Genomic DNA, 58,042 nt, shown 5'->3' with positions numbered 1-58,042 from the left:
AGCAGACAGTGCATTAATATCAACACCAATTGTTCGAATTCCTATATCTTGCGCAAAACATGTTAAATTTCATTAACATCAATGCATACTTAGTAACAAGATTTTATACCAGAGACATCACACTATAAAAGGTAATGAAAAAATTCATGTCTACCTAAAACGCTAAAAAGTGAAAAGATCAGTTATTCTCTTTCTGAATTCACCATGTCAGCGTTTGGGGAAATCTGAAGTGAAGAGGCAGGGAAAACCAGTTATGCTGGTTGTTTATTCAAACTGTCTTTGGCAGTATGGTCCTAAATTCTATTTGTCAATCAGCTTACAACAGAACTCAATCAATTGAAGCTAAATTTGATGGACGATAATCATATTATTCAGATTTGATACTAATGGTGTGTTCGGAAGTAAGGACAAAAAAGAGAAAGAAAATAAAATATAAAAAAACACGTATGAGTTAAAGTGACAAAAAATGAGGGAGAAAATATTATTTCTGATAGCTAAAATTCGAAAAACAAAACAAGGTTCCCTTTCCCTTAATTTTCTTTATCATATCAAAGAGACCACACAAGGATCTGCTTAGTACAGTAAAAAGGAATCGAGAGTGGTGTGAAAATTGATTTAAAAGGAAAGTGAAAGAAAGGAAAATTTTGAAACTTAATTAATATTAGAAATCAAGTTATTCTTCTCCTTCCACTTAAGCTGTAATCAAACAGAAAAAATATCCCTGTCACTATTTTCTTTCTCTCAACCAAACATACCATAGTCAACGACCCTTCTCCCCTCTAAGAAATGAACAACTCAAACATGGTAATATGATAGAAAATTCAACTGTTACAGGAGGTAAGGTAGGTAGTCTGACCAAAAATGGGAACATACTGCTCTGTACATCTGTCCGGCCTCATCCTGGTTTCAGAAACCTAGACTGCTTGCACTTTATATGATATCAGATGATGATAATTCCTGTTCCTTCCTAACTGATGCGGGAAGAACAACTTCTTTTTCTTATAATAAGAACTTTCGTTGGAAAACCCCATAGAAAACCTGAGTCACACTGCCTAGTGGTGCCTAGCTAAATTATCCTCTGGGTGTTTCTTTTGAAGGAGAACAGTGAGGGGGGGAAATATATAGGTCAAGTTTATATAAATTTATATCAAAGATGTAAAGGTTAAATTTATACAAATCTATCATTTTATTTGTAAAAAATTATCAAATTATAAATAAAAAAATTTCCTCCCCTCCCTTCCTTTCCAAATCCAAACTCCCAAACATAACCTAAAGCAATTGGAGTTAGCACAAATTGATGGCTTGGTTCTACTTAAATTTAGAGAAATATAGCTTATTTAGCAAGCAAAATCTCTCTCAAGGAACCATAAGAAATGAGAGACCGTTTATCCTAAATAAGTTAAACCAAAACATCCGCTAAGCCTTGATGCTAACCTAGGTTTGGAGAGCTCAAATACCACCATAGCCTAAGTGGCAAAAATCCCAGGATAACAAAGCAGAAGTTGCCCATCTTAGTGGTCTCATTTTTGTACAGTATTTAGCCCTTGGATTCATCAAAAACATTTCTCCGAAACATGCTTTTATATACCTATAGTGCTGTAAAGACAAGAAAGAAAGGACGTTATAAATTCACAGGTGGACCAGCCAAAAATGGCATGCGAAGAAAAGGACTCCAATAATCTCACATGCAAATGTTTAAATACTAATAATAGAAACGTGCAGTCTTACAAGAGGCAATTCAAACCCCAACTTCGTTAGTCTTTGAATTGCAATCCCTACATCTCAAGAACATCCGCTGCACAACCAATCCCCCTATTGCACCTAGCCTACATGGCAAAAAGCATGCTTGTAAACATCTTAATATCCTTCAGTCAAACAGAAAGAGATAAAATTCAGACAATAACAAAAACACACACAAGCAAATAACTATTAAAAACATGTTTGGCTAAAAAGCACCAAAGACAATTTAAGAATAAAAAAGGAAAAATTAAATTAATGGCAGTGTTTTCTTTTAAGTTCCAAATATATTACATGCTTACTTTTCATTTAATATTTTCATGCTTCAATGTCTTCACAACATTCATCGATCACATGTTAACACAGAATATTTAACATATAGCTACCACTAGCACACCGGGTTGCAATGCAACTCATTGGTGGTTTACAGGGTTATAGAAAATACCGTTCAAAATAAATAACTAAAGTTATCATTTTATAAAATGGACAGGAAAAAAAAAATGTTAAAGGAACAGGAAAGAGAAAACGCGAGAACTGGGGAGGAAGAGGAGAAGAAGACGTGTAGATTCAGAAAGAGAGCAGAGCATCACCGATCACACCATCACAGGATAATGAGAATGTTTTGGTTTTGAGCCCTCGGTTAAACTCCTCTTAAGCATGAAAACAAATTGAATCTACAAACAATCTGGAAGAATAACCAACCAAGGAAGAAGATGCATTAACAGAGAAGTACAAAAACCAATCATTGATCTCTTGCTCACTTGGATATGTGGTAGAAATTTGAGATATGGCAGAATAATCAACATGTCCTTATTGAAAAAAAGCAAGGGCAAACAGAAAACAAACAATACCACCCAGCCCCAAATGTAAAGTCATAGCCACACTTCAAAATGGCCAAATGTTCTGACTGCATAACAGCAAACCAAATACCAACTTAAATTCAAGTCTACAGGATGTCCTAATTTACCATCATATCCCGGAAGTGATACAATTATTTATTACAATGATAATTTCCCAATAGCCCACAGACGCAAAGCTTGCCCTAACTTGCCATCAAAACACATGGATACCCTCCATCCTACTTAGCTTCCATCCGGCATAACAAGGGCAACAACAAAAGTAAAAGCCAATGTAGTAAGGGTCACAACTCTACTCAAAACTTATCAATCAGAAGAATTGAAACCCTTTGATTCATAACTCGAGCAGAAATAAACCAAACTAAAAACAATCCGTAGAGGTCTCTAACAAAAGCTCTAACTTATATCTAGATTATAAAAAATACTTAACCAATCAACAGAGTTGACTCTACCACCAGGATACCTTCAATTACTTCTACAATCAAAACATTCAATGAGCTGGAAAAAAAAATTGTCCCTTGAGAAAGTATGAGATCACCACCACACCAGAAAAGAACTACCCACTTCGCATTTGTGACTGAAAATGACAATATGTGGCACAATAAATAAAAAGAACATTACAAATTTCAGCTTTAAGGCTCCTAGTTCCCCTCTGGTTCTTCAAACTGTTAACGCCATTCCCTCCCCCCATTCCCTCCCCCCATCACCAAAAGTAACTATCATAAACGTTAAACCAAACCCATATCAATATTATTCAGCAGAAACACTCACAAGCTAGCTTATTCAATATAATTAAAGTCGTCGTACATTCAAAAACTGAAACAGCACAATAAATACAGTACGTCATAGCCCCAAACTAATTAAATCCTACAATCTCAGGAAACTATGAGGTTCCATTCTTATCTCTGTCGACCAAAACACCACAAGAGAAAGAGAGATCAATTACCGTAACAACACAACAGTGAGAGGGGTCATTATTCGCGCTGCCGCAACAGCACACAATCACATGCGAGTAAACCATCAATTTCATCCTAAAGAGTCCCTAAACTACAATAAAAAACTATTAGAAAGTACCAGAAATCATGACGATAGAAAATCTTTTAAATCCGACTAATAGCAAAGCATGTTTAGATTACCATTAGTCCCATTTTAGAAGTACTATCAAACTAAAAGAAACAAAATATGTTTAACACTCAAAAGTACTTTTCAAACATTTATCCAAACACACACTAATGCAGCAGATATTCAATACTTCACAGATCACTTAAATAATTTCATTACTATAGGAACAACTCAGGAGACAGGGTAAATACTCTGAGAACGAAATTGATGGTTTATTCTCCGCAAACCAGAATCGATAAAGTCACTCCTTCACCTCCCTCTCCCGATTCCACTGCTCGATCCTCGCGCGGCGCTCCTCGCTACCTTCCCTGGCGGGACTCTCGGCGTGCCTCCGCCGTCCACCGCCGTCCCTCTCTCTATAATCCCGCCTCCCGCCGCTGTGGGAGTCCCTCTCCCGTCTCTCCCGGCGGTGCCTTGGACTCCTGCTGCGACTGCGACTGCGGCTCCGGCTCTGGTTGATGTGGTAGTAGCCTCCACCGCCGCGGTGATTGCGGCCGAAGAGCCTCCGACGGAGGTCTCTTCCGATGAGCTTGACGTGCATGAAGTTGCAATACCCGCCGCGGTTACAGCTGTTCTCCTCAAACTGCCGACACGTGGCCTCGCGGAAGTCGGTGACGGGAGAGAAATCAGCGATGATGGGGCGGGCGTTGTAGAACCGTCCGTGGAGCGCGTGAAGGGCCTTGGCGGCCTGGTCCTCCTCGCGGAACTGGACGTAGACGTTGCCGATCATGTGGTCGGCGAGATTGTCGCAGACATTGAGGCTCTCGATCTCACCGAACTTTGCGAGCTCCGTGAAGATGTCCTCGTAGAAGTCCTCGAAGTGCTGCTGGATCTTGCGCGGGTCCAGGGGCTGCCCCTGCGGATCCACGCCGGGCGTGATCATGTCGGGGCGCTGGTACATGTTCGACAGCAGCAGCGTGGGCGAGATGCTTGGCCGGTTGTGCAACCGCGAGCACCGGTCGCCGTGGCGGCAGGAGCCGATCTTGAAGTAGAAGGGACAGTTGACGCGGTCCTTCTCCGTCCCGAAGATCGATGCCAGATGCTCCGCCATGCTCCGATCAGGAATCGGTTCCTTCGATTTTGCTGATTGATTGCTTTGATTTTGTTGATTTGGAATCTGCCAATTGAATTTGGTTTGGGTTAGGGTTTGAGAAACTCTAATGGAACCCAACTATTAATGGTTTGCAATTGCTCACACACTTTCTCTCTCTCTTTCTGTTTATGTTTATAACTGTCTCTTCCCTTCCTCAATCAATGTATGCTCATGGTTTAACTAAAACAAAGCAATACACTTTCTCTTTCTTTCTTTTTTTTCTTTTTTTTATCTTAAATTTTAGTTAAGTGTATTTTCAAGTACACCGATATTTTTACGATATTTATAGATAAAGTATTCTATTCATAAAATATTTATTAAATTTTTAATAATTTTAATATAGTACTAACACAATTTTAAAAATAAGAAATATATTAATTTTATAAAATTAAATTTGTTATATAATTTTTTATTGTGATTAAAAAATAAAGAATAATTTTTATTATTTGATATTTGAATTTCTATTATTTTTTACAATTGTTAAAAATCTCGCGTTAACCAGATATTAAATTAATTTACAGTATATAAGTGGAGAGAATTTTTATATAAAGTTAGTATAACAAAATTTGATGGATCTATCGTATCATTCACTACCAGACTATTCTTGAATTACACACAAATATTTAGACTCATACGCAAAATGTATATATCTCGACATAAAAAGAGTGTGACAGAAATCTTATATCAATTAGAGGGGCAATCATCTTATAAACCAATTTTGTGAAATTCACGTTCTAATGATAATTATTTTTCCGCACTTTTTTTAATAACAATTTAGTTTAGTGTTTAAAATTTTAGGATTTTAGCAATAAATACCCGAAGCACAGACACACAAGGTAGAACATGAAATCTTCACACTGAACTTAAAAGTTATTTCCTTTTTTGTGAAAAATATACTAAATTTACAAAGCAAATGAACTACAAAACACCCGAACCCCAGACACACAAGGTAGAACATGAAATCTTCACACTGAACTTAAAAGTTATTTCCTTTTTTGTGAAAAATATACTAATTTTACAAAGCAAATGAACTGCTGAATTGATTTGAAGTAATGCTCGCACACATTAAAAATTTCTTAAATTCTCAGTCCAAACAATTCGTACATCGTTTTTAACCAGAAACACCAGTACCAACTTAAAAGCAAATGGTGGACCAAGCCCTTCTAGGGGAAAGCTGAGCCAGAATTTATTGAAGAAATGATGGCATTCATAGAGGTTGAATGAATTATCGGGGGAGGCTGTTCTGAGGGAAGTTGCGTAGTGGATTCTTCCTTAGCAGCTCTGTTTCCCTGAAAGGAACAACAATATATGCATGTGTCAGTTGATTTCATCAGGACCCTGCTCAATCATCTGTACCAAATATTGCCACGTGAAATTACCTTTTCAATTCCTTGTCATCCTCCTGCCTAATTTTCAAACTTGGGCACTTGCGACCCTCTTCTTTCTTACTTTGTGAACTGTCAAATCAATGTAGACCACATAAACCTTCATTTTCACAGAATAACATAATCTCTTGCTGATAAAATATGTTTCATGTCCCAATGTTTTGGTAAAGATTGATTTTAATCCCTACATTTTGACCAAATCTTGAGAGATCTTGCACATTTTACCCTTCATTTGCTTTAATTTTTAGACAACTTCTTTTGTGACTTATCTCATTTCGGTCATAACTCAAAGGACAAGTCGTGTACTGCTAATATGAAAAATTAAGGAATAATGTATTTTTTAACCCCATCTTTAAGCAAAATCTTTAGGGATCTTGCACATTTACCCTTCATTTGCTGTAATTGTCAGATAACTTCTTTCGTGACTATCCCATTTCGGTCATAACTCAAAGGACAAGTTGTGTACTACAGCTAATATGAAAATTAAAGAATAATGTCCCTAAACCCTAAAGCCAAACTGAATTTGTGCAAATTCCACTTACTCTTGACATTCTTCATCAACAAACACTGGGATAAAGGCACCTGGAGCAGCCCCTCCAGATCTTGCCCCAAGTCGCTGTGGAATCTGAAATCATTCAATAACTTGGGCATTAAATGAAAGTAGAAACACACCCAAAATTAAGTAGAGTTTTGTAAGATTATTATGAGCAACCAAGAAATGCAGGCAAAATGTTGAAAATTTAGTACCTTGAAGGATTTCCACTTGCCAGGAATTGCGTTGTTTTCCTTATTTCTGTCAGCTCGAGCTCCAAGTGTGCGCCAAGAGTGCGATTGGTCTGGCTGATGAGGATCAGTTTCACCAGTTGCAGCTGAATCTTTATAAATGGAAAATGGAGTTGCTCGAGTCCTACATGAAGAGAGAACAATATGATGGACATTCATCAAGAATTCTAAATAAAAACTCATAGGAGCTGAGAAACCCTTCACATTAGAAATGCCTAGGGAGGAAATGTTGCGTACTTTTGGGTTAAAAGTTCATATATTTCTCTACAAGAGAAAACTGTAATGTGCAAATTTGAAAAATAACCATCACATAGCAAACTCCAACCAAATAAAGCCAAAGAAACAATCATATTACCTATCATTCCTATCATTCTTGGCAGAAAGATCAGAAGTTGTGGACAGGGCAGAACCTGCAACCACAGGGAAAGATGTTCAGAATTCAAAATTCATGATTTTGAGACAAATGATTGTGCCCCAAGTAAAGGACTCACGATTTTCTCGATTGCCAAGAACAGTTCCAAAGCTACGTGAGGGTGCCAGTTTTTCTACTGAATCCTGGACAACAGAAGAATATAGTAGATAGATCAAAAGATCATTTTACAACTATAACAGCTTCAAAGAAGCACTCAATTGGAACACCACATACATCTTTAGTTGTTGTTGGCCTTGCCAGCGAGTGTGCAAGAAATTTTCTATAAGCAGCCTTCAATTTATCATCTGGTTGAGCATTCCTGCAAAATGGAGCAATCAAATGAGGTACAGCATTCATTTGCAGGTTTGCAACTCAAAAAAATGTTCATAGAAAAATACGGCATCAAAGAAGTATGTGATGCTGATACCAAAAAAAACACCGTGAACCACAAAGTCCAAAACCCAAGGCGTAATAAGGGACGGAAATGCACCAACATTTCTAAATTGGTTTGAAATGAAGACAGGCACTAGGAGTTACGCAACTGTTTTTAGCATGTTTGAGTTATAGTTAGTCCCCTTCCAAAAATACTTTTTAATTTGTTATCCAAATTATGCACAATATAACTAACTATTATCAAACGAGAAAAGGCTTCAAGAGATTAGGGGTCCTTACCTGGATATGCCAAGCTCGAATATCTGGTTGGCAGCTTTAAACTTGTTCTTAGACTCCAAGTGCAAAGCATAAGAAATGTAGAAATTGGAATGAGTTTTTCCAATTCCATTTGCCTCTAGAAAAGCATAAATAACGTCTGCATCAAAGCAATTATCTGCCTGCAACATTTCTTAAATTGTCACAAATAATTCCAGTAATCACCACATTAATACACACAAGACTGTCACAAGAACACCCACATATTCAAGCCACACTTTGAGGTAGCGCAGATCATCCTTATAGCGCTCTGAATGCCAAAAGGCACGCACACACTGCTCATAAATCACCACCAGCCCCGAACTGTCTCCACCGGGAGGAAACGCCTCCTGAACCCACTTGATACACCTTCAACATTAAAATAGCTCCAATAAAAACTTTGTCCTCTTCTTAATTATGATTATTAATTATTAATTTAATACATCTTAATTTCTTAACTAATTGTATCAACAAATTACTCTACAGATCATACGATCCAATGGGGCAGAAAACCAATAAAGAAGATTAAGTGGTGAAAAAATCTTATAAGATATAATTAGAATATTATCTCGTTTATATTTTAACTTTCCAAAATTAGATAACAACACTTGAAGGATCCTCATTTAATTGCCTGTGTATTTTAGTTTATATAAATGTATGTCTCTTTACCTATGATGCACCGATGGGTTGAAGGTGGTATTATAATCTCTTAATACGGTATTAGGAGTAAATCAAAGCCTATCAATCATTCTTGAAGAACATGAACCCTTATCTTTTAGCTTCTCTTTAGTTTTAATAGTACTTTTACACTAACTGGTTTATTTGCTTTCCATCATCATATTATTTAAACTGAAATTGTTTGACAAAAACAAGAGTATTTGAGGTGTCAAATACATACTTTGGGGTTAATGTAGGGGAATTTACTTATGACATGTGGAACGATTAATTTTAGTGTGTATAACGATAAAAATGAAATTTCAACCATAAACACCATAAAAACTTAGCTATAATGACACACAGAATTATTTACTAGAAAACAAACTCTTTTTTTTTTCCTTTTTCAATCAACACGACTAAACCATGATGCTAATTACATTATTATTATTAAAAAATAAGATGATTTAACTGATAATTAACAAATTTTTTTGTGGTAGCAAAAAAAAAAGGTTAACAGAAAACGAAGAGGGATGCAGATACTGACTGTAGCCAGGGGAGGAGAGGGTCGTCGCCCTGGTATTCTTCGATGGCTTCGATGAGGTTTCTGTTGGAAGGAACACGAAGTGAGATGAAGAAGAGATCAGAAAGAGAACGAAGAAGAGAGAGCGAGAGAGAGAGAGAGAGAGAGAGTGAACCTTCGGTGTTGGAGGAGGGATTTCTTGAGGTGAGCGTGGGAGTGGGAGTTGAGGGCGTGGTTGAGGAGGTTAACGTTGCGGCCACGCTTCAACGGCCTCACGTTCTCCTTGAAGATCTCCCACTCGTGACCGTTGGTTCTCTTCGACGCCAGAAACTCGCTCTCTGGATCGATTACTGTGCTGTGGATCTCACCTTCCGCCATTGTTGCTGCTGCTGCTGCTGCACTGAAACGATTCTCTTCGCTCTCTGAATGGGAAAAGGGGAAGAAGATGAAGGTGTTGCGTTTTGTGGTTCAAATTTTGAAAATATAAATGATTATTACAAATGCTCGTTCTCACCAACTAGCCGTTAGGTCTCGTTCTTATTGAATCTTGAAGGACACATAAAACTGCTTTTTCTTTTTGTGTGTTGATAATAATTTGTTCTACATTTTATAAATTATGCATTAGTTCTAGTTTTAGTATTTTTGTAAGAAAAAAATCTTTTTTATTTTTTAATTATTTATTTGTTTCGAACTCAAGTTAGATGAGACAGCATAATTAATATCGATCTTATCTACTTTGAAGTTAGGTTCATTACAAAAAAAAAAAAACGTTTCAATAAATTTAAAAAAAAAAATATATATATATATATAAATTGTCACCATGTGAAACTATTATTTAAGGTTTAAATAAGATTTTAGTCTTTTATTTTTAATCTTTATAAAAAAATTAGTTTTAAATTCCTAACTGTTTTTACTGTCATTTTTAAGTATTTTTTATCAATACTGGAAAAAGGAAACTATTAATTGATATAACTGGTGTAAAAAAATAATATTAAATATAATTAATATTAAGGATCCAAAATTACGAGACTAAAACTTTTGAAAAGAGAAGTATAGATTTTAATTAAACATAAAGACTAAAATTACAATTAAGTCTTCTTCTAATAGATTTTTGTTTTGTTTTTTAAACCTTTAATTCATTTTTTTAAAATTAAATAATTAAATCTATAATTAAAATTTTATAAAAAAAAACTAAATTATACCTTTTGTAAAACTGTAAGAATCAGAAAGTGTATTTATTTAAGTTCTTCTAATTACCGTATTTTGTTCTTTCTATTGAGCAAAGACTAGTAGACTAATTCAAATTTACTCAGAAAAATGAAAATAGAAAGAAATAAATATAAAAGAAGGAAACAACAAAATTATTCAAAAAGAAATATAATAAAAACTAAATAAATAACATGTTTAATAAATATTATTTGATTATTTTTTGCTAATACTTAATACTATATTTATATAATGATAATAATATTTAATCATTAGTATATATGAATAATAACAATACTTAATATATCATTATACATAAATATATTAAACATTGATTGTTAATATTTTAAGTTTATAAGGACAATTACTATCATTATTAGTATTAATTTTTTTTGTGTCACAATTCATTAAGTTCTTTCCTAATCAATAATCAATCCCAACAAGTGGGAAGATCAATATTAAAACATCGTTAATTAGTTAATCTCGTAATAAACGAGATTCTCTCTTTTAATTATTTTTAGTTGTGTACACAAATTATAACATTCTACCCTTTTAAGTAACTTAAATAACTATACACAATAAAGAATAAAAAAGCTATCTATAATAAAATTATAAAAAAAAATATAATTTAATAATTAATTTTATTTAAATAATTATTATAATAATAAATTTTATATTCTACTATAAAAGAAATTATTGTGTGGATGGACCCATTATGAACCTCAACACTCAACTACTTTATATTATCATCCAAGTACCTTTTTTATTTTATTTATCAATATATATATATATATATATATATATATATTAATTATGTATATTTGATTCAAATTTATTCAACTTACACTACGCCAACTGTATTCTCCACCCAATAAATCTAACATGTACTCACTAAATTTCTAATAATTATTCTTTATTTTGGAATTGGAAATCCATAATTGAAAGATTAGAAAAATAAATTTTGCAATAAAATTAAAAAACCAAAATCTTATTCCAAAAATAAATAATACATCTAGAAAAAGAATTCTAAAAATAAAATTTAAAAACATATTTCAGGGATTATGGAAAACAAAAATTTTAAAAAGATTATTCTAAAAAACTGTTATAAAAAATTTAATCCAGAAAAATATTTCAAAAATATAAATCTGAAAAAATATTTTAAAAGACTAAATCTAAAATACATTTTGACTTGCAACCTCAACTCTTACTTAAATATTAGAGATTTTAAAGAGAACATTTTTTATTATTTTGCATAATAATAAAGTACAAATTAGATTTATTGGGTGCAAGAAGCAAAAGTCTGATACCAAACTTCATAGTCCCATTTAAGTTGTGGGCCAATTTTGTAAAGAGAGGGCCCATTCCTAATAGGATCCTCTGCACACCAACCCCTACATGTGTATAAATTGTGTGTCAGTGATGTAAGATGTTATTAAAAGAGTTTGACTTTTGTCACATAATTGTAATTTAATATATAATTAATTCCTACCACACTAACTTTTACATGTTATTAACAAAAAATAATTTACTTTCTCAATCAAGTATAAACAATTTCAAAGAAAAATAGTAAATTATTATTCTTTTTTACAAGGTATGTGAAAATCAATACTATTGCCTTTTCTTATCTTAAAAAATAGATATATTTTTAATGATTTTTTTTAATCATTTTAGAATAATTATTATAAAATAAATACCTTTTACCTATCTAAAAAAAAAACATTTATAAGGCTCTCTAGTTAAACTTAATTTATTTTTAAATATTACACAACCAAAATCATTAATATTAGATTAAATTACAACTTTGATTATTTCTAATCCTTTTTCACCATTTTTGTTCATGGATTTTTGGAATACATGTAAGTCTTAGTCAAATTATGGGCATGTTTGATTTCTATGATTTCATCCATTTGTATTATAGATCCCACTAATTTTTGTTTTTTTTTTCCTATAAAAACTCACATATTAAATATTCATATAAAATTTGACATTTTAAATAAATTAACAACAACAATTATATAGAATTATATAAAATAGATATTATTAAAAAAATATAAAGTAAATATGAGATCTACTCATTCATTTAAGATACAATAAGATAATAATTTAATTAATTGGTCATTATGATTAATTAAATAACCTAAGAAAACATGTAAATTTTGTTCCCTTTTGTTTGTCACATCACATGGGTCCAATTGCATGACAACCAAAAACAGAGTAGAATGAGTTGTAGGAGTGGCACATGATGTGGTTTTGCCACCACTTTGATGGAAAAGACAAACATCACATTTTGAAACTTATATTTTAACATTCATCATGCTTACTTATTGCACCACTACCCCTTAACCAAATATGGATTACGTGTTGGACTCACTATTAGCTTTCTTCTTCTTTTATGCTTAGATCTATAGCACTCAATCACCTTCTCAATTCCACACTTTTGGAACCCTAGCTTAGGTGGATTCTAGTTTTTGTGTTCTTTAATATACCATCTATTTCTTTCATGTGTGTAGACTTTTTAGATCATTCATTTTCATAATAGAATCTCCCTTCTCAAATCTCAATCTAGAAGATTTCAATACAACCATTTGTTTAAGAAAAGTCAAATTGGTATAACTAGTTTGATTAAATTGAAATAAACTTTTTTTTTAAATAGTCACTTATTTAAGAAAGTAGTAACCCATCATTTTTAAAATAAACAAATTAATTATACACAGAGTATCATCTAGGTTCGAGATCCCTTAGTCACAGGTAAACCTCATTACCACAAGATTAAAAGAAGGATTAGAGACTAAATAATACTTGATGTCATAAGATTAACCGAGAAAACCGTGCTAATACAAGCCCTAAGCGTGAAGGTCCAACTCATCTATATAATTAGGCTGACTCACATCATATCAAGGTGCGTATCTATTGAGCATTAATTACACTAAACCATTCAAGATAAAAAACTGACTTGACCGTTGGAAGATCTTTTGCATGTATCCGTCCAACATTCTCGACCGAAGATCGAGATCTCAACACATATAACAACCACACACAATAAAAAAAAGATATCTTTCATACCCAAAACAGAACGTACACAAAAACCTAAAAACATACTTATTTTATTAAATAAGACATTTTTTCAAATAAGTACAAAGAGTTAACTTTAAGTATCACTTTATGATTTATTTCAAAAATTAAAAAAAAATTATCTATACTTTTTATTTGTATAAATTGGTTTTAGTTTATTAAGAAAGTGATTTTATTTTTGGTTTTGTTGTTGCACCAAGGGAAGCATATAATAGGTATATTGTGATTGAATGTAATATGATATAGAAGAAGAATGGTAACAAAATGAACAAAAAGAATGAGTAACATAGCAACAAGAATATAAGTTTTTATAAGGGTATACCTATTTGTGAACAAGTATCCCTTGATCAAACAAGTGTCCAAAAAAGCTAGGTCATCCCCTATTTTGTTTGCTTCTTCAACTTACCCTTCTTCTCCTCTTCTCTTTCTTCAATCATGGCTTCATTCAAGGAAACTTTCCATTCTCCATATTTTCTGCATCTGAAAACCTACTCATAAAGAATCATTCGTTCAGCTTTCATCAATCAATAACTAAATTATTCATTCCTCCAAGGGTTCATATTTTTAAAGTCACTATGATAAGATAAAATATTTTACAAGTCTATCCACGAAAATGACATTTTAATACTTTTCTATGTTACCACTAAACTTATAATCCCATCCAATTGTTAAATTATATAATAATATAATACTAAGACTTTTTATATATATTATCTTGAAAGTGTATAATATTTTTGGGGTTTTACAATAACGGATAATACCAATTTTTTTAATTTATAATTTTTTAAATTAAATCCCAACATGACGGATGAATATTAGAAAAATGATTTTTACACTTTTCAAGATAATATATATTATATAAGATATAATGAGTAGTCAGGAATAAAACTCACAGAAATCGATGTAATATTTAATTTAGATGAAGAAAATTTGGTAAATTTAAACTGAAATGGTTTTTGAGAGATCGTTTACATTTATAATATAATTAAAAGTTCAATAATTCAGAGTGTACTTGAAGTTATTTACTAATTGTGGTGCCTTTATTGCTCTTTTTTTTTCTTTATCTTCTTAAGGAGGTTTTCTCCTGTTTCTTCTTTTTATATTTTATTTTATCATTTTTCTTAAGAGAGAATATGCTCTTCTTATAAAGATTTTATCATTTTTTTCATAATATTTTAAATTTAGAGTGAGGGATTTCCAAAAAGTCTGTCCCCACATATCCATTACTTCATTATTTCTGATAATTTGAAAAAATAAATAATCATTTTTATTTTTTTCAAATAAAGATTAATGTTATTCTAAACCTCAACTAATACTAAAAGTTTGAACCACTAAGATTGATCTTGGATTGGTAAAAAAATATTATAACTTGTAACTTTGTCTTGTGTGAGTATTGAGTTATCACTGATAATCCAAATCATAAACATGAAAGTATCAAATAGTGAAAAACTAATAAAATGTTATTTGTAGTGTGTTTACAACCTTATGCATGAGTTATCTCTGAAATTTAAATTGTGGGTAATTAATGTGATAACTATGTAATTTTGATCATGAATAAGATGTTGGTTTTATATTTAAATGTAATTATGATGCTTTGTGAAGGTGAAATATGAAAGTGAAGATTTGATGAGGTTAAAATTAATAGTGGTTAATTGAGATGTTGATTTGAAATTTTTTCCTTTCGATCTATTATATAATTTTTATGTTTATATATATATATATATATAAATAATTAATTATCTTCTGTAAGTTTAGTGTGCATTGCTTTAAACTAAAATAATTATATTTTGACATGAAAATAGAGAATAGTCTTTTAAAGAGTTGTAATAGAATTGTTTATATTTACTTTTTTAGACTTTATTATTTTTATATTTTAGAATATATATAATATATTTGACAAGTTCTGGATTTTGTAAAACCAATAATTATATATATATATATAGATATATGTATATAGATATATGTATATATATTATCCATGTTTAATTGATAGTTTAGCTTTATTCAAGTGGGATATTACACCACCAAATGATTAAAAAAAAGATAAAAATAAAATAAAATGGTATTACTGTTTATCAATAAAATAATATACGTTAAAAAGAAAACAAATATATAGTGTGTATTTATTTTAATATGTTTATTCGTTTTAAGTTTATTTTTTAATATGTTATTTAAAAGGTTTATTGTCCTATTAGGCTATAAATAGTTCTATGGTAATTCAACCCGCTTTATATTATTATACAATAAATATATATATATATATATATATATATATATTATAAATAGGATAAAGTCATTATATATTTCTATAATAGTTTTTATTTATCTTCATATTATATATTTATAATTTAAGCTTAAAGGTTAATTATTTGGTAAAATTATTATATTAAAAAAACAAAAGAAACAAATAAGAAATATTTTTCAAAATAATTTTTTAGGTAACTTTATCTTAAAAAGTGGACTTAAAATGTAATTCAATAATACAAAATCAGCATATTTGCACTCATTTATATACTATGAACTGACATTATCTTTAGTTAATGTGGGTTCTTCAACATACACATCTCACGTTGAGAGGTCAATTCATATGTGAGACTATATACTTATAAGTGGTCCAATAGTCAATGGGTCAACTCGTATGTGAGATTATGTATTTATGAGTTGTCCGATAGCGGGTGACACGATAGATCCAATAAACTCTCGTTAGGATATACTTTAAATTAATATGATACCATCTTAAAAAATAAACTTTAAGCCTAACTAACTTTACAAAATCAATATGTGTGAAGTTTGCATCCACTTATGTACTATTAACTGATCTTATATTTAAACGACGTAAAATCTCCAACACTTTATATAATTTTTTATATATAATATAATATATTATCTATTCATATTTAAAATATTATTCAATAATAAAACTTCTGAAAATAACAAAATAGGTTTTATAAGATTGTAGATTTGATATAAAAGATAATGTAACCTAAGCAAAGTCATTTGACGCATGTTATTGATCTTTGTCAACCAAATTCACTTTGGTGACATCAATGTGTTCATCATATCGCACTCTACACATGCACATTGGAACACTCAATCTAACTTCGAATGGGAAGTTTAATATTGAACAAAAATAAATAAAATCAACAATAAATGTTACAAATTTATTTATTGATTTTGAATTGAAGGTGGTGTTTTAATATTTTGTATAGGTTTATTGACATTTTGTTCTCTTATATATGTTTCCATTTATTTTAAACTAAATTAGTATTTGGGATATTTTTTTATCAGTAAAGAATAAATAAAATAAAACGAGATGTTTCAAGGGTGTCACAACTCTTATACAGACACTCTAGGGTATCTCAATCTTTATACAGAAAGTGATTAATGTGAACCTGTTCAACACCTGACCTATAAACATTCTTCAAACTCTACAAACCATCAAACTAATCCTTAATTGAAAGGAATCCTAAGACACATCAAAAGAAATCATCATCTACCCTATCAAAGTTCTTAGAGCCAGTTTTTAGTCAAAATGGTATTTGGGATCATGATCATTTCACATCTAAGAAATCATCACATTAAAATGCATATAAAAAAGCAACTAATAATTCTTCAAAAGTTGCACACGTCTAAGGTGCATAGTGGGATCCAAGCACATGCATGGTATATATATGTGAGTTTTGGATATTAGGTTTTGATTTTGGTATTATTAAAACAAGGCACGAGGCTTGAGCTTGTCGGTAGAAAGAAGAGAAGAGAGGAACAACATGAATTGATTAGCATTGGTAAGCAAGCTAAATGTGTGTTGAAAGAGTTATGGGCCAAAGTGGAGTGAGGATAAAAAAGAGTGATATATTAGTAAAGAGAATGTGCTTGGAAGGAAATACAAGTAAAATGGTATGTTCTTTTTCAACCACCTTTAGCTTCTCTCCCATTGCCCCTTTTGCTCTTTCACCAAAAATGGGACATTCAATTTCAAGAAATATGGATAGGAAAAAGTAGCCTTGGTGATGGCATTTCTTTCTAAGAGAAAATCATTAAATAAAAATTAATATTAAATATAAAAAATAATTAATTGTTATATTGATTAAATTATATATTATTTTAGAGACTAAAAAAATTATTGGTATATAAATTAGTTTTAATACTGATAATTAGTTTATAAATTGTTATCTAATTAGCTACCAAAGTTTTAACTACTAATTATTTAGATTCTAAAGTTGATAGTTAATTAGATACAAAATTTATAAACTATTTATCAATAATATAAACTATTTTAAATACCAATATTTTTTTAGTTTCTAAAATATTATATAATTTAGTCAAAATAGTAACTAATTATTTTTTTTTTCTCTAAAATTAGTTTCTATTTAAAGAGTTTTTAGTAGTTAATACATTAAAAAAAACGTGGTAATAATTATTTTTTTATATTGCGTCGTTTATACATAATAGATATAATAGATAGAAGATGAGAGTGGGGTTATTTTTATTAATAAAATATTAATTTTTGTGTAATTTTAAATTGATATACAAATTGGTATTCTTTACAGATTGTTTTTAATATATTTTTTTCTTTTTAATTATGGTATTTTATATCAATTATGTGTGTCTTGGAAGCTTCAATGCACATAATGGGAAAATAAAGGTTTTGAACAAGAAGGATGAATTGGTAAAAAAAAAATAAACTCTAAAAACAAAATAAAAAAAATTATATTTTGAATCACTTAATATTATGTTTTTAAGATGTAGTATATCTAGAAAGATAAAGAAATGGAAGATAAAATATAGGAGCAATAATAATAAAAAATAGAGTAGTTTTGATTACTCTTTAATCTATATCTAATTCAATCCAATTAACTTGTGATGAATTGTTTTAATATTTTTTGATAATTTAATATAATTACATCAACTCTACTACAAAACAATATGACACATTAGAATACGAATTTTCTTGAAACTTTATTATGTGTAGAAACTTATTACACCAACTTACCAAAACTAGGTGTGAAAAACAAGTCAATGAATGATGAGATAAGTTAGAAAGTTACCACTTGAGTGTAATTGTTTTGTACAAGAAAGAAAATTTTCTCCCATTAAAGTGGTTGGTGCAACTTATTCCAAAAAGTCAAGTTTTTTTATCAAATACTCAAAAGGTCTTAATGAAAGAGAGAATCTTGAGTAACTTTGATTTCTTGTAATATGTAATTCTTACTTTTTTATTTTTAAAATATATTTATCTATATATTCTTTGAAAATTTAGTGAATTATAATACTTAATTATATTTTTTTTATAGGATTTTAAAGTTCATCAAAAATAAATTAATCATTTTTTTGTACAAATGATACTAGGAAAACCTTCCTATGATGAATTATATTTCTTTAACATAATTTATTAATCTGCTTATGATAATTGATTATAAAATTAATAAAATAATCGAATCTGAGCCAAAGACTTTTATTCTTCTAGTATGAGAATTTTTAGGATAGATTAATATGTTTTTAATTGATTACATGATTGAATAATTTTCTAAAAATATGAATGTCATAAACTACTTAGTTAAAAGACACAAATGACTATTACTTATGTCACCAATGTTTTGATGCTTAATATTTGTATTGAGTATATATAAAAAAATTATTAAATAAAAACTAATTTTAGAGATAAAAAATAATTAATCACTAAATTAATTAAATTAGATATTATTTTAGAGATTAAAAATTATTATTATTTAAAGTAATTTTTATTATTAATATTATTAATGATTTTCTATCAGGAATGTTTATTGATGTAGTGAACGAATATATTTTAATTACACAACTTACTAGTAAAAACTCTTTAAAATTATATAATGAAAGTAATTTAACAACATTGTATTGTTTCTTACAGAATAACATGTTAAATTTACCAAGGTTTTTAATTTGTTACACATTTAATAGATTAATAAGAATAATATGATATTTTAAATATGTTTTATTTTAATTAAAAAACTGAATTCTCACCTTTTTGCTGGAAATTATCGTTTTATTTTTAGAAAAAAAGCAAAATAAATTATAACCTAATAGTCACAACTGATATTATGTCTGAAAAACTAAAATATTCATATGAAATTATATTTATCATTTAATATATTTAAATGTATATTTTGGTTAATAAATTTTAGGTTTTTATTAGTTGAAGTTGTTTATTTTATATTATGAAAAATACTTAACTTTTGACTTTGGTGAATTCACTTAATAACTAGACATTTTTGTATTTTTATATTATGTGAAAGCTTTGAGTTAACAATAATTACAATGTTACAAATGAAATTAATATTTGATTAGTTCAAAAAGCTTAGTTATAGAAGGAAATGGTTTGACTTTAACTGTAGGTAGAAAAAAAGGAGAGAAGAATTAATATAAAAGTTTATTTAAATAAACTTTTGCACATAAATTATTAATGCTCATAAATAACTAAGTTCCTGAAATTCTTCTAGAGAAGTTAAAGTTAATTAGCATATTCTATTTTTAGTCGTCACATGGGTATGAGAAAGTCAACTTATATACACTTTTTTTAAAAGTAGAAATAATTTTTGTGGTTCAAAAATAATGTGATAGAAAAATAGGAAAAAAAAAAGTAGACGTGGTGCCATGATGTCAAAATTATTATAATAAATAAATATTAATAAACATTTTTTTTTGTATTTTTTAAGAGTACTAATTAATATTTACTTATTATAAATACAGTTATCATATTAATACAGTACAGTTATTTTTTCTGCATTTTTTATATGACGTATAATTCAATTATCGTTGTATGTTTCAGAAAGAAAAAAAAATTATAATTTTAATCTTTCATTATTTCCTTATCTAAAGTTGGTGTTGATTTTTTGTTATGTTGAATTATGATTTTGACTAAATATTTATTTGCTTATATATGCTATTTATTTTATGTTGGTCTAATAATGTTCATTCAAAATATTATAAAAATTAATTTAATTAATCAAAATAAGAATAAATCATGCAAACTTGAAAATTGAATCAAATTTTTGAAAATTTAAAACTAAAATTATTAAAAAAAATAGAAGACTAAAACCAATTGTTAGAAAATAAAGAGAAATAATTAAAAAAAGAAAACGGTTATAATTTTGTAGGAAAACGAGAAAACAACGATAACAAGCACCAAATCTGATTATTTTATTTATATATTTGATTTTTTAAGTACTTTACCCTTTGCAATTTACTTTTCTGTTTAAATTAAATTTAAATACTTTGAAAATACAAATAATAAAAAAATAGTACATGTGGTAAGCTTTTCTTGATTTTATAACTATCTTACAACTTTTTTATAAATTGAAACCTAAATTTTACATTGTATCCAACAATGTCCATAATCAGCATTATTTATATATAGTATATAAATAGTTATAAACAGTATATTTAATGAATTTATAATAATGATATAATAATTATAAGATCTTCCAAAATTGATTTTTAATTAATTACGAAGTTAAAAGGTTGTAAGAATAATTCTGAATCAGAATTCAATTAATGAATGTAAAACTAAAATTTACTTCACACACTTAAAGATATTTATTTACTATTTATTGCATAATTTATATTTTATTTATGTAAAAATATACATTCATCTAATGCAATAAAATGATGTATTAAAAGTATATTAAAGAAGATAAGATAAAGAAACGCGTTAATAATATATATTTAATAATTTTGATTATGGACTTATTTAAAAAGTAAGAATAAGATTTGCTTAATGATAGTGATTATACACATTAACTGTATTTATACTGATAGAATGTTGTATTTATACTGATATTAAATTGTAGTAAAAGACAGTATAAGTATAAGTAGAAGATAGAGTAGATAGCTATGGTATCATAATTAGTTTTGATTTGATAAAAGCAAAGATGCATGTAATCTAAATTCCGAAAATCCAAAATAAATTCAAATTTGGTGGGTAAAGACAAATCCATGAACTAAATCATTTAAAAACCAAGTGGAAGACTCACAGTACCTTTCTCTCACTTTTTTTTTTATTTTCTCTTCTGTGTCGGCTATATATCGTATCGGCGTTTGTATCTGCATCTGCATCTGTTCCTATTACCACAGAAAGCGAAGCGTTAGTGTTTCGTTCCGTTACGTTACTCATTCGCTTCGATTCTCTGATCTGCACTTTCGATCTGTTCGCTCACGCCTGATCCGTCTCTGCATCTCCGTGAGTCAATTTGATTCCGCCATTGCGATTTGATCCGCATTGGATCTGTCTGTTTCTGCGCAATTTCGAGGGTGTGACTGTTTCTGATGATTTGAATTTTGATTTTGATGTTAATGTTGCAGGGAGCACAATGACGGAGGAGCAGGTGGTGAATGTGCGCGGCGAAGAAGGCAATTCCGGTGACGATCACGGCGGAGTCAAAGCCAATGTAGTTGTGCACACTGCCGATGGCGATTTGGATCTCGCCGCCGCCGGCGGTCATGAGGAAGTGGCGGTGAAAAATTGTACGGATGCAGAGGCTAACGGTACGGCGGAGGAAGGTTCTGAAACGGACGGTGAATTAAAATGCGTGGACAGTGAAGGCGGCGCGGGATCCGTTCGGAACGGTGTCGTGGAGAACGAGGCTCGTGCTGCTGCTGCTGCTGCTTATGAGCTGGTTGCGGATCACGAGGAGTATGTTGTTGTCGGTGCATCGGATGTTCAAAACAGTGTCCCTGCAGAGGGCGAGATTTGCGGTGATGCGAATGTGAACGTGAATGGAGTTGAGGAATGCGAACTTTTGGATCGTGGTGAGGTTTCTGGAGATGAAAACGGTGTCGTTGTGAATGCTGTGGAAGGAGATACTGACGTGAGTCAAAGTGATCGTGACTTCGAATGTGTTGAGGTTCACAATTATGTGACGGTGGTGGACGGAGCTGAAGAAGAAGTGACTGCTACTGCTGAGAACGGTGGAGATGACGTGCAGGTACGAAGCGATCAACAGTGCAATAGTTCTCTGAATTTTTTAAATTGAAGTATTTTTTTTCTAGCTTAATTGTGTTTATAGTCATTGAAATTATTATCTTAAATTACAAAAATATATTTTTTGTGCTTGAATTAGTTTCAGTCCCTAGTCTTAAAGTAGTGTGGGAGATTGTTGAAGTCCTTAAGTTGACCAGTCGAAGTCATTTTAGTTGTTAAAATTTTGTAAATAAGGATTAAAATTACCCATGTTTTTTTGTCAATTTTGAGATTGAAACAATGCATGTATTATTTTTTTTTTTAATTTCAAGGACCAATTTTCTAAAGTAAATGATTCAGGCGATAGTATGGTTAATTTTAGTCTGTTTGTTTTCTTAATCTGTTGTCTTCTAATGTGCAGAGTAGAAGTGAGTCTATCTCTGATAAAGATGTGGATAAAAGTGGGGAAATCGAAAATGTCGTCAGTGCAGATGTCTCATATGAGAAGGACATTGTACCTAATGAAAATCATGATGTGGAAGAAGTCACTGAGAGAAATGGGGTTCCAGTTGATGTTAGTGGCGTCTCAGGTACTACAGATGTGAAGGAATGTGAACCTGAATATGCTCAAAATAGTTCAGAGACTGGGCAGGTGGAGTCTGCTTCTGGTTTGGCAGAGTCAGAGCAGGAGCCCAGTGAATGCACTGAGGAGAAAGAGATTGTTGTTGAAGGTGAATCAGGCAACAAGTCGGAGAGGTCTGAGCAGGAAGAAGGAAGTGAACTAGTTCATAAAGGAGAAAGTACGACAGCCTTAAACAGAACAGATGTGAATGGAGATGGTGATGTTGTATCTGATGTTGCAGTGGAGAGCACAGCTGAACCTTCTGTTAATGTTTGTGAGACTAAAAGCAATGCGGTTGATTGTGATGGTGAACTTAATGTTCATGTACAAGAGATGAAAAATGCTGCAGTAGATAGTGAAGCTGGAATTTCAAATGGTGCAGTGCAGAGTGAAAGTAAACCCTCAGCTGTGTCTGAGATGGAAAACAGTACAGAGGAGATTGAGGCTGAACCTTCAAATAGTGCAGTTGATAGGGAAGTTGAATCTTCAAATGGTGTGGTGGAGAGTGGAACCAAACTTGGTGCAGTTGAAAGTGAAGCTGAGCCATCAAATGCTGCACTTCAGAATGTAGTTGAATCTTCAGATGGTGCAGTTGTGAGTGAAGTCAAGCAATTAAATGGTGCAGTTGAGATTGTAGCTGGACCATCGAATGGTACAGTTGAGGTTGTAGATGAACCTTCGAATGGAGCAGTTGAGGTTGAAGCTGAACCTTCAAATGGCGAAGTTGTGAGTGAAGCTGAATCAAATGGTGCAGTTGAACCTTCAGCTGTGAATGAAGCTGAGCCATCAAATGGTGCAGTTGAGACTGTAGTTGAACCTTCAAATGGTGAAGTTGAACCTTCAAGTGGCGCATTTGAGAGTGAAACTGAACCTTCAAATGGTGCAGTTGAGAGGGAAGCTGAACCTTCAAATGATGCAATGGAAAGTGAAGCTGAAACATCAAATGGTTTAGTTGAGAGTGAAGCTGAACCTTCAGATAGGGAAGTGGAGAGGGAAGCTGAACCTTCAGATGGTGCAATGGAGAGTGAAGCAGAACCTTCAAATGGTGCAGTGGAGAGAGAAGCTGAACCTTCAGATGGTGTAGTTGAGAGAGAAGCTGAACCTTCAAAGGGTGCAGAGGAGAGAGAAGCTGAACCTTCAAATGGTGCAGTAGAGAGAGAAGTTGAACCCTCAAACGGTGCAGTGGAGAGAGGAGCTGAACCTTCAGATGGAGTAGTTGGGAATGAAGCTGAACCTTCAAACGGTACAGTGGAGACTAAAGCTGAACCTTCGGATGGTGTAGTTGAGACTGAAGCTGAACCTTCAAACGGTACAGTTCATAGAGAAGCTGAACCTTCAAATGGGTCAGTGGAGAGAGAAACTAAACCTTCAGAAGGTGTAGTTGAGAGTGAAGCTGATCCTTCAAATGGTGAAGTGGAGGATGAAGCTAAACCTTTCAATGATGTAGTTGAGAGCGAAGCGGAACCTTCAAATGGTGTAGTTGAGAGTGAAGCGGAACCTTCAAATGGTGAAGTAGGGAGTGAAGCTGAACCTTCAAATGGTGTAGTTGAGAGTGAAGCTGAACCTTCAAATGGTGAAGTAGGGAGTGAAGCTGAACCTTCAAATGGTGAAGTAAGGAGTGATGCTGAACCTTCAAATGGTGTAGTTGAGAGTCAAGCTAAAGCGTCAAATGGTGTAGTTGAGAGTGAAGCTAAACCTTCAAATGGTGTAGTCGACAGTGAAAGTGAATCTTCTATTGATTTGCGTGAGATGAAAAACAATGCAGTGAATAGTGAAGCTGAACCTTCAACTGGTGCATTGAAGAGTGAAACTGAATCTTCTGTTGTATCTAAGATTAAAAGATACCCGTTAAAGAGTGAAGATGAACATTCAAAGGGGGCAGTGGAGAGTGAAGCTCAACCTGCAGTTGAAGGTGAAGGTAGCAATCAAGAAGATGAAGACACAAGACCTGCCTTGGATGCTGTGGATGTACAGAATGTGGGTGCAGAGATAGTGAAAAAGCCATTCTACTATTTGATCAGGGTTCCCAGATATGATGACGATGAAAACATTAAAGAGCAGATAGCAAAAACTCTTCACCAAGTAGAAGAGAAGACTAAAATTCGAGATTCTATTCGAGCTGAAAGCCAGACTATAAAGGTAAATATTATTTTGAAGGCAGCATAAAAGAAACTTATGTTTTGTACAAGTTTGAGACCAATCTTTGTAATTTTTTTAAATGCTGCTATGAGCAGGCCCGTTGTAAGGATTGCGACCAAGAAGTTAAGGCTGCAATAGCAGCCAGCAGAGCTGCTCGGGACTTGCTCAAATCCAAACGCCAGGAAATGGATTCGGTTCAATCCACAATGAACAGATTAAACAATGCAATTTCTGTTGGGGATATAGATGGCAAGGTATGCTTTTAATTTTCTTCTGGAGATATTTATAAGGATTTGATTCTTCTGCCTGTTTTGTTGTGTTTACTTTTCTAATTTATTGACAGATAAGAAACATGGAACACATGATCCAGCATGAAACTTTGCCTTTAAATGAAGAAAAGCAATTGATACGCCAGATCAAACAATTGAAGCAGAATCGAGAGGAGCTGTCTTCTAATATCAGAAAGCAGGATCAATCACAACAATCTCTAGACCACAAGGAAGGAAATATCGAAGAGCACTCTAAGGTACTATATTCAAGCTTCTCTTTGTTATATTTCCTGAATTAGTACCTGATTGCATTTGCCGAGTACAATCGGTATCAAATATGGTTTTTGGAGATTTATAATATCTTTGTTATATTTCTAATGTGTGATAGATATTTCACTATTTTCAGCATTTACAGCTTTTGAAGAAGGAAATGGAAGTGCTTAGAAATAATGTTCTGAAGTCAGATGCAGCAACTAAAGACGCAAAGAAGAAATATAACAATGAATATGATAAGCTGAATGAGTTGATAGCTCAGTTTAAGGCAGCTGATGAAGTTCGTCAAGAGGCATATGCTAAGTCAGTGACTTTGAAAAAACAATTGCATGAGAAGGTTTCGTTTTTCTATTCTTCCACTTCATTCCTTTTCCTTTTGTTTTTTTCTCTTAGATAAAAAAAAAACAATTCAAAGGCCAAGCAGAAATATTGACGCTATTTTTTTACTTGTACTGCAGGGCAAATATTTCTGGGATTACAGAAAGGCTGCAAATAAAGCCCGGGAACTAGCAGCAGGAGGGAAAAAAGAAGAGCTACAATGCTTCTGTGTTGATCAGGTGATCCTTTTAGACATTAAACAAATAGAGAGATTATCATTTTCATTTCTGTACTCTATTAGGCAAATAGATTGAATTCAACGCTCACCACTGAGAACTTTAGGTTGAGAGAATTATGGCGCTATGGAACAAAAGTGACGATTTCAGAAGAGACTATGTCCGATGCAACACTAGGAGTACACTTAGGAGACTGCAAACCCTAGATGGCAGAGCACTTGGTCCTGATGAAGAACCCCCTGTAATTCCCAATGTCATAACTGTAAGAACTTCCAAAAATATCTCCGTGGTCTCCCAATCAACTCTGGAACAAGAAAAGAAATCCCCCTCAACAGAATCTGTTAATACAAAGGATGAACCTGTTTCGAAGGTTGTGGTGCAAAAAACTGAAACAATTCAGACAACTAAAGCTAAAAATCCTACCAAACCTTCTCCCTTAGAGAAGCCTGTGGCTCGTTGGGGTGATGAGTCTGATGAAGAAGTTAAAAAAGAAGAACCTGTGAGAACAAAGGAGGAAGAGGAACTGTTACTGAAGGCTGAAAAGGCAAGGAAGGAAGAAGAGGAGGCAATTTTGAAGGAAAAGCGGAGGCTAGAGGAAATTGAGAAAGCTAAGGAGGCCCAGCAGAGGAAAAAGCGTAATGCGGAGAAGGCTCAACAAAGGGCTGCCTTAAAGGCACAAAAAGAAGCTGAACTGAAAGAGAAGGTAACTATAAGTTTATAACATAGCATTTGTGATTTAGATTCGAAAAGTACGGAATATGATGGTATTACGTTGGATGCAATACTAAGGGAAACCAGTAGAACCTTATTCTATTGTTTTCTTTCATATTTTGTTTTTCACCCTGTTTAAAAGGAATATAGATGGAATCAGAATTTTGTTGCATATCTGAACAGTGGGATGAAAGTTTTATTCCATTATGTTCCATTCCTCCTCATTCATTTTAATTCATTGCAATTCTTTCCATTATCCAAAATCAACCTTAACAATTTACATGTTCTTCTAATTCTTCGTCTAAATAACCATATGCGTGTTTGGAGCAGGAAAGGGAGAAGAGGGCAAGGAAGAAGGAAAGAAGAAAGGCAGCTTCTGCTGTCACTGCAGAGGATATAGAACAAGAATCTGCTCCTACCTCGGAAATTCTAACAAGAAGCGTGGAAGAATATGATCAGAGTGAGAAAGCAGCTGAGCTAACAAAAAAGCCGCAGAAACCATCTCAGTTCACGAAGCAGGCCAAGGCAAAATCTGTACCCCTGGCTCTCCGCAACCGGGGAAAGAGACGAATTCAACCATGGATGTGGGTTCTAATTGCAGTTATGGTTGCTGTTGCCTTGTTTTATGTGGGCAATAGCAGCTCTCTGAGATCTTCCCTTCAAGGCTTTGGTTTCTGAAGACACTCCAAAGCAATCACTAGGTGCGCGTCAGGGATGTTACCCTTACATTTTTATTACATACATATATATATATAGATGCAATTCTTTCTTGCCCTTGCAATTTTTTCCTGCTAGTTTTGGCCTATAGTCATTATTTTCTTCCTATTGAGATTTTTATTTTTTACTTTGGGATGTGTTGTGATTGCCGAAAGCTTCTGCCACCAATTATGAGAATAATAAATTATTGTGATTGTGCCCTTTATTTATATAATATATTCGATGCTATTTTTAATATATTCTTCTAGCTTTCTCTCCATGGTGCCTATTTTCTTGAATGTGCTTTTTGTTTGAATACCATACAGTATACTGCATTCTGCATTCTTACTCATCCTCCTATTATTGTTTTGAAAAATATAAAGTGGGAAATTTAGGGTCAACTAGTATTTTAGTACGACAAAACTCTAGGTTATTCTTAGTACCTTCAACATAGCTTGCAATAAAATTGGCCCGCGTGGGAATCATTGGTTGTAGTTCATCATGTTTCTAATTGGGCTATTTAGGAGCATGCCAAAGCATTACATTAAGTTGAATAAACTTTTAGAAATTCTTACACATAATGCACTGTCTTGTAGTTTGAGAATTATTTGTAATAAGTTATATAAAAATTAGGGTGAGAGGAGGAAAGTTTTCTTTAACTGGTTAGATTTTTTAATTATGATTTGAAGGCTGAAATCTTTTTCTTGTTATGATCTTTCTCCAAATATCCTTACTTCTAGCATTTCCTCTTTAACCTTAAGTTATATTAAATATTTTTTTTTTATCTTTCATGTTAAGTTGATTTTTGTCTCTAATTCTAATTTTAGATCTTTTAAATATTTGTAGAAAACTGTTGGAATAGTTTTTTGCAATTTATTTTTTTTAAATATCAAACAAATTTTCATTATACATTTAAGATGTTAAAATATTTTGGATTAGTTCATTACTATATATTATAATATTATAATCAAATTTATAGTGAAAATTTATTTATTACGTAAAAAAATACTAATAAATATTTATTTCAATTTTTAGTTGCACAACATCAAAAAACATATTTAAATTATATGTTTTTTTATTGTTTTTTGCTATTGCTGCTATTGATATATGGAGTATGTAGTGATATTGTATCACCACTTGACACCTCTTCTAGAAACTATAATCAACCCAACCATTATTACGTCTCTGCTATAAACCCCTCTCTCTGTGTGTCTATATATATAATGGTTAAATAGTGGGTCTTATCATTCAGTTCTTTCCCACTAAGTTACCGACATGAGATTACCTACAATATCTCCTTTGTATCTAAAGAAACATAGTCTGAAGAATATTCTCAAGAAGCATATTCTTAACATATTCAGAGGGAGATTCTCAATTCACATGATTAATTCCTACTTATAAAACAAAACATATTTGAGGCATGGACACCTTCGTTTCTGTCACAACTATATAGACCTAAACCATATACAAGTGTTGGGATGTTAAGTGAATTTATAAATTAAATTTTGTACAAGTTATCGAAAAGTGTTTTTTTGTGACTGCATGTTGAAAAGGACTTTGTGAAGACTTTAAGGAATTTTTTTATTTGTTCACCAAACAATTTCACATCTTTGAATCCTGTTATTCTAGGTGCCATAAATTTAAACATACTTTTATTTGTTGACTTAGAATCACTCTATAGAAGTTATCTAACAAGTTTTTTGCAACTTCTAACAAGTTATCTTACACGTGTCATCGTAAGATTTTTCTAGACTAGGAAAATTACATGTTATAAAATTTAAAATTTCTTAAACACAGGTTGAAAAAAAGGCTTGGCTATGCACACTTATAATACAAAATATTTTACTTACAACGTAAATAAAATTATTAATGGTGTACATTACATAAAATATTTAGAATACAAAATATTTTACTTACAACGTAAATAAAATTACTGATGGTGTGCATTACATAAAATATTTAGAATTGGTAAATGTACAACGGTTATAATCATAAATAGTAAAAAAAATTATAGCTAACACTAGTTTAAAAATGTCTATTTACGACAATAAATTCACAGCGTTTTTCTGTCAAATGTTATCCATCGAAATACGGTGACGTTTTCAAAATTAAAGCGAGTATAAAATGACAATTATAAATTAAAGCGTTATTTTAAACCAAAGCGTTTGATCTAAAACAACGACTGTTCTTGATGTAGTGTGACAAGTTGTTCTTGGAGAACCTGAATTTTATCATGGTGGGTTGATTCTGTAGAAATTCCATATCCTTGTTGACCTTGGCCTACATGCCAACGATTGATGGAAACCGTCGAGGCATACTCCATCAACGATGATATTATAGACTTTTCTTTCATTCCTTTGCAACATAGTTTCTGTATGAGTTCTGATAGCATCAAGGAAAGATATGATTATCTCACGATATGATGAAGCTAACACAATAGTCTAACTTCTTATGAATACCATAAGAGTTACAATCTATGAATGATTTTAACAGGTGGGTGCTAAATGTTTTTATTGAAGTTGGATTGAAACCGTCCAAGATGGATTGGAAAGACTTTGAGAAAAGTGAACTTTGGTCAAGTTGTTCATAATGGTTGTCAAGCTTTGTTGATCATCAAGAACCAATGAAAGATCCACTTACATAGTATTATCCAATACTTAAATTAGTAAAGCTAGAGAAATATATAAAAAATATTTAGAAAGTAAAAATGAAATTGAATAAGTCCTCTTTAAAAAAATAAAACAACATTGATAAGTTTTTGAAACTAGATTAATGTCTAAATACTAATCCTTATTAAATATTACGTTATTTAGTCTTTTGTAATAAAATCAATTTTTAAGTTAATCCACCTTATTGATTTGTAGATAATTTTACCTAAATATCACATAATAACAGATAATATAATTTCTTTAAACTTAGGTTTTGAATAAAAATTTGAAAGAAAACTAACATTACAGTCTGGAAAGAACATAAGAGGTGTGAAAAAAATGGATGATATTGTGATCATTTGTCCGTGTTTGGAGGATCGTGCATGGTCTTCAAAATCCCTGCAAAAATTCCAATAAAATAAAATAATTCCACAAAATTTAATAATAAGATGTAGTTTTTTTCATATTGATAAATCAAAATAAATAAAAACTAAATTAATAAACTTGTTTTTTATTATACTGTGTTTGATTTGTTTTTCCTGAATTTTCAAAACAGTCACGAGACCTTGTATTAATTGAGCCCTCTACACGTGTGTTGTCTTTCAATGTTCAAAATTTCATTGACAAGTAAATTCATATTTTAATGAGTATTTTGTTTTCAATTTAAACCTTTTTTAATAGAGACTAATATATCAAAAAATATTTTTTTAAAAAGAGAATAAAATATTTTTAAATCAATGAAAAACCAAAAAGATTTATTTAAAAACAAAAATATTCATTCAAGATATTAAAAACAAAAAAAGGAATTATTTGAATTAAAAATATTTTTTTAAAAATACTGAAAAGGAAAAACGTACTTGAAAGAAACATTTTGAAAAAAAATATGAAAAATTATTTCGTAACATGATTTTGAAAAAAGAAACAAAAACTTTGCAAGCATGAAAAAAATAAAAAACGTGCTTCAAGGTACCATTTTTAAAATAATATAAAAACACGATTTCAATATAAAAATTATAAAAATTAAAATCTTGTATTTAACCCTTATTTTTCTTAAAAAAAATAAAAATACATTTTAAAGTACCACTTTTTTTTAAATCTGTTTTTAAACATATTTATCGGTATACATAAAAAATTTAAAATTTATTAATTTTAGTAAAATCAACGAAAAATTGCATTATTTATGTAAAAAAAAGCCTTCCACACACGAGGTTTCTTTACTTTTTAAAATTTCAATAACAAGTAAATTCATGTTTTAATGAGTATTTATAATTTAAAGCTCTTTTTAATCAAGACTAATATTCTAAAAATTTGATAAAAATTAATCTAATTTTATCAAAATATAAGTAATTTTTTTAAATATTATCAAAGTGAAACAATATCTAAATGATTAGATCTTGGATTCATCATGGATCTATTTGTTTGTTTTTTTTTGGAACTTTATTCTGATAAAAATTTGTAGTATTAAGAAGTACTTTCAATTTTATTCAACTTTACAAAATTAATACAAAATTAAATTTTATTATGAAAGATTTTAAAGGACCCAAAAACCAATATTAAGACGATAATTCAAATTTAACTCAATCTTATAAAATCGGTTCATAAGATAAGTTTACACTTATTTATATATTATAAAATATCTAAAACTATTTTAAAAAGTTAATTTAAATATAACTCAATTTTATAAAACGGAGTTTCATAAATTAAATTTACATTAATTTATATATTATAAAATATTCTTTTATCTTTGCTCAGTCTGAAATTTGTCATACAAAATATAGATTTGTTGTTGAATAGTGAAAGTATATAGGGTTTGTTTAGAAGAATTATTGGTATGCATTGTAAATGAAATGATAGTATAAGAAAATGAGTTTCCAACAGAAAATCTTTTGAAGGGATACATGGTACAATTAGAGTACATCTTGAAGGTTCTTGTTGATGAAGTGGGTAACCAAGTCCAAGACACCCACCATGAGAAGAACCCTACCACATCACTTTCAAACATCTATGTTTTCCAAAACTCTTCCTCATAGTGCTTTCACTCCAACTTCCATCTCACCCATGGAATCTTTCAAACACATCAATGCTGGGTTAATCATGATGCCCAAAATAAAGGTAAAAATTTGAACAATGAGTTTCAAAAATGCAACAGAGAGAACACCCAATACATGTTTGCTTAAATGTCTCAGAGAATTGGATTCGTATCAAATCAAAACACCCTCTGTTTGGCTTCTACTTTCACTGGTTGAAAATGTCACCCCCATAGCCACACTATAAAAATACGTGTACACTTTTGATGGCTCTCGTTCAAGTATTTCAAAACTTTCCACCTCATAAACCCCTCTAACTATATAAGAGGTCATTCATCTTATAATTCTCCACTTTCTTTTGTCTGTCAAATGATTTTCCCCCAAGAATTTAATTCAATAATATTCTGTTCATAGAATATAGGTTTCAGAATATTATATCCTTTATCATTTTAGATATGAAAATTTTTCTGATATGGTCAATATATAATCTCACATCACTTAGAAGTTGAGTTCAATAACAGTTTAAATACACATTCTTTTAATCCATCGAAAACCAAACTGTGACGAAACTCGAAAACTTCAAAAAAAACGATACCTTAAATGCGTAATTGATCCAAACGATACTATATAAATGGAGTTTATTATGTTGAATTTGTGAAATCATTAATATAACAATTACATAAATATAAACTATTTTGCTTTAAATAGATATAGTTTAATGGATTTTTTTTATATTTTGTAGGTTTTTTTTTTGTTACAAGCATTTTAAAGTGTTTTTATTACAAGATTTTTAGGTAGTTTGATAAACTATCTTAAGACATTTTACTTGTGCCAATGATTGAAGATTTTTAAGAAATTCATATATTAATTTATAGTTCTCAATATAATGTTATGTTTTGGAATTATTTCAATGATTGTGAATCACTTTATCTAAAAAAAAGTATTAAATTTGATAATTATTTAAAATAATTTTAGTATTTATAGTTTTTATGATAAAAAAATTTAATTACATAATTTTAACAAAAAAATAATATTATATTATTTAAACATAATATGTATCCTATCATATTATTATCTCCATGTTAAACTTATGATACGATAACATAATGTTATCTAGTTTATTATATCTAAAAAAAATGTATTTACAACAATAATTTGATTATGCTTTTTAGTTTTCACTTTGTGAAATACTTTAACTTCAGTTTTATATAATTTTATTTATCTTTTTGAGTACTGTTACATCAATTTCTGTTATAAGTGACATTTCATGAGAAAAAACATTGCTTTTTCTTCATAGTTTAACTGCAGAAGAAATTTCTTAGAATCATATTCAATTTCAAACATAAAGAGCAATTAAAGGTTAATCATTGTTTAGCAGCTTAATGAAAATTAATCACAATTAAGGTAACCCTGACTTTCACTCCCGAAAGCAATGTGATGAATGTGAAACGAAATAAAAATGTTTTCAATATTATAGGTGGGGACTGTTACAAATAGTTGTCACACACTTTTGATGTTGTGATGGAAGATTCATCATGCTCCAAGATCAATCATGTGCTCATCCATGCACTTATATTATTTTGTGAAGAAATTACATTTTATAATATTTCGATTGAAATCTTATAAATCCAGTTATATATTGTGAAATTACTCAGATATCATATTAAAAATGAATTTTAAATTAATTTAATATTATAAAACTAGATTATATAATAAAGCTTGCACTCATTTATATATTATATGTTTTTATATCTTGTCTATGTTAGATCTGAAACACATATAGAACTAAACTGCTTAAATGTTTCCTTACAATAAGACATAGGATAACATTAATAACAAAAATCATTCTAATTTATATCCATAAATATGTTAATTACCATCATATTAAATATATGTATTTATTATGTAGCATAGACACTAACACGATTTGGAGATATGTATAATCTTTAAAATGTAGGACACAGATTTATGTACACAAGTATGTTTCAGTTTTTTTTTCTCGTAGTAGAAAGATGTTTCTCATAACTGATTCAAAAATATTTGTTCCTTATTTTTATAATCATATTAAAAATTTATACAATAAGTTAGAGTTTTTAAAAAATTACTATATTTTTTCTTAAAATCATGTTATAATCGTGTTAGAATTGTCAAAAATTTAATAAATATTTTTTTAAATTAAACACTTCACCGATAAGTGTTCTACAAAATACTTGTGTTTGACACAAATATACCATTCAAGAAACATGTCTGAACCTCATAGATGTATACTAAACTCTATTTTAAACATCGAAATACCTTTTGTACGCATCTCTTCTTCTTTCTTTAAAATTGTACACCGAAATAGATATCGATAACAAGATTGATAGAAGACTTATAGGATCGAAAACGAATCCATTTGAGTCTTTGTGTAAGAACAGTACCTATATTCCAATAAATACTGATATCATTATAAAAAAAAAGTAAAAATTTAACCTAAAGTTTGGAGCTTATATTATAGATGAATAATGTTGGAGGCAATGACTGAGTATTGAGGTAATAATAGTTGAATAATATTACGTAAGAATAAGAAGGATGATGATGATGGGATAGGGATAAGGGAAAGAAAGAAAGAAAAAGCAGTGGAATTCCCATAATATCCCTCACTCATAAAAGTGGTGCCACTGTTACCAAAAATAAAAAACAAAGTAAAACCAAACCCACTCCAATCGTACGGAAACGAAACCTCTTGGATTCTTCTACACCTCATTCCTCTCCCAAACCCCCCTCCAAACTCTCTCTATTTACCATCCCTGCCACTCCCACCCCAACAAACACTTTAACACACACCCTTCACACCACAACAACAACAACCACAACACAATCCTTCCAACAAACAAACCTAAAACCACAAAATTAAATTAAATAAATAAATTAATTCACACGATCTCTCTCAGATCTGAGTTTCTCCAATTCCACGCTCATGGATTTTCTCGCTTTTCGTTTTCGTTAATCGCTTCCGTGGAAACAGCCTTTGATTTTGTGGAATTCCAATTCGAAGATCCTTTTCCTATTTTTGGCTCTGTCTTTCGGGGAAAATGGAGAAGGTGGCTGCGCCTCCGATTCTCATGCCGCGGAAGCGCGATCTGCCGTACGGCGTCGTCGCGGGGAGTCCCGGTGAGAGTTGGAAGTGGGACTGGGACAGCGTGCGCTTCGCCGGGAAGCCTCCCGCCGATGACGTCGTGTTCGAGGAGGAGAGCGTGGCGGCGGCGGCGGCTCCTCTGCAGCTCAACCTCGCCGGGAGAGTCGGCGGGAACAAGAGAGTGCGCTCGGGGTCGCCCGGGGCCGCGACGTATCCGATGTGTCAGGTGGATAACTGCAGGGAGGATCTGTCGAAGGCGAAGGACTATCACCGGCGGCACAAGGTGTGCGAGGCGCATAGCAAAGCCTCCAAGGCGCTTCTCGCCAACCAAATGCAAAGGTTTTGCCAGCAGTGCAGTAGGTTTCATCCGCTGTCCGAGTTTGACGAGGGGAAGCGGAGCTGCCGCCGGAGACTTGCCGGACACAACCGCCGCCGGAGGAAAACGCAGCCGGAGGATGTTACTTCCGCCACGCCGGCCCCCGCCGCCGCTGCAGCGAATTTGGAAATCTTCAACTTGTTGACTGCAATAGCCGGAGCTTCCCAGGGTGAGAATCGTTCAATTCAACTTTTGTTTAATTGGTTAATTAATTAATTTATACTTTTTCTTGTTTTAAACAAGTTATTTCTAGTTCAACTCAAGTCGAATAATAATAATAATAAGTACATGTTCAAGGAGTATTTATTTATTTCATAAATATTTAGATTTATCTAGAATATATGGGAAATCATGTGTGATTTGCTTTGTGTTCAGTCAAAGTTAATCCTATAAAGCATTAAAAACGTGATTTAGGTTTTTTTCTTTCTATAATTGGTGGATTTCGGTCCTCACCCTAGGATCTAAGTTTCATAAAGAGGAACTAATTCAGTAATTTTTAGGATTACGTAAACTAAATTTATTTGTTTTGGTCTAAAGGCCATCAAGCATATGGACTAAGGTCAAATTTGATTGGAAATTGAGGGATCTAACAAGTTTTATATTATCTAAATAAAGAACTATATTTTCGAAATGAAAGCAGATAATCTAAAAAGTGTTCAATAGTTTTTATTTGAGTTTCGCAGAGATAAATTATGATTATTTTTTTATTTTTAAAGCCCCACGGCTCTATCAGTTAAGAAAACAACCACTTTCTTTTTACAGTAAGCTGATGCGAAAATAGTTTTAAAATAATAGTTATTTTTAAATTTTTGAGAGAAGTTATGGAAAAAATAAAAATAACTAATTTGAGAAAATAATTGCTTGTTTATCAGGAAAATAATAAAAAACCAGCATACCCTTAGGAAAATAACCTTTTGTGTCTAGTGTAAAATAAGCTTGCACCAAGTTTGTTTGGGTTGTGATGATTATTGTCACGTTACGTGTAGGAAAATTTGAAGAAAGAAGATCACAAGTTCCGGATAGAGAGCAGCTTGTTCAGATTCTCAATAGGATACCTTTGCCTGCGGATCTTGCAACCAAGTTGCTGGATGCTGGTAATGTCAACGGGAAAAAAGATCATGTACAATCGCAGACACCATCCTCCTATCATCATCATGACCAACTGAACCACACCCCGGCAGCCCCATTAACTATGGACTTACTTGCTGTTCTTTCCACCACCCTGTCTGGGTCTGGCCCTGATGCCAATGCGTCCCCCTCTCAAAATAGAAGCTGCAGCAGTGATGGCGGTAGTGTTAAGTCTAGGAGCTGTGCTGATCAGACGAGACAACAGCACTTCTTTTCAGTTGGCGGAGAAAGAAGCAGTAGCAGTTCCCAGTCTCCAGTTGAAGATTCAGACTGCCAGGAGGATGTTAGAGTTAATTTACCGCTGCAACTCTTTAGCTCCTCCCCAGAAGAGGACAGCTTGCCTAAACTAGCATCTTCAAGAAAGTATTTCTCGTCTGACAGTAGTAACCCTGCAGAAGAGAGGTCACCATCATCTTCTCCTCCTTCTCCTCCTGTTGTGGAGATGCAGGGTGGTGCTAGAGGTCTAAAGCCGGAGAGCATCTCCTCTGGAAGAGGAGTTAATTCAAACAAGGAAACTAGCCAAAGTCATAGTTGTAATATCTCTCTCGATCTATTTAAAGGGTCAAATAACAGGATCCAACAACCTAGTTGGCTTCAAAGCGTTCCATTTCAAGCTGGCTATACATCTTCAGGCTCTGATCATTCACCTCCCAGTTTGAATTCAGATGCTCAGGTAAGTTTGGGATTTTACAACCTTTTACATAATTTGTACTTTGTTTTACCTGTATTGTCTTTAAGATGGCTTAGGTAAATAATACTCTTGAATTGGATCTATTTTGTGGTTTTGCGACAGGATCACACTGGTAGAATAATGTTTAAACTATTTGACAAGCATCCTAGCCATTTCCCAGCAACATTGCGAGCACAGGTGTTTGGACTTTCCTTTAAAATTTGACATGGGGAAAAGTTATTTTTATTAACGAATTACCTGTCAAATTTGCATATATGATAATGTAAATAACTATTTTTTTCTCTTTCTAGATTTACAGTTGGCTTTCTAATAGGCCATCAGACATGGAGAGCTACATACGGCCTGGTTGTGTGGTCCTATCACTTTATGCTTCAATGTCTTCTGCTGCCTGGGAGAAAGTAAGTGAATTGCTGTGATGTACATTTGCTGCTTTTATAATTCTATCTTGCTGATTGCTTGCATCTTGGGTGTTTTTGTAGCTAGAGGAAAACTTCCTCCAACATGTTCATTCTTTAATTCAAAACTCAGATTCTGACTTTTGGAGAAATGGAAGGTTTCTAGTACATTCTGGCAGTCAATTAGCTTCACACAAAGATGGTAAGCATCACAACACAACGAGTCCTAATGGTTTAGCTCTTTTTTTTTTTTATATTGAATATTATTATGTTCAGAGCTGTGCTCTTGGGACTGTTGTTTTCTTCCGTAAATTGGATATAGCTGGAATTTTCTTATCAAGGAGTTGAATTAGATCCATTTTTATCTTGAAATTCCAGGGAAGGTACGCATATGCAAACCATGGAGAACATGGAAGTCGCCAGAGTTGATATCTGTGTCCCCTCTGGCAATTGTTAGTGGACAGGAAACCTCTATTTCATTGAAGGGTAGAAACCTGTCAACTCCAGGCACAAAGTCAGTAAAAAATCCCCCTTTTTTTTGGATGTTGTAATACGCTTCTTTCTGGTCTTTTTGCCTAATGTTTGTCCCTAATTTTTGCAGGATCCACTGTACGGGTACTGGGTCTTACTCATCAGCAGAAGTCATCAGATCTTCATATCCTGGTGTGATGTATGATAAGATAAAGTTAAGTGGTTTTAAAGTTCAGGATGTTTCACCTGGTGTTGTAGGTCGCTTTTTTATTGAGGTATTTTTCTACGTTCTCTGCACTTGAATTTTATTACCCTAGCAAACTCTGCACTTGCAGACACATGCATGTCTATAGCATTTTTCATGTGTGAATGTGGTGTATGCTAATAAGAAGTGTGACCTATCTTTATGATCAGATTGAAAATGGTTTCAAGGGTAACAGTTTTCCAGTGATAATAGCTGATGAGACCATTTGCAAGGAACTGAGATCACTTGAGTCTGAATTTGACGAGGAGGAAAAAATGTGTGATGCTATTTCAGAGGATCATGAACATCATTTTGGAAGGCCAAGATCAAGGGAGGAGGCTTTGCATTTTTTGAATGAGCTTGGCTGGCTGTTCCAAAGAGAAAGATTCTCATATGTGCATGAGGTTCCATCTTATTCTCTTGACAGGTTCAAATTTATACTCACATTTGCTGTGGAAAGAAACTGTTGCATGTTAGTCAAAACCCTTCTCGATGTGCTGGTTGATAAACACATGCAAGGGGAATGGTTGTCAACAGGACCAGTGGAGATGTTGAATGCATCCCAACTCTTAAATAGAGCAGTGAAAAGAAAGTACACAGGCATGGTTGATTTGCTCATCCACTATTCTATACCGAACAAAAATAGTACATCCAGAAAATATGTATTTCCTCCTAATCTTGAGGGTCCTGCTGGTATCACACCCTTGCACTTGGCAGCATGCACGTCTGGTTCTGAGAGTGTAGTTGACTCTTTAATAAGTGACCCACAGGAGGTAAATTTTTTCTCCCTACTCCATTGCTATGCCTTGTTAAAAAATGACACCCGTCATCTGTTTTCGCTAAAGTGACTGAAAGGGGAAAAAGATAATTGGGTAATACAGATACCCAGGTTCCTGCAGTAGTTATTTTGGGTAAATATCATCTGCTCTCTTCCTGGATGGTAGGTGGTACTGGGCATTTTCTATTTTGAACCTCAAGTAAATGCTTATTTCTCTTGCTTTGATGTGTCTCTCCTGGTCATTTGTTTGTTGTTTTTCTTGCTTTTTGGAAAGGGGGCAGGGGCAAATGGCAGATTGAAAATTAAAATATAAAATAGAATAGTTGAATTACCGTGTTGTTTGTACGCCAGCATTATTTTCACCCTTAACTCAACTGTACTCCATTCGTTGTATATTATTTTTAGCTTGTGTTCTTATGCTGCTACAGATTGGCTTGCTATGCTGGGACATCCTTGTGGATGCTAATGGGCAGACTCCACATGCCTATGCTATGATGAGGAATAATAACTCTTATAATGCGCTGGCTGACCGTAAACGTGCTGCTAGACGAAGGCCAGAAATTTCAGTAACAATTGAGAAGGAGATAGCGCAATCCTCTCTAAGACTGGAGCTTCAGCAAGAGCAAAGTAACCTAGTCAAACGAGGTCAGAGTTCTTGTGCCAAGTGTATGACTGCAGAAATTCGCTACAACAGGAGAATTTCAGGTTCACAGGCTATGCTTCACCGCCCCTTTATTTATTCAATGCTAGCCGTTGCTGCAGTTTGTGTATGTGTTTGTGTTTTCTTCCGTGGACGCCCATATGTAGGCTCAGTTGCTCGCTTCAGTTGGGAAACCCTGGATTATGGCACAATGTAATGCTATAGGTTTTGGAGATTCGGATAGAAAGGAAATGGAAGGCATAATAAACCAAGTGGGAAACCCAATTGTTACTTTTTTCCCCTCGCATGACATAACTGCTTCTGTGGGAAAATGCGGGATTTTGTGACCAGAGCCCAATGTAAACATATCGTGTGGTGATGTAGAGTTGTGAAGGTGTTTGGCAGATCAACCAACAAATTAGGACTGCCTTGTGTATAGATTCTGACTTGAATGCTGCTGAGTTTTAAGAATATGACAAGCTATACCTGAATGTTTCATCCATTGGCGTTGGAAATTCAGAGTTAGAGAAGTCTTCAGCTTTTTTGACCAGATAAAACTTGACACCCCAATTTAAAGTTGGAATGGAACGGTGAATATAGCCACAAGCACACACAATTATGAAAGCTCTAAGCATTCGGAATAAAGAGAACTGTGGTGAGTAAGTAAACGTTGGTTATTGTTTGAGGTCAATACTTGGGGCTTCATTACCTCTTTCCCAAGGGTAATCCACGAAAAGTTTCATGTTTTTATTTTTCCTTTTACTTGTTCTGTTATTTTAAAAATTACAAGTCCAAGTTATTCTTATGCCTAAGTTTCGATACTGTAAAGTTTGATTTAAGGTTACTGATCATAGGGCTGACCATATATGATTAAAAAGTGTAACATATTTCAATTTGTATCTAATTTAATTCACGTTTCAGATTCGTTTTCTATTTGTTCCTGGATTCTAGACATTCAAGAAGAGTGTTTTTTTTTCATGTAGTGTTTATTTTCTGACTCGTTACTTCTGTTCTGGGTGAGATTAGATTAACTAAAGCATAGATTTATGCATAACAGATGATGAAATTGTCCATTAGATTTCAGGAACTGTTTCAAGCAGAATTTAGGCCAACCACATGAGTGGGATCGGTGTACTACGTAACGTGTCTTGGAAAGTGAGAAACGCGTGAAACCCTTATACTATCCATGTGATGTGTTCATATTGTTTGACCAATTTTTTGGAAAGTGGATGTGATTTATTGTAAATTTTATTATTAAGATTAATTTTAATATAAATTATTTTGTAAAATCTAAAACAAACAAACAATAACATTTAGTTTCGCTATTTTTGGAGCTTGAAAACCTGTTTTGGAAGTTTGTAGTAAGAGAATCGTTTTTTGGACATAAAATATGAAAAATGGAACCTATTTAAAATAGTTTCAATATACACTTTAAATTATGAATTCAAGTCAATGAAATCAAATATGTTCGATTTCATTAACGTAATAATGAATTCTTGAAATGTTCTTAAATGTGTCGTATTGGAATCGACATTTGTACGATAAATTCTAATAATTTTAAAATAGTTATAACACGATTTTTTTTTAAAAATACATTAATTTTTTTAAAATTTAAATTTATTATATAAATTTTTATTATAATTACAAAAATAAAAAATAAATCCTCATCAAAAATATATTTTTACTATAAAAAAAATTAAAACATAGTATATATATACATCTTTATTATTAACTTATTTAATTATATAATATATATATTTAGATTTTCATATTTTATATTTTAAAGATTATATGTATTTTATGTTCGTGTAATAAGACATTTTAAAGATTATATGTATTTTATGTTCGTGTAAAAATTATATGTATTTTATGTTCGTGTAATATCGTATTATATTTGTGTATGTATTAATTTATATAATTTATAATTATATAATATATTTATTTATATTTTTAAGATTAAATGTATTTTGTGTTCGTGTAATATTAGTCACCATATATTGTATCAGTGTTGTACTTTCATACATAGGTTTTACTAGTTAAAGTAGGTTGTTATGAACATTTAATTTGGTGCTATATATTTGAGTCATGGGTGACTTTAGACTTGTTCTGTTGTAATTGAATGGATCGCAGTAACTTTAGACCTTATTTATTCAAAGTCGTCTAACACTGCGTTGGGAAAAACAGAGAATTGCTTCTGAGTTGTGTTAAGGCTACACATGTTTCACATTATTTCACGTCAAGACATGGATAGCAGATATATGCACATCCAAACATGCCATAAGAGGGAACTGATTTCAATTTGGACAGTGGAACCAGGCATGTTCATTAGTGAACAGCTTTTTCTCAACACAGTTGCACTGTGTCTTACACCCAAAAACAGTGAACAAAACTATTAATGGCCTTGGAAATGATTTCAATCATACTTTTTACAGACCAACAAAGTCTTTTAGCACTTAAGTATTTGTAACTAATAGTCAATGTAGAATACACACTTATATAACACGAATATTAAGATACATAGAATCTTTATTTAGAATGTATTAGAATAATCTTTAGAATGTATTATATATGGGAATATAGATTTATATATTATATAACTATGAATTATATAAATTGATAATAAAAATTTATGTATACAAGTATGTTTCAGTTTTTTTATAGTAGAAAGATATTTTTTATGGTTGGTTTCAAATGATTTGTTCCTTATTTTTATAATCATAATAAAATTTTGTATAATAAATTTGAATTTTTAGAAATATTTTTTTTAAATTGTGTTATAACTGTGCTAGAATTGTTAGAAATTCAACAAAACTGATAAGTATTCTATAAGTATCGGACGAGTGTCGATATCCGATACATATGTTGAATACAAAACACCATTTAAGAGACGTGAGTTTCATAGCTACTCGTCCACATTTTTAAATATACAACTTCTCTTTCTTATACTCCAATAATCAAACCTTATTATTGTGAGTTTTCTTTTTCATGGTGGAACATAAAAAAGTAATTTTAAATACCATTTTGCAAACTCCACAAAAATTGAAAGAAATAACCTAAACTTTAAATGAATAAAAATATATAGCCTTGTGACAGTAGTAAGACATAACTTGCATGAAGTTGCAAACTTTGATTATGCAAAGAATATGAAGAAATAAAGGAGCAATTTTCAAGAATATATGTTCTATTTAGTAAAGTTGTTATCGTGTATTAGAACCTTTTATTCTATCTTTGTAATATGTTAGATGATATATGATCTATTAAAATGTATTAAAGATAACTTGCATAAAATTTAAGTTGAAATATTAAAAAAAAAAGTTCATTTTAAAAAGTCTCAATTAGATACTTTTTTAAAATATATAAATTTAGTTCTTTTTGTCAAATTTGCAAAACATCCTTCAAAAATAAAGGATATACCAAATAAATTAATAATGTGTTATATGATTTTAGATAACATTTCAACAATACACTTATCACGTCATTATTCTCTTACAAGATAATTTTATCAATTTAACATAAGAGATTAAATTGTTACATTTAAAAAAATAATAAAATTGAAAATTTTAAACATATATAGAAATCAACTTAAAAATAATAAGACAAAATAAACTATTTCTCTTTCTCTCTATATATACTCTTACAACTTATCAAATATTGAATGTCCCCTATCGAATTGTTCTTATCTTTTTTCTAATTTCGACTGTTCACTTTGAATGCCCGAGAGGGTGGAGTACCTGCAAAGATACTCCGACGCTCAAGTTAGGTGAGGTCAATTTTGGTGATTAAGTTCAGAATTCAAAATAACATTATCTTTCACTATGATGATTTTCTCTTATTTATACTATTGTAGTGAGCCTTATCCTGTCAGAATGATTAAGATGCGTTAATTCACGTTTTATAACTTCTAATCGAAATTAATATTTTTAACCCACCTTAACATTTTTTTTTTTTAAAGTCACTAGATAGTCTAGGCATTTGAACTCCAAATTTTCATGGTATAATAAAATATATATATATATATATTTTGTTTAACCATAATAATTTATTTACTATTAGAAGAATTTTATTTATTTATTTATGTTCACATTTTCATACATTTCATTACCTATGACGACAATTTTTCTATTTTGAGCATCACATTATTATGTAAAAAATGAAAAGGTTTAAATTGAAAGGTTGTTTTGGGCGCGAGAAGTGAAGAAGAAGAGAAATGGAGGGTGAGGAGTGAGGTAGCATAGAAGTTACAGAGTTGTGATGATCAGATCAGTGTATGATGCAAAGCTATTGAGGGTTGTAAGACGCTTCTGTTCCACTCATTTCCATCACCAAGATGCGTTGGATTCCTATTCCTACGCCACCATGCTCCAACAAGCTATCCGAAATCGCCACCCCAACTCAGGGAAGAGCCTCCACTGCCACATTCTCAAGCGAGGCGCCCCTTTGGACCTCTTCGCCCAAAACGTTCTTCTCAACACCTACGTCCACTTCCACTCCTTCGATGACGCCTCCAAACTGTTCGACGAAATGCCCCTCATTAACACCGCCTCTTTCGTCACCTTGGCTCATGGCTTCTCCTGTTCCGGCCAATTTCATCACGCCCTTCACTTGCTTCTCAGGTATGCCTCTTCACAATTCCACCACCTATTTAGTCAGTCACAAGTTAAGTTAGGAAGTTTGCTACTTGCTAGTTGGGTTGGGTCCTTCATGAACCAATCCAATAAAACAAAAAGGACATAAGGCTTGGACACGTCTATTAAATAACATGTCCGTGTTGGACACACTTATCAGACACCAACACTTGTAAGACACAATAAGACACAATAAGACACGTAAGTGTCCAATTCAAAAAATATTTATAAGTTTTTGAGAATTCTAACACGGTTCTAACACAATTTTAAAAAGAAGAAATACATTAATTTTTTTAAAAAATCAAATTTATTGTATAAATTTTTATTATGATTATAAAGATAAGAAACAAATTCTTGTCAACCAGTCATGGAAAATATCTTTGTGCTATAAAAAAAACTGAAACATACTTGTGTACATAAATCTTTATTGTCAATTTATATAATTAATAATTTATATAATATATACGTGTCCTCGTGTCTCACATTTTAAAGATTATATGTATTTCCGTGTTGTGTTCGAGAGCCGAAACTTTTCTTTTGTACTGCATTGGGTTTCAAATGTTTTTTCATCTATGTTATTTGTGTTGCCTAACAGGATCACTACTGAGTTTATATCATTCATGTTTTCATTTTTAAATTTTCGTCGCAATTTATATTTATTTATGAATGTATATCTAATTATAGATAATTTTTAGTAATTATTTGAGTGTGACTATAAATATCATTATCAATCTGGATAAGTTTATTTTAATAGTATACATTTAAAGAGTTATAGTCAGGTTTGATCTCTGGTATGTGTGTATTGAAAAACATTTGTCGGGAGAGGTTAACCCCTTAAATGAGTCTTAATATCTCAAGTATCAGTCCTTGGCTCTGGACAGAGGGATACCCTAGTTCACCCAAAAAACCCTGATATTTGCAATCCAAATGGCTTTATGGATTGAATTGGATCAAATTTAAATTTAAACTAAACCAATTAGATATTAAGAAAACTGAAGTGATTGAATGTGATGGTTTTTCACCTCGAAGTTGATCCAATCCAATTGGTGAACACAGGTTGTTCAGAGAAGGATACGAGGTGAACCAGTTTGTTTTCACGACACTACTCAAGTTGCTGGTGAGAATGGAGTTGACTGATACATCTTGGAGTGTGCATGCATATGTTTATAAGCTTGGTCATCACTCTGATGCGTATGTTGGGACTGCACTACTTAGTGCCTATTCTGTCTGTGGAAATGTTGATGCTGCACGTGCTGTTTTTGATGGCATTTGTTGTAAGGACATGGTGTCTTGGACTGGAATGGTAGCTTGCTATGCTGAGAACTATTGCAATGAGGATGCCTTGCTACTTTTCTGCCAGATGAGGACTATGGGGTACCCACCAAACAATTTTTCCATTTCTGCTGCGCTCAAGTCCTGTCTTGGTCTAGAAGCCTTTGAGGTTGGGAAAAGCGTTCATGGATGTGCTTTGAAAGCGTGTTATGATAGGGATCTTTATGTTGGCACTGCACTGCTTGAACTGTATGCCAAGTCTGGAGAGATTGCCGAGGCACAGCAACTTTTCGAAGAAATGCCGAAAGATGATCTTATTCCATGGAGTCTCATGATAGCGCGGTATGCTCAAAGTGAAAAGAGTAGAGAGGCTTTGGAGTTGTTTTGTAGAATGAGGCAATCATCTGTTGTCCCTAATAATTTTACTTTTGCTAGTGTGCTGCAAGCTTGTGCATCTCTGGTTTCATTGAATTTGGGAAGGCAAATTCATTCTTCTGTACTGAAAGTTGGTATTGACTCAAATGTGTTTGTGTCCAATGCCCTCATGGATGTTTACGCCAAGTGTGGTGAAATTGAAAACTCGGTGAAGTTATTCATTGGATCGGTAGAGAAAAACGAGGTTACTTGGAATACTATAATTGTTGGTTATGTTCAGTTAGGGGATGGGGAGAAAGCATTAAATTTATTTTCAAACATGCTTGGATATGATATACAGCCAACAGAAGTGACTTACTCAAGTGTTCTGCGTGCCTCTGCCAGTTTAGTTTCATTAGAGCCAGGGCGTCAAATTCATTCCTTAACCATCAAAACCATGTATAACAATGATAATGTAGTTGCAAATTCTTTGATAGACATGTATGCTAAATGTGGTAGAATTGATGATGCTCGGCTAACATTTGATAAGATGAATAAACGAAATGAAGTTTCATGGAATGCTATAATATGTGGATATTCTATGCATGGCTTGAGTATGGAGGCTCTAGACTTATTTGACATGATGCAAAAGACCAATTGTAAACCAAATAAACTCACTTTTGTTGGTGTTCTTTCTGCATGTAGCAATGCAGGGTTGTTAGACAAAGGACGAACTCATTTTAGGTCAATGTTACAGGACTATGGCATTGAACCATGCATAGAACATTATACTTGCATGGTTTGGCTTCTTGGAAGATTAGGCCAATTTGATGAAGCAATTAACCTCATTGGAGAAATTCCATTTCAGCCTAGTGTTATGGTGTGGCGTGCACTACTTGGTGCTTGTGTTATCCATAAGAATCTTGACCTAGGTAAAGTTTGTGCACAGCACGTACTTGAGATGGAGCCCCATGATGATGCAACTCATGTACTTCTGTCAAACATGTATGCCACAGAAAGGAGATGGGACAGAGTTGCTTCTGTTAGAAAAAACATGAAAAAGATAAAAGTGAAAAAGGAACCAGGATTAAGCTGGGTTGAGAACCAAGGTGTAGTTCACTATTTCACTGTAGGAGACACCTCTCATCCCGACATTAAACTAATACATGCAATGCTTGAATGGTTAAACAAAAAAAGCAGGGAAGCAGGGTATGTTCCTGATTGCAGTGTTGTTCTGCTTAATGTGGAGGATGATGAAAAGCAAAGTCTCTTGTGGGCACACAGTGAAAGACTGGCACTGGCTTTTGGACTGATACATACTCCACCTGCATCTTCTATTCGTATCATTAAAAATCTTCGGATTTGTGTAGATTGTCACACTGTTATAAAGTTTATATCAAAAATTGTGCAGAGAGAAATTGTTATCAGAGACATAAACCGGTTCCATCATTTTCAGCATGGCATTTGCTCCTGTGGTGACTACTGGTAGTGATTAGATACATCATTTATCTCTGAGTAAGATTCATTTTATCTTTTTTCTTAGACAAGATTAGTTTAAATCTCTTATAATAGTTTTATCTTTTAGGTAACATTCTATTTGTATATAGATATATGGGTACACTTGATGTAACCAAATGAGCTGAATTAGATTTCATGCTGTTGTCTTCTCTGCATTATGCAGAATTATTACATTTAACTTGTAGTAGGATATTTTTTTTGTAGCGTCTCTCATTATGAAACTAGTGCAAGTTCAAGCAAGCAATTCAGTACAATATATACAACTTTGAGTGAATGCATAACATTATAATGAATTGAAAACATGACTTAATCTAATTCATCTGATCACGTAAACCTGTTTATTTTTTCACAGTCAATTTGGTTCACTTCAAACTTTACTATCAACTTTTTATTTTAATAATAAATTTGATTACCCGATTCAAACCATTTACACAGTTAGTTTGGTTTGTTTTGGGGTCCAAATCCAAATCCAAGTTTGAGTTTATAATTGCTATGATATATATTTTTTATAGTATTTTTTTTTACTTATAGGAAATAATAATAATTATTTTTTTGAAGTTTTTTTTAATTATTATGCTTATAATACATTAAAGTGAGCTTTACCTCTTTTAATAACCAATCTTCTTCCTATACACAATCAAGAAACAAAACATCCATCTACATGCTTAAAATACTTAATTGTTTACCAACTAGCTAGACCTAGTTCATAGAAAAGATCAACAAAATAAGTGACAATGGATAACACATAGAGTTAGTTTAGTATCTAAATCTTCACAGGGATAGTGGATATAGAAGTAGGAATGTTGGTCATATGCAACTGATTGCAATGAAAGTGACAACTCTTGCATGGAAGGTATTTGAAGATATAGAGTTCCATGAAAGGTCAATTTGCACAAAAGGGGAATCCTACCACTGAATGGTCCAAGGACATGTGAGCATGTATTCTTCAAATGAGTGGTGATGAGTTGTGTTCTTATGTATTGATTAAAGTATTTTGGTGATGGGGTTAAGAAAAGCTATTAAGTAGGTGAAGCATCATCTGTGTAAAGGTAGGACTACCTCTTTAAAGGATTTTTCCTTTATAAAAAAAGTGTCACTAATGTTATAGAATGAATAATAAATATACAATAAAAAAGACAAATAATGCAATATTTATATATGAAATATTACAATTTACACACATATAACAATCACTTCAAAATTTACAGAAAAAAAAACCTATTACATATGAAACACTAGCCTGCCACCTTTTAGAACTCCCCTCCTCAAACCAACCACAAAATATACACAGAATCAACAATATAAAACACTAGTTGCAACAATCAATACTATACAATTCTTCTTTTCCTATTACATATTGAATGTATCTAGAAAATTAGGAATATATCCTCTTTTTTCCACACTTACATTTAAGAGGGAGACACATTCTAGAAGAACAAATATTGTAGCATAAATATTTTCTTGTGTGCCTATTTCTTTCCCAAACGTGTCAGAGGAAACTTGAAAAAGATTCATCCCTGAAACAGTATGTAAGAGAAATGTCAAATGATGTTAATGTTAGTGAAACCTACTGTATATGGAAAAAGTGATGATATATTGATAATTATGCATCAGATTAACGGTAAATAGAATAATTTTAAAATTGTATTGATTTAGAATAATTTTAAAATTGTATTGATGAAATCACAGTTGTAAACTAATTTATTTTAATTTAAAGATGTTAAAATAACATTTTTCCTATATAACTCATTTTTATAAGAAAAATATTTAAAATACACCAAATATATCTATTTCAACAAATACATTTGTAATTTGATCAATACAATTTTAAAATTAATTTTGAAAAAAAATATTTTTTCAATTATAATTTGATACATAGTTGTTAACCTATCCATATTCTTTAAAGACGTTAATGCTATTTCTTTTTGCTATAAAATGGATTAAAAAGTCGAATTAATTCCTATTTCAAATATTTGTATATTTTACTCATGCTTATATACTAGAAGCAAAATTTAGATAGAATGTTACGAAAGTGTTATTCTTAAACAAAAAAAGTTTTGTATGATGAAATTTAAAAGATATTTAAACAAATTTGTAGATAAATAATTATAAGAAAAGAAATGAAAAATGTTGTTGAAGGGGAATGATATGTACTAACTTTTTGAAGGGGAAATAAGTGATTATTTGTAACGTGGTTTGGGACTAGCGTTAGCGGGCGAAACAGCGTTTCCCTTCGTAATGTTCTGCACAAGCACGTCCCCCACGCTTTCTCCGATGCCCTCCACCAGTCCTCCGATGAACTCGATCACCACCTGAGAGGCCACGCGGGCGGCGGCGGCGAGCACGCTCGGCTTCTGCGGCGGCTTGATGCCGTTCGCGAGGAGGCCGTTGATCTTGGTCTTGGCGCAGGCGGCGTGGAGGTGGTAGTCGCAGACGGTGCAGCGGTAGACCTTGCCGGACTTGCGCTTCTTGCACTCGGCGCAGACGAAGGAGGCGGGGTCGACGGCGGCGGAGGAGGTTGTTGGGAGGATCTTGAGAGTGTGGGGATGCGAAGGGAAGTCGATCTCGGTGTTGAGCATGGCGCAGCAGGGATGCATCTGGAAGGCGCAGGCGGTGCAGAGGAAGGCGAAGCCCTTCGTCGGCTTCACACACACATCGCACTTCACTTTCCCTCCCATTCCACTTTTTACTGAAACACGTTACCCATGCAATCAATTTTTCCACCAATTATTATCAAATTCATAAAAATATTTTATTTTTCTTACTTTCTCCAAATAAATCTTATTTTTAATTCAATTTACAACATCTCAATAAATTATAAATTATAATTAGAACATTTCATAGTATATAAATAAATATAAGTATATAAATAAATATAAATCTTATTTTTTAAGCTGGTGATTTTATGAAGTTAAGTTAAGTTTAAAGTTTACTTATTAATATGTATAGTCTATCCTAACGATTGTTTGTTGACCTTATCAGACAACTCGTTATCGGACTATGTATAATATATAGTGTCACACCCAGTTGGTAACCTCGACATGAAGAAAGTGTGTTGAGGATCTCATATCGATTATAGATTATAACTTTTTATAATATATAAGTAGATGCAAATTTCACAAAGTGTTATAAGGTTGAGTTAGATTAAAAGTCTATTTTTAATATGTGTTAATTTATTTTAAGTTGTGAAAAATTTATTTGATTTTTTTAAATGATGAGTGGACTTTTGAGGCATCCAATTGTTTGAGATGTCTTTATTACCTGCTAATGTGATCATATATGTCAAATTTTATGAAAAAATTTATCCAAACTTTATAAATTCTGTTTTCAAATGGAATCTTTATCAATATCCATATATATCAAAAGAAACAGTTTTTTGAAGCAATTACTAAATGGATTGTAAGAAAGAAATATCTAGAGATTAAAATCATATAATATTCAGCACAGTTCTTTCTGTAACATTATCTCTGATACATATACATGGTTGATAATATTTGATTGAACAAGGTTATGATGATTGAAGAGTGAGAGAGAGATGAAGAAGATGATAACCTGGTTTGGAGTGGAACAAGAGAGAGTGTTGTGAGTGAAAGGGATGTGCCTTGAGAGCAGTAGGAGCCAAGGCACAGAAATCATGCATCTGAAAGTCACATTGTTGGCAAACAAACCTCTTCCCAGACCCATACTCCTTGCACCCTACACAGTTGAAGAGATCAGGGAGATCCACCATTGACAGAGGGTGCTGAGGGTGGCTGAAGTGAACAATCTCCTCCCCAAATATCAGCTGTGGAGAGGTTGGAAACTCCACAGGTGGAGGAGGAGACCTTTTGCTCACAAACCCTGTGGAATATTGCTCACTGGGGGCTTTGAATTGGTGGTGTTCCATTGTTGGTGAACACTTTTCAAACCTATAGCTTTTGCTTTTCTTCACTTGCCTTAGACTCTTCATCATCATCATCTATCTATGGATTAATATATAGTAACCCTCTTCTCTTCAATTTAGTGTAGAACAAATGGCCACACCTTCTGCAGAATATATATATATATATATATATATATATATATATATAAATTTGTCTGCAAAAAGGTGGTTGCACTGTTCATGTCTTTGGAAAACTAAAGAGCTAATTGTTGAAATTAAGAAGATGCCATGCATCAAAGCATCTTGCATGTGTGTGAGACATATGAAGAAGCACTATTAACCTTTTTGTTTGTGCATGATGCTTGTGCCACCTTGTGCTACTCTGTAACTTGTACTCTTTCTTCTCTCTATTTCCAATGCTTATCTCTGGTAATATTATCACTACTACTATAAAATGATTAATTACTTAGATAAAAAAAATATTTACTTTTATATTGATTAAATTAAATATTATTTTAGTTATTAAAAAATTATTAATTTTTATTATTGATAAATAATTTTTAAATTGATATCTATTAGTTATCTAAGTTTTAGCTACCAATTATTTAGATCTAAAGTTGGTATTCAAAACCTAGGTATCTAATTAAATACTAATTTGGAAATCATTTATTAATAATAGAAACTAATTTATATATCAATAAAGTTTTTAATCTCTAAAATAATATCTAATTTTTTTAATATAATAACTAATTATTGTTGGTCTTTAAGATTGATTTCTATTTAATAATTTTCTTGTAATGTATGTGTCTTTTTTTTAGTTTTTTTTAAAAAAAAATAAAAATGAATTTGTCTATGATAGAATGAATTCAACTCTTAATTAAGAAAAAAAAATACTTATATAATTTATTTTATATTCCATTTCAATTCAAATATAAAAAAGTGTTATCTAATGTTTATATTTATTAAGAATGTTAATTAACATCGTGTAATTAAATAATCACGTTAAAGATTTTTTTAATTGAAATATGATATTAAAAATAAAAGATTCATCATTATTATTTAATAAGCACTAGGTTTTCATAGTATATTTTCTGACATTGGATCGATTCAAAAAATAAAATAAATAAATTGTACATCTTTCCTCATTTAAAGCCATTTTTTTTATAAAATATTTTGAGAATCATATCTATCTCTATTATTTTGTGAATTATCCTTAAACAATAACACTAATTATCTTTAAAACATGATAAACACCTTTTCAATGCACCATACGTAATAAAATAATAACTGTTTTGAGGAAGTTCAGTTTAAGTGTCTCTCTAAACAAGCACAGTTTGTTAATTAATTTTGAACTAATAATATGTTTTTAACATAAAATAATCTGTACCGGTCGGCACCGGACGACCGCAGTATACTCATGGTAAAATCATCACAAAACCCTGCGTCTTATACGACTCTTCGTCCTTCCATGACCTCTAGCCGGACGACCGAATGGTTTATGTCGATTAAATCTAATTTAATCCAGAACGTGGTTACACGTGTAGAAAAGAGCAGTTATGACAACCATTGACGAAGTAAAAACACATTCTCTAGACCACTCCCCTGGTTTTCAGGAAACCACCAGGCACGACCCAAAGACCACTAAGCATGTCTCTAACCATCAACTGATTGGCCCACATGGCCAAGGCCCAGGTCAACCTACTAAAGGGACTTCTGAAAAGGGGGAAAAGGTACGTTTTCCATACTATCAGAGAATTCACACTTGAGCACCATCGCTGACTTGAGCGTCGGAGTGCAATCGCAGGTACCCCCGCCGGCCGACCGAAGCACGCGAAGAGAAAGAAGACTTGAAGAATAGGACAACCAAGAGTGAAGAAGACACCTTGTATCGACGTGGATCAACATTACTCAGTCCCCAATATCCATACAGGTACATAATCTTTACACTGATAATGTAAATTTAATCACAAACCATCACACAAAGTAATTTTTTTTATAGTTTTAACAATTATAAATCATATCGATAATGATTTTTGATTAATTGCTTTTGTAAAATTATTTTACGCAAATAAACTCATATATATGTGTTTCTTGGGAAGCCAGCATTAGAACATAGGGTTTTTGTTCGATGTGGGGCCAATAAATTGAGATTTCTACGAAGTTGGTGAAATGTAAGGAAAAAAATTGATACCCTTTCTCCAAAGTCAAGGTTTTCTTTCAAGCAATTCAAGGGGTAGTTTGATTTTGAGATAAAATTAGGCATTTTGCTAAAGTGAGAATTTTACTTTATAAGTTTACTTTTATAAGTTAATTATGAGAGTTTAAGTTAGATTGAAATTTCATTATCTTAAGATGATATCAAAATTATTAATAACCTATCTTAATTAAATTATTGATGGGGAAAACGCACGCGGAAGCAACACACATAATTACGAATCAACTGCAGAAAATAAACCTCACATGATTTAACGTGGTTTGGTCGCCAACTGCAATCTACATCCACACGGACAACTATTAAGTTTTTATTCTATCCTTTTGCATACCAATTACAAGTACAATTATCTCTTTAAATAGATATTATAAAAGGGACACAATGATTAAGCCCACTCACTAAACATGGTGCCTAGTCAGTCCAACCCAATTGGTCTTAACTTCATACCCAACAATTATTTGGATTTCTCATGTTATTTGCTATTCGATCTTTCTTATTTTTATATTTGATGGTGTGAGAAGATGTGTTGAAGATTCTAACTATTTAGAAATATGTTTTAAATTATACATTGAAAATTATTTCAAGAGATAAAGACATCTCATAGTATATAAGTGTAAATCTCATCTTATAAGTTGATTTTATAAGGTTGAGTTAGACTTAAAGTTCATTCTTTAACATGGTATTAAAACATCTTGTTAATCAGACCGTTATTGAGTTTTTATAAAATTGAATTAAACTTCAAATTCACTTTCTAATATTATATATATATATGACTATAAATTTTATTTTATTAAACAAATTTTATGAGATTGAGTTCACTTTAAGATATAGTTCTTAATGCTTAATAATGTAATTAAACAATGTGATTAATTTGCATCCTATAACACGGTTTAATATAGTTAATTTTGTGAGTTGTATTCCATAAATATTTGAAGAATTATTAGATGCCCCTTTCAATCACTTGACTATGTGTCATTGAAAGTGATTCCCAATTATTATTTGTTTGAGTGTTGCAAGTGATTCCCATTTACATTATTCCTACATTAATTTTGCTTTATCCCATTTTGGCTTCCAAAATCCACAAGCCAAACAACAAAAGTGCCCAAAATTGAGATACGTATTCGTATTCCTATCTTTCATCTTTAAGACTTTCAGCACCAAAACCTTTCCACCATTTTGCTATTTGCTGTCACTTTTTGTTCTATTTAGTTATTAACACTTCACCCTAAGAATAATAAGAACCAAAATTGTTACCTAACTCAACCCTATTATGTTTCTTCCAGATAAATCTTTTTAAACGTTTGAATTGTGGAAACAAAATGCTTTCTACTATGCTGATTAAGAAAATTCAAAAGCTGAAGAACAATAGATTAATTGTTTAATAAAGGGAAGAAGATGCAGCTTGAAAGAGCAATAGTAGTCTAGATACCTCATTTCTCTACTTCAACCTAGATTCTTCTCTCTTTATCTCACAGGTTACAAACATGTCAATTGTATATAGTAGATTGATTTTTTTTTTATTAGATTAATTTAGAGCATTCTTTTATATTGCTCATGCAACACTTGTATTAGATTCGCCACATCATTATGTGCATATTAAGTTACCTATTGGATCATTATTATACATATCACTAAGTTACCTTATTGGATCATTATCTAACTCAACTATTTCTGAATTTTATATTATATATTTAGTCCTAAATATAAGGTGGTTAAAGTTCTCACATGTTATAATTTTTTAACTAGAATAAACTAGAGAGATTAATCACCTTCAATAATACGTGGACCCATATAAAAAAATTATAATAACTCATCATTGAATTCAAATCAGAGAAGGGGTTGAGGAAAGATGAACCCATTGTTCCCTTCCTAAATTTTATAATGATGGGTGTTGTAAGATAGGCAGAGGAAAAGAAATTTTTGGACAACATTGAAGTAGAAGATAGAGAGATTAAGGTAAATATTCTCCAATATGCTGATGAAACTTTATTTTTTTGCAAAGATAATACTCAAAATTTATTACTCCTGAAATCTATTATGAGTTGTTTCGAATTAGCCTCTAGTTTAAAAGTGAATTATATGAAGAGTAAGATTTGAGGGGTATGAGTAGATAACACTATGATACATTGATATGCTTCCATTCTCAATTGTGGCACTACAAAAACCCCTTTCATATATTTGGGAATGGCCATGGGGGACAACCATACAAGGAATATGTTCTGGGAAGGGATGATAGGAAAGATTAGGAAAAAATTGGATGGATAGAAAGGTAAATATTTATCAATGATAGACAAGATTTGCTTACTAAGATCGGTGATTACATCATTCTCATTATTTTATTTATCTTTCTTCAAGATATCTGTTTTGGTGATGAAAACAATCAAGAAAATCCAAAGACAATTTTTATGGGGATGGGAGACGTATGTGAGGAAAATAGCATGGATACCTTGGGAAAATGTATGTAAATCTAAGGGGGAAAGATGATTAGGGGTAATAGACATAAGACTATTCAACATAACATTATTAGAAAAATGGGTTTGGTGTCTAGAAACTGTAAATGATGGTTTATTGAAAGAAATAATAAAGTATAAGTATGAGGGGTAAAGGGAATTAAAGAATCAAAGAATAAACAAGGAATCTCTTTGGTGGAGAGATTTGAAAATGATTTAGGAGTTAGAGGAGTGGAGGAATACATTCGAAGATGATATCATTTGAGAGATTGGAGAAGGGAAAAATATAAGATTTTGGAAAGACAAGTGAGTAGACAATGAAGAACTTAAAGTTAAATTTCCAAGATTATATTCTTTATCTACTTGCAAAGAAGCTAAGCCAAATCAAACTCGGAGATGGAGCAATAATGTGTGGAAATGGAAGTTGAAGTGGAGGAGAAATTTGTTTGATTAGGATATGAATCGAGTAATTAAGCTATTGCAACCATTAGAGGACAAGGGATTAATCAAGCAAGGAGAGGATACATGGTTGTGGAAGGAAGGAAAGTTTTTTACCTACAGAGTAAAATCAACATATATCATATTAAGGAACATGCTTAGTGATGAACAGGATAATGTATGAATATTTTCAGAAGATCAAAGCTTTACCTTCAACACATTTAGTAGTTTGGGGGATGCTACAAAATAAAGTAGCAACAAAAGATAATTTACTTAGGCAAGGGTAGTCATGGATAATGCATTATGTGTCATGTATGGCAAGGAAAAGGAAACATCTAGCCATTTGTTCTTTACTTGTAGGATAGCCTAGTTAATGTGGAGTATGTGCTATTTAAAGATTGATGAGGTTTTGGTTAATCATTGCTGCTCAAAATCACATTTTTTTGCAGTTTAGGTTGTCCAAGTTATCACTATATGCAAAAAGTTTGGAGATGTATGTGGGTTGCTATAATAGGAGAGATTTGAAAACAAAGAACAATGTTATATTTAAGAGTGCTGGAATAAATCACTTAGAGATATATACGATGACTCAATTAAAGGTATGGTCATGGATTATATTGATAAAACATTTAACATATTTTACATATTTTGACTGGTGTATTGATCCTATGGCTTGTCTGAAATATTTGATAAAACAATAATTTTTCACAAGAGGGTCTTATTTATTGTAGTTGTTGACAATACTAACTTGACTTCTAATTACAATGGTGAGGGTGGTAGTATGCTTGGTGGTAGTATGCTTGTGCAATGCAGGGGAAGTATATTGGAAGGATGACTATATAATATGTACCTTGGAATAATTTAAAGGGTACAATTTAAAATAAGCTTAGAATTGGTCCAATGTACTATTTCAGATCCAAATGCTGGACCTGGGGCAAGTCATGATTGTTCCGACCTATTCTAAATATTAATTAAATAATTTTTTTATAAAAATTTAAAATCATAATAAAGAAAAAAATAATATTATCAAGTATTTAAGATTAAAATTATACACATTTTTTTTTC

At 31.9% G+C, this 58,042-nt stretch overlaps 6 protein-coding genes across 12 annotated transcripts; 3 read left to right on the top strand and 3 right to left on the bottom strand.

Annotated features, from left to right (window-relative positions):
* Positions 1-457: 457 nt before the first annotated feature.
* LOC137806086 (splicing factor U2af small subunit B) lies at positions 458-5,055 on the bottom strand. 6 transcript variants are annotated; one of them, XM_068606027.2, is made up of 5 exons: positions 3,908-4,953; positions 3,541-3,636; positions 2,328-2,422; positions 1,729-1,826; positions 1,119-1,596 (listed from the first exon to the last, which is right to left on the bottom strand). In XM_068606027.2, exon 1 carries the CDS (start codon positions 4,765-4,767, stop codon positions 3,958-3,960), a length of 810 nt encoding a protein of 269 aa, XP_068462128.2. In that variant the 5' UTR covers positions 4,768-4,953; the 3' UTR covers positions 1,119-1,596; positions 1,729-1,826; positions 2,328-2,422; positions 3,541-3,636; positions 3,908-3,957. The 6 variants fall into 6 exon arrangements, with proteins under 6 accessions (XP_068462125.2, XP_068462126.2, XP_068462124.2 ...); XM_068606024.2 differs by lacking the exon at positions 2,328-2,422 and having other exon boundaries at positions 458-1,596; positions 3,541-3,641; positions 3,908-4,969; XM_068606025.2 differs by lacking the exon at positions 2,328-2,422 and having other exon boundaries at positions 458-1,596; positions 3,908-4,969.
* Positions 5,056-5,667: 612 nt separating this feature from the next.
* Positions 5,668-9,857, bottom strand: BUBR1 (BUB1-related (BUB1: budding uninhibited by benzymidazol 1)). Its single transcript, XM_068606021.2, has 11 exons — positions 9,429-9,857; positions 9,278-9,337; positions 8,301-8,445; positions 8,062-8,219; positions 7,624-7,708; positions 7,469-7,532; positions 7,333-7,387; positions 6,942-7,101; positions 6,737-6,819; positions 6,189-6,266; positions 5,668-6,098 (listed from the first exon to the last, which is right to left on the bottom strand). The coding sequence occupies exons 1-11, from the start codon at positions 9,629-9,631 to the stop codon at positions 6,035-6,037; spliced, it is 1,155 nt and encodes a 384-aa protein (XP_068462122.1). The 5' UTR covers positions 9,632-9,857; the 3' UTR covers positions 5,668-6,034.
* An 11,583-nt stretch (positions 9,858-21,440) lies between these two features.
* On the top strand, positions 21,441-27,988 carry LOC137806083 (calponin-like domain protein). The gene is made up of 9 exons (XM_068606019.2): positions 21,441-21,746; positions 21,869-22,491; positions 22,888-25,227; positions 25,323-25,481; positions 25,571-25,753; positions 25,903-26,106; positions 26,228-26,326; positions 26,430-27,026; positions 27,365-27,988. The coding sequence occupies exons 2-9, from the start codon at positions 21,877-21,879 to the stop codon at positions 27,710-27,712; spliced, it is 4,545 nt and encodes a 1,514-aa protein (XP_068462120.2). The 5' UTR covers positions 21,441-21,746; positions 21,869-21,876; the 3' UTR covers positions 27,713-27,988.
* A 7,034-nt stretch (positions 27,989-35,022) lies between these two features.
* Positions 35,023-41,177, top strand: LOC137806084 (squamosa promoter-binding-like protein 14). The gene is made up of 9 exons (XM_068606020.2): positions 35,023-36,068; positions 36,886-37,700; positions 37,821-37,895; positions 38,009-38,116; positions 38,198-38,315; positions 38,492-38,627; positions 38,715-38,859; positions 38,999-39,601; positions 40,035-41,177. Exons 1-9 carry the CDS (start codon positions 35,480-35,482, stop codon positions 40,461-40,463), a joined length of 3,018 nt encoding a protein of 1,005 aa, XP_068462121.2. The 5' UTR covers positions 35,023-35,479; the 3' UTR covers positions 40,464-41,177.
* Positions 41,178-44,358: 3,181 nt separating this feature from the next.
* LOC137806081 (Tetratricopeptide repeat (TPR)-like superfamily protein) lies at positions 44,359-48,185 on the top strand. The gene is made up of 2 exons (XM_068606016.2): positions 44,359-44,859; positions 45,928-48,185. The coding sequence occupies exons 1-2, from the start codon at positions 44,498-44,500 to the stop codon at positions 47,984-47,986; spliced, it is 2,421 nt and encodes an 806-aa protein (XP_068462117.1). The 5' UTR covers positions 44,359-44,497; the 3' UTR covers positions 47,987-48,185.
* A 953-nt stretch (positions 48,186-49,138) lies between these two features.
* On the bottom strand, positions 49,139-52,240 carry LOC137806082 (Cysteine/Histidine-rich C1 domain family protein). Of its 2 annotated transcripts, none has more exons than XM_068606017.2 (3): positions 51,568-52,240; positions 50,174-50,704; positions 49,139-49,532 (listed from the first exon to the last, which is right to left on the bottom strand). In XM_068606017.2, exons 1-2 carry the CDS (start codon positions 51,971-51,973, stop codon positions 50,196-50,198), a joined length of 915 nt encoding a protein of 304 aa, XP_068462118.2. In that variant the 5' UTR covers positions 51,974-52,240; the 3' UTR covers positions 49,139-49,532; positions 50,174-50,195. The 2 variants fall into 2 exon arrangements, with proteins under 2 accessions (XP_068462118.2, XP_068462119.2); XM_068606018.2 differs by having other exon boundaries at positions 50,170-50,704; positions 51,568-52,237.
* Between the last annotated feature and the right edge of the window lie 5,802 nt (positions 52,241-58,042).

The sequence above is a fragment of the Phaseolus vulgaris genome, chromosome 3 (genome assembly GCF_051622355.1).
Source record: "Phaseolus vulgaris cultivar YP4 chromosome 3, ASM5162235v1, whole genome shotgun sequence".
NCBI lineage: Eukaryota > Viridiplantae > Streptophyta > Magnoliopsida > Fabales > Fabaceae > Phaseolus > Phaseolus vulgaris.
This window is presented reverse-complemented; position numbering and strand designations above follow the sequence as displayed.

What these genes read in the sequence shown, in the direction of transcription:
- LOC137806086 (XM_068606023.2), bottom strand. Translation starts at nt 4,767, where the DNA reads ATGGCGGAGCATCTGGCATCGATCTTCGGGACGGAGAAGGACCGCGTC.
- BUBR1 (XM_068606021.2), bottom strand. Translation starts at nt 9,631, where the DNA reads ATGGCGGAAGGTGAGATCCACAGCACAGTAATCGATCCAGAGAGCGAG. An exon ending in TCCCTCCTCCAACACCGAAG is followed by an intron (nt 9,338 to 9,428) that starts GTTCACTCTCTC and finishes TCCTTCCAACAG; the next exon opens with AAACCTCATCGAAGCCATCG. An exon ending in TCTTGGCAATCGAGAAAATC is followed by an intron (nt 7,388 to 7,468) that starts GTGAGTCCTTTA and finishes CTGTGGTTGCAG; the next exon opens with GTTCTGCCCTGTCCACAACT.
- LOC137806083 (XM_068606019.2), top strand. Translation starts at nt 21,877, where the DNA reads ATGACGGAGGAGCAGGTGGTGAATGTGCGCGGCGAAGAAGGCAATTCC. An exon ending in TTGGGGATATAGATGGCAAG is followed by an intron (nt 25,482 to 25,570) that starts GTATGCTTTTAA and finishes ATTTATTGACAG; the next exon opens with ATAAGAAACATGGAACACAT. An exon ending in AAGCTGAACTGAAAGAGAAG is followed by an intron (nt 27,027 to 27,364) that starts GTAACTATAAGT and finishes TGTTTGGAGCAG; the next exon opens with GAAAGGGAGAAGAGGGCAAG.
- LOC137806084 (XM_068606020.2), top strand. Translation starts at nt 35,480, where the DNA reads ATGGAGAAGGTGGCTGCGCCTCCGATTCTCATGCCGCGGAAGCGCGAT. An exon ending in CAGCAACATTGCGAGCACAG is followed by an intron (nt 37,896 to 38,008) that starts GTGTTTGGACTT and finishes TTCTCTTTCTAG; the next exon opens with ATTTACAGTTGGCTTTCTAA. An exon ending in TAGGTCGCTTTTTTATTGAG is followed by an intron (nt 38,860 to 38,998) that starts GTATTTTTCTAC and finishes CTTTATGATCAG; the next exon opens with ATTGAAAATGGTTTCAAGGG.
- LOC137806081 (XM_068606016.2), top strand. Translation starts at nt 44,498, where the DNA reads ATGATCAGATCAGTGTATGATGCAAAGCTATTGAGGGTTGTAAGACGC. An exon ending in GCCCTTCACTTGCTTCTCAG is followed by an intron (nt 44,860 to 45,927) that starts GTATGCCTCTTC and finishes TGGTGAACACAG; the next exon opens with GTTGTTCAGAGAAGGATACG.
- LOC137806082 (XM_068606017.2), bottom strand. Translation starts at nt 51,973, where the DNA reads ATGATGATGATGAAGAGTCTAAGGCAAGTGAAGAAAAGCAAAAGCTAT. An exon ending in CTTGTTCCACTCCAAACCAG is followed by an intron (nt 50,705 to 51,567) that starts GTTATCATCTTC and finishes AACGTGTTTCAG; the next exon opens with TAAAAAGTGGAATGGGAGGG.